This window comes from Bombina bombina, chromosome 4 (genome assembly GCF_027579735.1).
Source record: "Bombina bombina isolate aBomBom1 chromosome 4, aBomBom1.pri, whole genome shotgun sequence".
In the NCBI taxonomy this organism is placed as follows: Eukaryota; Metazoa; Chordata; class Amphibia; order Anura; family Bombinatoridae; genus Bombina; species Bombina bombina.
The window spans coordinates 759,097,880-759,169,968 of record NC_069502.1 but is presented as its reverse complement, the minus strand read 5'-3'; the positions used below and the strand labels follow the sequence as shown (position 1 = coordinate 759,169,968).

Genomic DNA, 72,089 nt, shown 5'->3' with positions numbered 1-72,089 from the left:
ACATTTCATGGAGACTGGTCCCAATATCGTGATTTTAAAAATGCATGTGCATTGTTATTCATGCTCAAGCCTAAGACTTACTGTTCTGACCGTATCAAGGTATGCACTGTTATCTCTTATCTTAGAGGTGAGCCTAGGATCTGGGCTAAATTCTTTCTGGAAACTAATGCTCCTGTCCTAAACTCTTTGGTTTCATTTTTCTCTTCTATGTCCTCATTATATGCTGACCCTGACATTCAAATTACTGCAGAAACTGCTTTAAGAGTCTTAAAACAAGGTAGGAGACCAGTTGAGGATTACATTATTAAGCATAAAAGTGTAGCAAGAGACTCTCAATGGAATGACATCAGTCTAAGTAATCAGTTCAGGCTCAACCTCTCTGAGTCATTAAAGGACAAACTATCAAGGGTTCAGTTTCCAACCACCTTAGAAGAATTGATGAAATTGGCTACAACAATTGATAGGAGAATTCGTGAAAGGAGAAAAGAGAAATTTCAGACTGACCGATATCATAGTTTCACACCCATTCCAGCTTGCCATTCTCCCTTTAGATGTTCCCCAAGTGAGTCTATGGAGATAGGTTTCACTAGAGGACCACTTATCTCTGAAGAAAAGGAGCAACAAAGGAAAAATAATTTATGTTTATACTGTGCTTCAAATATTCACAATGTAAAGTCTTGTTTAACTTTAAAGAAAATTCTGGTAAGAGTCAAGTACAAAATAACTGCTTGTCTATATATTCCATTTCTCCAACCTTCTTCACTCTTTGTGTATCCTTGCAGTGGGATCAAAACCATCTGCAACGTGATTGCATCCTCGACTCTGGGGCTTGTAGAAGCTTTATTGACTCTGAACATGTCAGAAAAAATAATATCCCTATTACAAAGAAACTAATTCCTGTAACCATCAAAGTTATAGATGGTTCTTCCTTTGCTAATGGACCTATTATGCATCAAACAGTACCTTTACAGATGACAACTACTACTGGACATACAGAACACATAATTTTTGACGTAATTCCTTCACCATTCTACCCCATAATACTGGGGATCTCCTGGTTACAACTCCATTCTCCTTCCATTTCCCGGAATAAATCAGAACTAGACTTCCAGTCTGATTATTGTAAAAAAAACATGCCTTCAACATGGATTTCTCATGCATATTACAGAACCAACTTTACCTGAGAGATATTTGGAGTTCCAAGATGTGTTCAGTAAAAAATAGGCAGAAACTTTACCTCCACATAGACCGTATGACTGCCCTATTGATCTTATACCTGGGGCAGTTGTTTCTTATGGTCATGTATACCCTCTCTCCCAGATTGAACTCAATGAATTAAAGTCGTACCTGAAGAAAATCTCTGCAAGGGTTTCATAAGACCCTCCACATCCCCTGCTGAGGCTGGTATGTTTTTTGTAAAAAACAAGGATTCCTCACTCCATCCTATTATTGATTATCGTTTAATGAACAAGATCACCATTAAAAACCGTTACCCTCTACCCTTAATACCTGAACTAATCGAAAGGCTACAAGATGCAAAGATTTTCACGAAATTAGACCTCAGGGGAGCTTATAATTTGGTGCGCATCAAAGAGGGTGATGAGTGGAAAATGGCCTTCCGCACCAGATATGGTTTATATGAATATCTTGTCATGCCCTTTGGGCTATGCAATACCCCAGCCACTTTCCAATACTTTGTGAACGACATCTTCCAAGATTTACTAGATGTGTGTGTAGTTATCTACTTAGATGACATTTTGATATATTCTAAATCAGAACTTGAACACACCAAACATGTTCGATGGGTACTATCTAGACTTCACACTCATTGCTTATATGCCAAACTTGAGAAATGTTTATTCCGTTCAAAAGAGATCAGTTTTCTCGGATATAAAATTTCTCCATATGGAATTCACATGGAGGATGACAAGATTGAAGCTATTAAAAATTAGCCTATACCTGAGAACAAGAATTCCCTACAGAAATTCCTAGGCTTTGCTAATTTTTATAGAAAGTTTATTCGCAACTACTCAAGTATTGTCAAACCTCTCACCCGTTTAACTGGCACCACCCCTTTTATCTGGTCACAAGAAACCCAGAGTGCATTTGATGACCTCAAAATAAAATTCACCTCTAAACCTATTCTCAGAATGCCAGATCCAGATTTACAGTTCATCCTCGAAGTTGACTCATCTGATTTCGCACTTGGTGCTATTCTGTCACAAAGATATCCGGATACCGGTGTTATTCATCCTGTTGCTTACCATTCGCAAACTCTATCTGACGCCGAGACCCATTTTCTGATTGGTGAAAAAGAATTATTAGCCATAAAAGTCGCCTTCAAAATATGGAGACATCTCCTAGAAGGAACTATTCAACCTGTTATAATATACTAGTTACAGATATAGTCTATATCTAAGAGGATAGAGACTAGAAGAATGCACTTGAGTAGCACTTGAGTTCCTAGAAATAATATGATGTTTGTATGAGACTTAAACACTCGCTAGGAGTCAATGGGTTGAAAGGAAAATTAAAACATAACTTTTATTAACTGAACATCAAATAAAACATATGAAGTGTACGTGTGTGCATTTTAAAAACACATAGCAGCTTTGAAATTATAAGTGGCTCTAAGTATCAACAAAATCAGTTGTTTATGACTAGAAATACAGGTAGATTATATAGATACTGATTGGTGAAAATCTATCTAACTGATAGTTTTCTTATCGTATATAGTGTTATCCAGTACTATCAGTTTCCCTACTGGAGTTGTTACTGTATCTGATAGGGTAATCCTATATTGACGATGGATACAAAATTTGTATCAGTAAAGGATACTAGTAACTGAGGTACTAAATTATGTTTGCACCTTCCATTATCATAGTGAATGGATTTCTAAATTGAGCTTGATATTTTTAAATTATTACTTCTATTATACCAGGTTGTATTATTGATATATGTATAAAGCAACAGCATATATTTAATCAATATTCCATTTTTTCATTCACGAATATATTTATACGCTGGCTCTAATAGCTAGAATTTGTATATATCAATATATGCTGTATAATTAACCTGTTGTTATAACAGGAGTTTTTTAGTGTAAATGGCTCAAATTTATGTCTGACATGTACAGGTGCTTGGTGTACTTTAACACAATTGCTCTTGAGAGTTTCAAGTTTGTGTTTACTTTAGTAGTGGTGTTAATGTTTCACCAATTTTAATACTTATGTAATTTGTACTTTGTGGCAAAAGTTATTTAGCTTTTTCTATCACTGAAACTATCTAGTCATCTGGCAGAATTCCTGTGTCTTGCCTTTGAAATCTGCAGCATTTACTGAACACAAGCCTGCGTTTTAAATAATTATGTAGATATCTTATGGATATTATTTTCTAGATATCCAATATTTTTGTGTATCAATAGTTAGGTACTAGTTGCTAAAGTGCAAACTTAAATAGCTAGTGTAAACGTTTAACCATAGTTTTTAACAGTGTCAAGAAATTGTTTTGTCTTTAGTTTCTTCTAAATCAACCATTGTAAGCAATTATTAATGGTGGTTTAAAGACGTTTAAAGTGTATATTATTGTGTTATCAAAAAGAAGTTTGCTGCTACTACTACCATCATCTAGCTTCTATGCTTTTGAATATCGATAGAAAATTGTTATTAAATATATGTTGAGCCTGCCAGGCTAACTGACTAGCTGTTCTCACTTTAAATATTGTTGAATAATTTACCAGCAACACTCCTTACTACCTTGTCGCTATAACCTTAAGGTGTCACCATATGTATATAAGATGGATTGTTTAAATTTATATAAGGAAGGAAGGAGTAGTGTCGGCGGTTGGTGGTTATGGCTTTTGTAATAACAGCTTATAAAGTGCCTTTAAAGTTTGCCACTGGTACTTTAAGAACAGTGCCCAGAGTCAAGTATTAATCTAGTCCTTATTTGCCACTTTAGCAATAGAGTAATTAAAGGTAGCTATGCCATTAAAAAGAACGACAGGGTATTTAACTGATACCCATCCCTAACATGTTTCGCAGATAGTGTTTCGGCTTTTTCAAAGGTGGAGTGTGGGGAAAAGGTGAAATTTGTCAATAGGATGGGGAAGATAAAATAAAATGAATGGTGTAATTTCTGCATGAAGAATGCAAGTGATCCTTTGGTAAGTGAATGAGGTGCACTCAGCCTGGGGAAGTATTCAAATATGTGTGAAGATGTGTAATAGTTAATGTGAATTGGGATTGAGGGATAAATATATAATCACGTGTTACCTGTGTAAGGGATTAACATCAGGTTGTGCTCTACATATGGAATTGACATCATATTGTGCTCTACATATGGGGTTGAGTAGAAGCTTATTGGAAGTACATTGCGCCAAGAGATGTTAATATTATATTTCAAATTGTGAATATTTGGAACACTTTTTAGAAGAAATCAAAAGTGAGGATGAACATAGGATAGAAACAATAAATATATCAAAAAAGTTTTTAATAAAACTGAGTGTAAAATTACAAGTAATGTGATAATAATTACTTGTGAATGTGATTGCAAACGTGTAGTTAAGAGAAGTAATGACACCATCCTTCAGGGATTGGTTGAGATATCTCGTATATCGTATCAGTTTGTAGATACTGGCTTACATGGAGGTGGAGAGACTTGTTTTACATGTCTTTGACATTAATTTTCCTTATATAAACATCGAATAGTTGTTCTGTTCGTTCATGCCTTTCGGGTATACACTGTCCATTAGATATATCCATTTTGCTTCTGCCTTGAGTAGCGCTGTCTCTAAGTCGCCCCCTCTTAGTCCTAAGGATATCCTCTGGATTCCAAAGCATTTTAATTCAGAAGTTTTGGATTGGTGGTGTTTGAAGAAATGTGAAGCTACGGACGTTATTTTTTTGTCTTTGGACAGATCTTTCGGGGCATTACGTATGTTTCGTAAATGTTCCATCAATCGAGTATGCACTGTCCTAGTAGTCATACCAATGTACACTCTGGGACATTTACATTGAAGTGCATAAATTACTCCACTAGAACTACAATTGATGTAGCTTTTGATTTGGTGTTGTATAATAGAAGTAATAATTTAAAAATATCAAGCTCAATTTAGAAATCCATTCACTATGATAATGGAAGGTGCAAACATAATTTAGTACCTCAGTTACTAGTATCCTTTACTGATACAAATTTTGTATCCATCGTCAATATATGATTACCCTATCAGATACAGTAACAACTCCAGTAGGGAAACTGATAGTACTGGATAACACTATATACGATAAGAAAACTATCAGTTAGATAGATTTTCACCAATCAGTATCTATATAATCTACCTGTATTTCTAGTCCTAAACAACTGATTTTGTTGATACTTAGAGCCACTTATAATTTCAAAGCTGCTATGTGTTTTTAAAATGCACACACATACACTTAATATGTTTTATTTGATGTTCAGTTAATAAAAGTTATGTTTTAATTTTCCTTTCAACCCATTGACTCCTAGCGAGTGTTTAAGTCTCATACAAACATCATATTATTTCTAGGAACTCAAGTGCTACTCAAGTGCATTCTTCTAGTCTCTATATTGTATTGGTAGAGGTATTTGCAGCAGAAATAGTAAGGTTCTTATGCCACTTTATAGATCATTAGTTAGGCCTCATCTTGAGTATTGTGTGCAGTTCTGGAGACCATATCTTCAGAAGGATATTAACAAACTTGAATCTGTGCAAAGGAGGGCTACCAAAATGGTACATGGTCTAAAAAATAAAACTTACCAGGATAGGCTCAATGACCTAAATATGTATAGCTTAGAGGAGAGAAGGGAAAGAGGTGATATGATAGCAACTTTCAAGTACATTAAAGGGTTTAGTAAAACTGAGGCTGTGGGTATTTTACATAAAATGGAAAATTCAAGAACAAGGGGTCATGAGCTCAAGCTAAAGGGTAGTAGATTCAGAAGTAATTTGAGGAAGCACTTCTTTACAGAAAGAGTGATTGATTTATGGAATAAACTTCCTCAAGAGGTAGTAGCAACAAACACTGTGGGGGACTTTAAAAATGCATGGGACAAGCATAGGGCTATCCTACGAACTAGATAAGTTTATACTGTTAGGTAAGGTCGGGCAGACTTGCTGGGCCTATGGCTCTTATCTGCCGTCAATATCTATGTTTCTATGTTTCTATGTTTCTATCCTCTTAGATATAGACTATATCTGTAACTAGTAACGTTCCATGCACAAGCACTCAAGCTCATTAAGACTCATATGTACATATTGAACAAAAATACAGAGATTCAATAAATCGATATTGATAATTAAATACATGGTGATCACTAATAATTCAAACACATTCTCTGTATATATTTAATTACAAAACTGAGCGTTCCTACTCTACCAGTGTAGTGCTTTTGCTACTTTCTATCTAATTAACTGTTATAATATACACTGACCACAGGAATTTAGAATTCCTAAAATCCAGCAAGACACTCTCCTCAAGACAGGTTCGTTGGAGTCTTTTCTTTGAAAGATTTAATTTTCATATCACTTACAGACCTGGTACATTAAACGGTAAGGCTGACTCTCTATCAAGAATGTACACTGCTCCATTACCTGCAACTCCCACTTCTATTATCCCAGAGGATCGGTTCATTGGGATTGTTAAAGATTTCACTTCTAAAATTAAAGACAGCCTTAGTACAGGTCTTACTCTACCTTCTCACCTCCTAAAAGCCAGTGATGGCCTATTTTAAAAGGATCAGAGATTATACATTCCACCAACCTTGAGAGTAGAGGTACTTAAACAAATTCATGATACACCATTATCTGGTCATCCCGGTATACAAAGAACCCATGAACTCCTACAACGTGATTTCTGGTGGCCGAAAATAATTGAGGATATTCAGAAATACATCATCTCTTGCCAGTAATGTTCCACATCCAAAGCAAGTCGAACTCCACCATATGGCCTATTATCCTCTCTACCAATTCCTTCTCATCCTTGGTCCTCAGTATCAATGGATTTCATTGTTGACCTTCCACCTTCACAAGGCTACACCACAATTTTTGTAGTGGTTGACCAGCTCACAAAAATGGCCCACTTTGTTCCCCTTACAAGTCTCCCTTCAGCACCAAAGACTGCTGAAGCTTTCATTCATAATATTGTTAAATTACACGGTTTACCATCCAACATCATATATGACAGAGGGGTGCAATTCACTTCTAAATTTTGGAGAGAATTATGCAAAGCTCTATCCATATCAAATAGTTTTAGCAGTGCATACCATACACAGACTAACAGTTTAACAGTAAGAACTAATCAATGGCTAGAACAGTACCTAAGATGTTTCACGACCCATCTTCAAGACAATTGGTACTCTTTACTACCTCTGGCAGAATTTGCCTTCAATAATAACTACAGTTCAACAACCAAATACACTCCATTCTTTGCTAATTATGGTTTTCATCCTGTTTTCCACACTCTCACCAACCGTTCATCTTGTAACTATGCAGTAGGACAGACTTTATCAAAGATTCAGGACACCATGCAGATTATTCAAGTCTGCATTGCTAATGTACAAAGAAGACAAATTATATTATGACAATCACAGGTCTACTCCTCCGTCTTACCAAATTGGTGATAAAGTGTGGTTGTCCACTAAGAATTTGAAACTCCAAACTCCCTCCAGGAAACTGAGTAAGATGTTCATTGGACCCTATGTTGTTTCTCAAATAGTCAATAAGAATGCCGTCACATTGAAATTACCTCCTTCTCTCCGGATACAATCCTATCTTTCATGTTTCTTTACTCAAACCTTACCTCCTCCTGACCCAGTAATGGTAGATGGTGAGCTTCAGTATGTTGTCAGGCGTATTCTCGATTCCAGGATCCACAGACGTCAACTTCAATACCTTGTGAGTTGGAGGGGGTATGACTCCTCTGAGGACTCATGGATTCCTGCCACCCACCTTCATGCTCCATGCTTGCTTAGAGCTTTCCATAAAGCTCATCCCACTAAACCTGCTGCACGCCCAGAAGGGCGTCCTTGAGAAGGGGTTCATGTCACATTTCTGTTGTTCCTTCAAATTTATTTCCTTACCTGGCTGCAGTTTTCCTAATAAATAGCACCTCCTTCATACAGGAAGTGCTTGGATATCATTACTGCTACCTAGCTTTGCCTGTGTCTTTTCTCAGAGAACCTTACTGCTTGTGTTTAAACTGTATCTTTTTTGCCTCTGTAGTTTTTCAGGAGAAACCATTCTTGCAGTTTATTCCATTTCCATGCATGCATAATACTATTTGCCTAAAGTCCTGTTGGAAACTACTTTCTCAGTGAGTACATTTAAAGCTTATTTGCAGTTTGTTTTTTTATTACAAACAGCCGGATCTACTTTCTACTCCAGCGGATTGATCTACCTTCAGTGTTTTCTTCCTCACTCTCTAAGGTAATCCCTTGCCATCCTGCTTATTTAGAATATCCTGAATGTTTAAAGTTCAATTTCCTGATTGATCTAACTTTAAGCTTTGTGGACATTATTTCATTTTTTATTTCTTCTGCTACACTGGACTTATACTCCATCAGTTTGTCCTGCATATACCTGTACCTTTGCCGGGACTTTATTCTCTTAATTCAAATTGTTTGTCTCCTATTTTTGTATTTATATCAGTTTCCATTATCTTAGACTGCCTTGTTTTACTTCTGCAGCTCTCATTCTTTGTTGGGCTTTATTTTTCATAAAATAGTAAAACTTGTCTATATAAATTGCAGGTCTGTTTCTGAGTTTTTCTTACCATAAAACATAATTTCCTTACCTGCATACATTCATTACTTAAAGGTTACCTATGTATACAAGATCATCTTTACTAGTAACTAGTAGAACAAGTTATTTTCTAGTAGGATTGTGATAGACAGAACACAAGTACATTTGGAAATTGCAGAACTTTTCTCAAAATGAGCAATAGAAAAAGCCCCTCACAAGATGGTTTTCTCAGGAAATTTTTTTAATGAAAAAGAAAAATGGTAAATTTCAATCTGTGATAAATTTGAAATCCCCCAATTCATTTATTTGATATCAGCCCTTCAAAATGATGGATCCATCTATTGAGAGAATACACTATGAATCAAGACTGTGTTGTTCGCTAAGACTTAAAAGATGTTAAATCGATTACATCTATTCACATAGATTTCAGAAAATGTTTAAAATTCCTGTGGTATAAAACCGCATGGCAATTCTCTTGTCTCTCCTTTAGACTTTACTCAGAATCTTGGGTATTCACTAAACTTATGAAGCGTGCGGTTGCTTGGTAAAGTCTAATTGGAATATGATCATTTTTTTAGACAATGGGGTCGATTTTTGAAGCAGTGGATGCTGCTTCCGTCCCACTTCACTTCAGGTCCGCCTTAAGACCGCTGCTCCTTAACTCGTCCGCCACCTGTCAGAATTTATCGATGTGCGGCAGACATGATCCGCTACAATGTGTCAGGATTGCAAATTACTTTATCAACAGCTACAAATTGTAGTTTCCTTTCAAGAAAAAACAGAATTAAAGGGACAGTTCACTGCAAGATTGTTTTCCCTGAATGTGTTCCCCATGACTTGTTATACCAGCTCAGTGTATAAAATTAATGAGAAATTGCTAATTTATGCTTTTTTTTAACAAAATAAATAGCTATATTTACTCTTTGAAACCACAGCCCATCAAAATAGCCTTGGCATGCTGACAGATCAGATCTCGTTATCTTATTACTCAAATACTTCATTTTTTAATCTCTGTACAATACTTAAAAGGAACAATTAAAAATGGACATTTTAGAGCCGTATCTCTTCTAGCTCCCACTGTGAGTGAAATCACATTGGCTGTGTTTACATGGTTTGTCAATAACCTATATCTAAGTATAGAAACTTCAGTATAGGTAGGGATACTACAGGCTAAATCAGATATTTCAAATAGACAGTTTAAAGGGACATGAAATACAAAATGTTTCTTTCATGATTCAGACAGAGAATACAACTTTAAGCCTTTCTTCCAACAAGACTTATATATACGTTGTGCAGTACTTTGCTTATCATACTGCACAACATATATATGTTAATTGATTTTCTCACCATTTAAGTGGTCTTTCTTGTTGCCTTGCAAAGCTTGTTACATAATTCTTTATCTAGTGTCAAACCTTCAACAAATAAGTATATTTAGATATGGTTGGTTTTGATAAAACAGAGTGGGATTTTGACATGAATGAAACTTTTTATTTACCAGGCAGTACAGCTGATACTAAAACAAATTCAGAAGAAAGCCCAAGTATCTTTAAAATCTTTAAAACATACAAAACAAAAATTTTAAAAGAGCAGAAATTAAAATGAGAAATTTCTAGTTTAAACAAATATTTGGAAGAAAAAATTATACCTAGAGGCTTACATGTTAGAAAAAGACCTGGCTCTAATCTGAATGAACCTTTACTTGAGGATTTTCAGAAAAAATGGGATAATTATGCAACTGAATGTGCATTTAATTGGATGAGACTAATGATAGATGAGAATGAAATAAGACTAAAACAGATTCAAACTGAATTAATAGAAGCGAAAGAGAGAGTTGATGAATGGAAGAGCAATGAGCAATATGATAAATTAATATGGCAAAACTAGAAGTTAGAAAAAAGGAAATTTATGCTTACCTGATAAATGTATTTCTTTTACGATATGACGAGTCCATGGATTTCATCCTTACTTGTGGGATTTATCCTCCTGCTGACAGGAAGTGGCAAAGAGCACCACAGCAGAGCTGTCTATATAGCTCCTCCCTTCCCTCCCAATCCAGTCATTCGACCAAAGTTAGGAAGAGAAAGGAAAAGCTAAAGCTGCAGAGGTGACTGAAGTTTAATAAAAATAAATATATACCTGTCTTAAAAATGACAGGGTGGGCCGTGGACTCGTCATATCATAAAAGAAAGAAATTTATCAGGTAAGCATACATTTCCTTTTCTTTTACAAAGATATGGCAAGTCCACGGATTCATCCTTACTTGTGGGAAACAAATACCAAAGCTATAGGACACGGATGAAAGGGAGGGACAAGACAGGAACCTAAATGGAAGGCACAACTGCTTGAAGAACCTTTCTCCCAAAAACAGCCTCAGAAGAAGTAAAAGTATCAAATTTGGAAAATTTGGAAAAAGTATGAAGAAACGACCAAGTTGCAGCCTTGCAAATCTGTTCAACAGAAGCATCATTTTTAAATGCCCATGAGGAAGCCACAGCCCTAGTATAATGAGCCATAATCCTTTCAGGAGGCTGCTGTCCAGCAGTCTCATATGCCAGACGGATGATACTCTTCAGCCAAAAAGAAAGTTAGGTAGCCATAGCCTTTTGGCCCCTACGCTTTGCAGAAAAAAACAACAAATAAAGAAGAAGATTGTCGAAATTCTTTAGTCGCCTGCAAGTAAAACTTCAAGGCACGGACCACGTCCAAGTTATGCAACCGACGCTCCTTCTTAGAAGAAGGATTAGGACATAATGAAGGAACTACAATTTCCTGATTAATATTCTTATTTGAAACAACCTTAGGAAGAAACCCAAGTTTGGTACGTAGAACCACCTTATCAGAATGAAAGATAAGATAAGGCGAGTCACATTGTAAAGCTGAAAGCTCAGAAACTCTATGAGCATAAGAAATGGCAACCAAAAACAAAACCTTCCAAGATAATAACTTAATATCTATGGAATGCATGGGTTCAAACGGAACACCTTGAAGAACATTAAGAACTAAATTCAAACTCTGAACACTGAACGTCTGGAATATCTGCCAAAACGTTTGTGTAGTGTAGTAAAATTGACAAAGCAGAGATTTGTTCCTTTAAGGAACTTGCTGATAACCCTTCCTCCAATCCTTCTTGGAGAAAAGACAGAATTCTGGGAATCCTAACTCTACTCCATGAGTAGCCCTTGGATTCACATCAATAAAGATATTTACGCCATATCTTATGGTAAATCTTCCTAGTAACAGGCTTTTGTGCCTGAATCAACGTATCAATGACCAAATCAGAGAACCCCCGCTTAGATAAAATTAAGCGTTCAATCTCCAAGCAGTCAGTTGCAGAGAAACTAGATTTGGGTGTTGAAATGGTCCCTGAATGAGAAGGTCCTGCCTCAGTGGAAGCCTCCACAGCGGCAGAGAGGACATTTCCACTAGATCAGCATACCAAGTCCTGCGAGGCCACGCAGGCGCGATTAGAATTACCGAAGCCCTCTCCTGTTGGATCCGAGCAATCACCCGGGGAAGGAGAGCAAACGGTGGAAACACATAAGCTAGGCTGAATGACCAAGGCACTGCTAAAGCATCTATCATTTCGGCCTGAGGATCCTTGACCTGGATTCGTATCTCGGGAGCTTGGCATTCTGATGAGACACCATCAGATCAAATTCTGGTCTGCCCCATCTGAGAATCAGAGTGGCAAATACCTCCGGATGGAGTTCCCACTCCCCCGGATGAAACATCTGTCTGCTTAAAAAGTCCGCTTCCCAGTTGTCTACTCCTGGGATGTAGATTGCTGACAGATAACAAGAGTGAGCCTCCGCCCATTGAATTACCTTTGATACTTCTGTCTTCACTAAGGGACTCTTTGTACCCCCTTGATGATTGATGTAAGCCACAGTCGTGATGTTGTCCGACTGAAAACAGATGAACCCGGCCAATGCCAACTGAGGCCACACCTGAAGCACATTGAATATTGCTCTCAACTCCAGAATATTGACTGGAAGTAGAGACTCCAACTGAGTCCACATACCCTGAGCCTTCAGGGAATTCCAGACTGCACCCCAACCTAGTAGACTGGTGTCCGTTGTCACTATCACCCATGAGGGTCTGCGGAAGCATGTCACCTGGGACAGATGATCCGACGACAACTACCAAAGAAGAGAGTCTCTTGTCTCCTGATCCAGGTCTATCTGATGAGACAAATTTGCATAATCTCCATTCCACTGCCTGAGCATGCTCAGTTGTAGTGGTCTGAGATGAAAACGAGCAAAAGGAACTATGTCCACTGCCGCTACCATCAATCCTATTACTTCCATGCACTGAGCCACTGATGGCCGAGGAGTGGACTGAAGGGATCGGCATGTATTCAGAATCTTTAACTTTCTGACCTCCATCAGAAAAATTTTCATAGATATGGAAGGGAAGGGAACCCTTGTCTGTGGATCCAGCAAACTCTTTTCTAGATTCACCTTCCACCCGTGAGTCCTCAGAAAGGACAGAACTATGTCTGTATGAGACTTTGTCAGATGGTAAGACAATGCCTGAATCAGAATATCGTCCAGATAAGGTGCCACTGCAATCCCCCGCAGTCTGAGAACCGCCAGTAGGGATCTTCGAACCTTGGTGAAGATCCTGGGTGCTGTGGCCAACCCGAAGGGAAGAGCCACGAACTTTGTCTAGGAAGGCAAACCTTAGGAACTGGTGATGACCCTTGTGGATAGGAATATGAAGATATGCATCCTTCAAGTCCACGGTAGTCATATATTGACCTGGATCAATGGCAGAATTGTTTGAATAGTCTCCATCTTGAAGGATGGGACTCTGAAAAACTTGTTTAGACTTTTTAGATCTAAAATGAAACGTGCCCTCTTTCTTGGGGACCACGAAAAGATTAGAGTAAAACCCCTGTCCCTGTTCTAGTCTTGGGACTGGACAAATTACTCCCATAGTAGAGAGGTCTTTTACACAACGCCTCTCTTTTTGTCTGGTCTACAGACAATTGTGAAAGAAGAAACCTCCCCCTTGGGGGAGAACTTTTGAATTCCAGCTGATATCCGCGGGACATGATACCCAGTGTCCAAGGATCCTGCACATCTCTTACCCAAGCCTCGGCAAAGAGAGAAAGTCTGCCCCCTACTAGATCCGGTCCTGGATCTGGGCCTGCCCCTTCATGCTGTCTTGGTCACAGCAGAGGGCTTCTTGGGTTGCTTATCCTTGTTCCAAGCCTGGTTGGGTCTCCAGACGGGTTTGGCCTGAGCAAAACTCCCTTCTTGCTTGGCGGAAGAAGAGGAAGAAGAGGGGACTCCTTTGAAATTCCAAAAGGAACGAAAATTATTTTGTTTACCCCTCAGTTTGGAAGTCCTATCCTGAGGTAGGAGATGATCCTTACCTCCCGTAATGTCAGAAATGATCTCTTTCAAGTCAGACCCAAATAAGGTTTTGCCCTTGAAAGGAATAGCCAAAAGCTTAGATTTAGATGATACATCAGCAGACCAGGATTTTAACCATAACGCTCTACACACTAAAATGGCAAAACCAGCATTCTTAGCCGCCAATTTGGCAATCTGAAAGGCGGCATCTAAAATAAAAGAATTAGCTATCTTAAGGGCTTTAATTCTATCTAAAATATCCTCTAAGGGAGTCTCAACCTTAAGAGACTCTTCTAAGGCATCAAACCAGAAGGCCGCCGCAGTGGTTAATGCAGGCCATTGGTTGTAAAAGGAAACCCTGATGAATAAACAGCTTCTTTAGCAGACCCTCCAATTTTTTATCCATAGGGTCTTTGAAAGCACAACTGTCCTCAATAGGAATAGTTGTACGCTTAGCTAGGGTAGATATAGCTCCCTCCACTTTGGGAACTGTCTGCCAAGAGTCCCGAACAGATTCAGCTACGGGATACATCTTTTTAAAATTAGGGGACGGTGAAAATGGGATACCCAGTCTGTCCCATTCCTATTTAATAATCTCTGAAATTCTCTTAGGAACCGGGAAAACATCAGTGTAAACAGGTAACTCTAAATATCTGTCCATCTTACACAATTTCACTGGTGGTACCACTATAGTATCACAATCATCCAGAGTTGTTAAAACCTCCCGAAGTAACAGACGGAGGTGTTCCAGCTTAAATTTAAAGGACATGACGTCCGAGTCAGTCTGAGGTAACGCACTCCCCAAATCAGAGAGCTCCCCCTCAGACATAAGTTCCCTACCCTCCAACTCAGATCCCTGTGAGGGTACATTGGAGATAGCCATAAAGGCATCAGAAGTTGCAGGGATCACATGGGTCTCAATCCTGCTACGCTTGCCCTGTAACACTGGCAACTTAGACAAAACTTCTGTGAGGGTGGATGACATAACTGCAGCCATATCCTGCAAGGTAAATGCAGCAGACGCCGTTGAGCAACATGGCGTTGTTTGAGTGGGCGTTAAAGGCTGTGACGCTTGGGGAGAAACTAGTGGCGTACCCTGAGTCTCATTGGTCTGAGAGCAATCTCCAGACATATCTGAATTCGAAAATATCCTCTCTTTATATTGTAAGGCCCTCTCTAAACAAGTGTCACATAGGGTAACAGGGGGTTCCACAATGGCATTTTGACACATAGGACATGAGTGTTCAGTATCCTCCATGATATGAATAAACAGCAAAAACAGGCAAGTTGGTCGTTTAAAAATTTAATAACAAAGCAGGCGAAAAAAGTATTTATTTTTATTATTGCTGAGCCATATAGCTTTAAGGGGGCAAATAGTACAAAATTATGTGGGAAAAAAAAACTAAACTTAGTCACCCCGCCACAGCTCTGCTGCGGCTCCTACCTCCACCTGTCAAGACCCACGATCGTCTGCACCAGAGGGAACTGAAAGAAGTACTGCTGTGCCCCCTCAAGCGAACACCAGTCAGTCCGCCACTGAAATCGGCTCTGATCAGCCCGACGATGCTGCAAACCGCTCACTACTATCCCCGGAACTACCAGAAATGAACAGCGCGCTGCAAAATTACAGCCCCAGCGCGCCAAGGAAGCCCCGCCCATCATGGGCGTGAGTAACAACCCAAAGCACAAGTAAGATGGCCATAGTGTCAGAACGGGCAAGATTGAATAAAGCTCATGCGGTCATGACGGCGCCGTAATAGTGAAACACACATAATTTTTTAAAAGTAAACCGGATGGTTCCCGTAACAAGGAGACCCATCCCCAGCGTCAGCCAAATAAATATTGTACCATGTGGTACAAATACTGCAAATAAATATGTCATCCTATTAAGCATGTAGCTTAAGGGAGAATAAATACAATAGTGAGTGCTACCTAAGTCTAAGAGAACCCACAGGCTATGGACAAGGAGCCCTGTACTCTGCAGCTCATCTGTCCAGCCAAAGATAAGTGTATAGCCATGTTTGAGAGCTTATCCCCAGGAAAAGAAGGTCTGTACTTACCTCAATGCTGCATAACAGCATGAAGATGTACCACAGTGTCAAGAGGCCTCTTCTCTCTCTTGAGGTCCTGTGAAGACAGATAGGCCTTAGTTAATTCTCATTAAGACCAATACTGAGGAGCAGTATAATGATGGGAGGCACAGTGCAGGATAAAACCTCACAAGTTCCCATCACCATAACTTCCAGAACTGCTCCTAAAGAAAAATAGTACACATCGGCACCATTTAAAATAAAAAACTCTTGATTGAAGAATCTAAACTAACACCTCACTTTACCTCTTCCTAGTACTAACATAGGCAAAGAGAATGGCTGGATTGGGAGGGAAGGGAGGAGCTATATATACAGCTCTGCTGTGGTGCTCTTTGCCACTTCCTGTCAGCAGGAGGATAAATCCCACAAGTAAGGATGATATCCATGGACTCGTCATATCTTGTAAAAGAAATTAAAGACACAATTAAATTCAGGAAAAGGAGAAAATTTGAAAGAGACTGGGATGACTACCAAAAAGATCAAGTATACAATTATTCTCTTAACCAGACAAGCAGTTCAGAATCAGGGCGCTCACTAATTGATGATACTAACAAAGATTTAGGCAAAGACGTGGGAGTAGGAGGGATTTTTTAGGCCAGAAACAACAGGAAATAAAAGAACCAGGAGGGGAGGCAGGAAACATTAGACAAACTATACAAGAAAGCAAGAAATATCCACTAAGAAATCAATTGAAAGAGAAGCAGAAAACTTAATTAGAACTAAAAAAGTGGTCAATCTCTCTGAGGTAGATCTTTCAGACTCTGAAATTCAAGTGCTAGGCAAGGGATTATCCTTTGCACCTACAAATAAATGTGATAAATTCACAGTAGTAAAATATCTAAATTTATTTGCTAGAAAATTAATTTAAAAAAATACATTTGAAAATAAATTAAAGGATAATGTACTTGACATACGAGACCGTCAAGCCTTACAGTGTCTGGAAGATCTATCCTCAGAGGTTAATACCCAAGAGCAACATAGTTTATCCCATATAGGATTTAGTACTCTAAAAAATAAATCTACTCATATGCCTTCACTTTCAACAGTTCCCAGTGTGTATAACTTTGTAAAGTTGGTAGAAAAGGATATAAGAGGAATGGATGACAAAATAACAGAAAATAAAAATCTAATAGGTAAACAACAGCTAGAAATCAAAGAACTTCAAGCTAATAAGAACATTACCATTAAGCCCTCAGATAAGGGCGGCAATGTTGATATCCTAAATACAAAAGATTACTTAAATGAATGCATGGCACAAGTTCGTGATAAAATACATTATAAACTACTAAAAAAAGATCCTACTGAACTTTACTCTGACCAATTAAATATAATCTTTGGGGAAGCCCTTGAAAAGGGCATAATCAATAAACGGGAACTTGATTTCCTGAAAGTGAAATTTTCAACCATACCTACTTTCTATACTATTCCAAAACTACATAAGGTTAAACTACCTCCGCCAGGTAGACCCATAATATCTGGGATCAGCTCATTAACCGAAAAAATATCAGAATGTGTTGATTATTGCCTTAGACCCTTCCTTGATATACTACCATCCTATGTCAAAGATTCATTAGATGTTCTTAAAAAACTTGGTGGCCTCTTTGTTCCTGAAAATACTTTGCTGGTAGCAATTGATGTAGAAGGATTATACTCTTCAATTCCACATGATAAAGGAGTAGAAATTTGTAGATACTTTCTGGAGCAAAGAGGCCACCAATATAATTAACACACTGATTTTGTTATCTCCCTCTTGGACTTCTTACTGAGACATAATTATTTTATCTTTAATCATAAAATCTATGAGCAAATCCTAGGTACAGCCATGGTCACATGCTGTGCTCCGACGTATGCATGCCTGTACCTGGGATTTTGGGAAAAGAAGTAATTTGGTATGGCTTTTTCAAAGATAATATTGTATTGTGGATTCGCTTCATAGATGATGCATTTATGCTTTGGGAAGGTACAGAGGAAAGTTTAACAGACTTCATGAATTCTTTGAATATAAATGATTACAATTTAAAGTTTATTTACACTAGTAGTAACATTGAAATTAAATTTCTGGATCTCATCATAAGAAATGAAAACCAATCAATTGTAACGGCCACCCATAGAAAACTAACAGCAGGAAATACCCTACTGAGAGCTGATAGTTAGTCATCATCCAGCACATTTACTTAAAAACAGTTACTTAAAAACATACCACAAGGTCAATATCTTAGACATAGACGAAACTATATTAAACTAGAAACTTTTAAAACTGAAGCAAGGGAATTGAAAGTGAGATTTAAGGAACGACACAAAACTGCCTAAAAAAGGCCTACAATAAAGCCAGATAAAGCCAGATACTTAGACAGACAAGAAAAGATGAACAAAAAGAGGAAAAAGTTAGATTCATAAGCACTTATAATGACTCTTGGGCCAAAATAAGAGTGATTCTCTTAAGACATTGGCACATTCTAACCTTAGACTATTCAATAGCTAAATGTGTAGGTGAGATTCCACAAATGATAGCTAGAAAAGCACCAAACCTCAAAGATAAGCTAGTTAAAAGCCATTTTCAACTAGATAAAGGTAATAATTGGCTATCTAAATATAAAAATACTGATGGGAATTTTAAATGTTCAAAATGTTCAGTATGCATAAACATGACAATAGGAAATCAATTTATTGATACATTTGGGAATAAATGGCACATTCAGGGAACCATAAACTGTATGAGCGAAGGAGTAATTTATTTGATTTACTGTAACTGCCCATGTTATTACGTAGGGAAAATCTACAGAGAGCTAAAAGAAAGGATAAAAGAACACAAAAGAGATATAAAGAATAAATTAATTGATACCAGTAGTGTGGCAAGGCACTTTTTTATAGTCATAACAGTAATAAACATGAACTCAAATGTAGGGGCCTCCAGAAAATAGACCTCAAAGATAGAGGAGGCAATATCGATAAGATATTGCTTCAAAATTAATGTAAATGGATTTATAACCTAAGATCACTTACACCATTAGGAATGAATGAAGAAATAAACTATGTGTGCTTCCTGGGTAAATTAAATGTGAATATGTATTATCTTTTGGCAAGATTTTCTAGGAAGTGGTTTCCTTTATGTCAAAATCCCTTTCCAAATACAATTTCTATGGAAAATGGATAGTTTAAAATAATTTGTTAGATATCAAAATATAACAAATTAGTACATTTAAAGTTATCAGTTTTGTCATTCAGAATACTTCTGAACTAGATCTATATGTTTTTTATCCAGCTGTATCTACATTACAATACTTAAAAAGAAAAGTCAGTGTTTAAAAGGTTGTTACCGATCATTACTATAAATGTATTAACATATATAAACCCTTTAGGATTAATTTAAATATTCACAGTATATTGTTGGTAAGGGGGAATACTTACCTGCAAAAAAAAAAAAAAAAAAGTTAACATGGGGTGACCAGTGGGGGTAAGGGAGGGAAGAGAGCTGTTTGGGAGTGAAATTAACCTTACAAGCTACCTAATTAACCCATTCACTGCTGGGAATAATAGAAGTGTGGCGTGCAACTGAAATTAGCGGCCTTCAAATGACGAAAAAGCAATGGCAAAGTCATATATGTCTGCTATTTCTGAACAAATGGGATCCCAGAGAAGCTTTTACAACCATTTGTGCCATAATTGCACAAGCACTATTTAAATAATTTCAGTGAGTAACCCAAAGTTTGTGAAAAAATGTACGGTTTTTATTTGATCGCATTTGGTGGTGAAATGGTGGCATGAAATAAACCAAAATGGGCCTAAAACAATACCTTTGTCTTCTTAAACACACACACACACACACACATATATATATATAGTTTTGACAGGTAAATAAAAAAACAAGGCTCTATTTCTGTTTAAATGGAGTAATATCAAAAATGCTAAAAATTATCCGGTATTTTTTTTCTCTGAAAGTCCTGGTAGTAAAGGGGTTAGGCAACTTTCCATTTTACTTCTAATATGCTTCATTATTTATGTATACTTTGTTGAAGAAATAGCAGTGCACATGGATGAGCCAATAACACTAGTCATCTATGTGCAGCCACCAATCAGCCGCTCCTGAGCCTATTTAGATATGCTTTTTTATAACAAAGGATATAAAGATAATTAAGCAAATTAGATAATAGAAGTAAATTGGAAAGTTGTTAAAAATGGCATGCTCTTTCTGGATAATAACTTCTCCCAATAAAACATAGCTAAAAAAAAATTAGGCCTAGTTTCCATTGCATTGTGTGGTTAAAACAATTATCTATGGAGATGTTTTTAGGTTTTGTTGCCATTTTACACATTGGGTTTCATGTCCCTTTAAATTTGCCCACAGAGAAAATAAAGGCGATAAAGAAAGAAGTAAACATTTCTCTTACACAAACAAGCTTTTCATCTAAGGAAGTTGGTTTGGATAGTGGGTATACTATCATCAATCCAAGCCATCATTTGTGCCCTTCACCATTACTGTGCTTTTCAGAGATAAAAGTTTTCCAATCTCAGTATTGGACTAAGAGTTTTAGTATTAGTAAGTATTTACTTCCATTATATATTTCTATTCTATTATCTGGGTCTTTTTTAGTGTAATAAGGTTATTTAATAATTTGGTTCCAAATCTCATTGCTTAAGTTCCTTACAATTGAGGACCTAGAATTAATCCATCTTTTAAAAATCCATTTTTAAGCAAGTGCTCTTATAATAATTATGAATAATATACTATATTTTCTAAATAACATTCGGCTAGATTTAGAGTTTTGTCCGTAAAAACCTGCGGCTCTAACGCTCCTTTTTTTTCCAGCACACCTTTAAGCCAACGCTGGTATTATGAGTTTTCTGAATGGCTGCGTTAGCCTCAGAAAAGTGAGCGTTGAGCCAAATGTAGCGCCACTTCAACACTCAATACCAGCGTTGCTTACGGTAGCGGTAAGCTGGAAAAACGTGCTCGTGCACGATTTCCCCATAGGATACAATGGGGCAGTTTCTGCTGGAAAACACCTGCAAAAAAGCAGCGTTCAGCTCCTAACGCAGCCCCATTGTTTCCTATTGGGAAACACTTTCTAAGTCTACACCTAACACCCTAACATGAACCCCGAGTCTAAACACCCCTAATCTTACACTTATTAACCCCTAATCTGCCGCCCCCGCTATCACTGACATCTGCATTATACTATTAACCCCTAATCTGCCGCTCCGGACACCGCCGCCACCTACATTATCCCTAGGAACCCCTAATCTGCTGCCCCCAACATCGCCGACACCTATATTATATTTATTAACCCCTAATCTTCCGCCCCAACGTCGCCGCCACCTACCTACACTTATTAACCCCTAATCTGCTGACCGGACATCGCCGCCACTATAATAAATGTATTAACCCCTAAACCGCTGCACTCCCGCCTCGCAAACACTATAATAAATTGTATTAACTCATAATCTGCCCTCCCTAACATCACCGCCACCTACCTACAATTATTAACCCCTAATCTGCTGCCCCCAACGTCGCCGCTACTATAATAAAGTTATTAACCTCTAAACCTAAGTCTAACCCTAACCCTAACACCCCCCTAACTTAAATATAATTTAAATAAAACAAAATAAATTTACTATAATTAAATAAATTATTCCTATTTAAAACTAAATTCTTACCTATAAAATAAACCCTAATATAGCTACAATATAACTAATAGTTACATTGTAGCTATTTTAGGATTTATATTTATTTTACAGGCAAATTTGTATTTATTTTAACTCGGTACAATAGCTATTAAATAGTTAATAACTATTTAATAGCTACCTAGTTAAAATAATTACAAAATTTGTTTTTTTTTTGTACTATAGTTTAGTTTATTTAATTGTATTTAATTTTAGGTAATTGTAGGTAATTTATTTAATTAATTTATTGATAGTGTAGTGTTAGGTGTATTTGTAACTTAGGTTAGGATTTATTTTACAGGTAATTTTGTAATTATTTTAACTAGGTAGCTATTAAATAGTTATTAACTATTTAATAGCTATTGCACCTAGTTATTATTCTGAAACGGTGTAAATTAAACCATTGTAAAACGAGGGCCACCTGTATATTTAAGTTAGGGGGGGTGTTAGGGTTAGGGTTAGACAGGTTTAGGGGTTAATGACTTTATTATAGTAGCGGCGACGTTGGGGGTGGCAGATTAGGGGTTAATAATTGTAGGTAGGTGGCGGCGATGTTAGGGATGGCAGATTAGGGGTTAATACAATTTATTATAGTGTTTGCGAGGCGGGAGTACGGCGGTTTAGGGGTTAATACATTTATTATAGTGGCGGAGATGTCCGGTCGGCAGATTAGGGGTTAATAATTGCAGTTAGGTGGCGGCGACGTTGGGGGGGCAGATTAGGGGTTCATAGCTATAATGTAGGTGGCGGCGGTGTCCGGTCAGCAGATTAGGGGTTAAATCGTTTTATTATAGGGTTTACGATGTGGGGGGCCCTCGGTTTAGGGGTTCATAGGTAGTTTATGGGTGTTAGTGTACTTTTTAGCACTGTAGTTAAAAGTGCTTAAAATTGCATGCTTTATCTGAATCGTGTAAAAAAGGTATCCCTTTAAAGTAAGCTGGATGCATGTGCATGACTACTACTGAACTACTTGAAACAAACCAGGGTCTTGAGTGATTAATGTATGGGGTCACTTAGCACTTAATATGGCCAATATTGTTGTAACATACTTGTCCTGAGTTGGCCAACATGCTATTTTTCTGTGAGTGGCATAGGCATACAGACATGCGCATCACATTAAATTGTTCTTGACTGTTCTGGCTTGTGGTTATTTTATTAGCTGTATTCTCCACATATCAGGCAAGTTGCTGATGCACATTACTGGAGTTAGTTTTGTTTCTCAATCTCTGTTAGTATTAGTAGATGGATGTGGTCTTGCATGTTAGTTCCTAAGCAGGAGCCTTACTGGTCATAAGGAAGATCCAGTTTTGTTAATTATATAAACTAGACATGTGCAATTTGTTTTGTTCCAAATCAAAATTTGGACGAAATTTGGGTAATTCGGATGTATCCGAATCTCTGAATCACCCTAGTAATGAAACTAAACTAATCAGAATTAATTTATAACAAAACATCCAAATTAGTTTGGATTCATTCAGTTTATTCGAATGGCCATGGAGCAATAGTTGGACTTTCTGGACTGATCACAATTCCTTTGCCTTTCCATATTTATTATAAAGAAAAACAAATTGAGAAATATTACAATTAAATATAGTGAGATATAACAGTGAAATAATTCATTTTGTGTTGGTTGAAACCATCCGAATCAAAGTAACATAACATAACGAACTTCCGAATACATCCGAAACGAATGACTGCTATAACAAATCAATCCGAATGCATCCGAAACGAAAAAATAAAGAAAATACTGAATCGATACGAAACTAAATTTACCAACTTCTACATGTCTAAAAAAAACTGTTTTTCTCAACTCCAGTCCACAGGACCCTCAACAGGACAGATATTTATTATATCTTGGCCTGAGCATTTGCAGAGTATTCCATCTCTCTAAGCTCCCATCTCTCTAAGTGACCATCTTTAAGTGACAGCGCTGAGAATTAGACAAGAATTGAACAAGATTTGAGGCAAGATAAATATTTTAATTCAAAAAATCTTTTGCACTTAACATTCTGCTATGTTTTCAGGACTGCTTTTTCTTTTATCAGTCTCATGTCTATTCCACAAGCAGGCTCAAATGCTCATACCTTACCCTTCTCCACATGCAGTTTATATAGGCCCCTCTCTCCTTTCTTCACCATACCTTAGCTCTCACGAACTACTTTCTATTTTAAAATCTATGTCACTAAACTGCACCACCTCACAGAAATGCCCCCAGTGCTATAAATCTCATTCTCACCGACTCTTACTTTCCATCTTGATGATATTATCATCAGGCGACATCTCTCCAAATCCTGGGCCCACCCTCATTCCCACCATTACCCAATCAGGCACTCCATATAGAAACTTTAATAAAAGCAACACACATAAACTCATTTCCATCCAATGCATCCCACACATATACACTCCTTTCACCTGCGCACTATGGAACTCTCGCCCCGTCTGCAACAAACTTACAGCCATTCATGACCTGTTTATATCAAATGCTTTCACCCTTTTAGCAATTACAGAAACCTGGCTATCTCCTTCTGACATTGTCTCCATTGCTGCTCTCACACACGGTGGTCTTCACTTTAGCCATACCCCGAGGCCAGGTGAGAAACGTGGCGGCGGTGTTGGCATCCTGCTCTCCCCCTCCTGCACTTATAAATACCTACCTCCAATCCCATCTCTTTTCTTCTCCTCCTTTGAAGTCCACTGTATTCGCTTGTTCTCCCCCCTCTCCCTCAAAGTGGCAGTCATCTATCGCCCTCCTGGACCAACCTCCCAATTCTTTGACAACTTAGCTGCCTGGCTTCCTCACTTTCTCTCTTCAAATATAACAACCCTAATTCTGGGGGACTTCAACATTCCCATTGACAACCCATCTGCCCCTGCTGCCTCTAAACTTCTTTCACTCACATCCTCCTTCGGTGTCTCACAATCCACCCTATTCCCGACTCACCGTGAAGGACACTCCATCGACCTGGTATTTTCCTACCTCTGCTCTATATCTGACACCACCTGTCGCCCTTTTCCCATTTCAGACCATCACCTGGTCACCTATAATATTAATGCAACAGCTAAACCCACTTCTCCATCCCGCCCCCGCACCTGTAGAAATACACATGCTGTGGATCCGCTCCAATTTTCAAAAAATCATTCAAAATCTCCTCCCTCACACCTCCACTATAACCTGCCCTGATCTCGCTACAGCCCACTACAACAAAACTCTCTCCTCTGCATTGCCCCTCCCCAGCTGTGCAAAACACCATGCCGTCAGTTACAGCCCTGGTATGCTCAGCAAACACGCTATTTGCAAAAATGCTCCCGTACTGCTGAGTGTGTCTGGAGGAAAACTCACTCTGAACCTGATTTCATACACTATAAGTTTATTCTTCGTTCATACACTTCCGCCCTTCACTTAGCCAAGCAAACTTACTTCTCTTCTCTAATATCTACTCTTTCCTCAAACCCTAAACGACTCTTCTCCACCATTAACTCTCTCCTCTACCCACCTGCTCCACCACCCCCACCTGTCTTTAGTTCTCAAGACCTGGCAGACTACTTCTTAAACAAAACACGTACTATCTAAAACAACATCACAACACCAACCTGCAATATTCCAACAACAGGCCCAATTACTCCCTCTGCCACCCTCTGTATCTTCCATCCAGCCACTGAGAATGAAGTTTCTTCCTTACTATCTTCCTCACGCCTCACTACCTGACCACTCGACCCTATCCCTTCCCATCTAATACCCTCCCTGTCTTCCACCCTCACTGCTGCTCTTACCCACATCTTCAACCTATCTCTCTACCGGCTCATTCCCATCTTCTTTCAAACACGCAAAAGTCACTCCCATTCTCAAAAAACCCTCCCTCGACCCTAATTCTCCTGAAAGCCACCGCCCCATATCACTGCTTCCACTAACATCAAAACTCCTTGAAAAACTAGTTTACAATCGCCTAACCCACTTCCTGTCCGCCAACTCCTTGCTTGACCCACTGCAATCCGGATTCTGCCCAAAACACTCAACTGAGACTGCCCTTACCAAGGTCACAAACTATCTTCTCTCTGCTAAAAATATTGGCCACTACTCTATACTCATCTTACTTGACCTCTTAGCTGCCTTTGACACAGTTGACCACCCCCTCCTCCTACAGACCCTTAGCTCTTTTGGGCTCTGTGACACTGCTCTTTCCTGGATTCACTCCTATCTTTCTCACAGGTCTTTTTCTGTGTCATTTGCCGGCAACTCCTCCTCTCCTATGTCTCTGTCTGTTGGAGTACCTCAAGGATCTGTTCTGGGTCCTCTACTCTTCTCCATCTATACTTCTTCGCTGGGTAAACTTATCAACAGTTATGGCTTCAAATATCACCTCTATGCTGATGACACCCAGATCTACCTCTCCACCCCTGTTCTCTCTCCCTCTGTCCTCTCTCATGTCAGCAACTGCTTATCTGGTATTTCTTCCTGGATGGCCTCTCACCACCTAAAGATTAACATGTCCAAGACTGAACTCCTTCTTATCCCCCCCTCAAGCTCTACGCCGACTTCTGACTTCTCTATCCCTGTTGACGGCATCACCATTTCCCCATCGCCCCAAGTCCGCTGCCTCGGACTCACACTTGACTCAAACCTATCCTTCGTCCCCCATATCCAATCGCTTTCTACATCCTGCCGCAACCATCTACGCAATATTTCCAAAATTCGCCCTTTTCTGAGCGCTGACACCACAAAGCAAATAATCCACTCCCTTGTTATCTTCCGACTTGACTACTGAAATAACCTACTCGCTGGCCTTCCTCTTTCCGGCCTCACCACCCTTCAATCCATCCTAAATGCCTCTGCCAGGCTGATCCACCTTTGCTGTCGATCTGTATCTGCTGCACCTCACTGTGAGTCCCTTCATTGGCTCCCCATTCACAGCAGAATCAAATTCAAAATTCTCACCCTTACATACAAAACTCTCACCAACGCCGCTCCCCTCTACCTATCCTCTCTAATACACAAGTATACTCCAGCCCGTCCACTAAGATCCAACAATGACCTGCTCCTTGCATCCGCAACTATTACCTCCTCTCATGCTAGACTGCAGGACTTCTCTCGTGCAGCACCTACCCTCTGGAACACTCTCCCTCGTGCTGTCAGGCTTTGCCCTAATCTTTCTTCCTTTAAATGTTCCCTGAAGACTTTTCTGTTCAGGGAAGCCTACCACCCAACTCAATAATAAATTAATTTCACTTACCTAACATTTTCCTCATCTAACTCTGTATTAACATCCTTCTCAATCTTGCAGTCCACACCTCCTGTTTCTCAACCTCCTACCCTTCTAGATTGTAAGTTCCCACGGGAATAGGGCCCTCAATCCCTCCTGTATGTGTTTGTAAATTTTGTCCTGTATCTTACAAGTCTTGTATTGTTCTATTTAAATTAATTTTATCCATAGACAGCGCTGCGGAATATGTTGGCGCTTAATAAATAAAGTATAATAATAATAATAATAATAATAATAATAATAATAATAATAATATCTTAACTAGAGAACAGGTGAAATAATCAGCTGAAGGGTGGGAGCAGGTTAGTAACCATGGTTACTGATCAGCTGATTATTTCACCTGTACTCTAGTTAAGATATAATGAATATCTGGCCTGTTAAGGGTAATAAACAAAGTATAACAAAGTATAAAAGTCATTCATATATATATATGTACACTATAACTATCTATCTATATATGCATATAGTTTTACAATCAATATAAAATAAAGTACACATAGTGTTATTTAGTCTTTAAAATAACTTTATTTTTCAAATTTGCAGCAATAAATAAAAAGAAGTATGATATATATACATATATACAAAACTGCATTATCAAATATCAATAATTTGATTACATGTTTTATAAATATTATAAAACTTTATATGAAAATGCTGTAAAGACAACGCTTTTCAATAACCATCAAATATTTAGTGAACTTATGGCACATTTTTCTAAAATCTCAAAACAATAATTTAAACAAAGGGACATGAAACCCAATTTTTTTCTTTCATGATTCAGAAAGAGCATGTGATTTTAAAAAAACTTTCCAATTTGCTTCTATTATTTAGTTTGCTTCCTTCTCTTGTTATCCTTTGCTGAAAGATTTACCTAGGCAAGCTCAGGAGCAGCAAAGAACCTAGGTTCTAGCTGCTAATTGGTGGCTTCATTCCGATTGTCACTGGCTTACCCATGTGTTTAGTTAGAAACCAGTAGTGCATTGCTACTACTTCAACAAATGATACCAAGAGAATGAAGCAAATTTGATAATAGAAGTAAATTTGAAAGTTGTTTAAAATTGTATCTTCTACCTAAACCATGAAAGATTTTTTTTGAGTTTCATGTGCCTTTAACTTATAAATAAATAAAAACTTCTAAAAGTTACAATAATCAGGTATATAAAAGATATACAATGCATTTACATAATTTTTAATTACTTATGCAAATAAGATTTACTTAATTATAACAATTATTAATACTTTAAATTACTAATAACTAACTAATTAGCATAAATAAATATATATACAGTTAAAAGTGCAATAAATATGTTATTTAAAAAAAATATAAACAGATTTATTTTCAAAATACATTTTTAGTTTTGGTTTAACTCTGTACAATACAATTAAAAGTGCAATAATGATGTATATAAATATTATAATTATTGCACTTTTTACTGTATTATACTGAGTTAAACCAAAACTAAAAATGTATTTAAAAAATAAATCTGTCGCACTGTTTAGCATTTTTTAATAACTTACCTGTGTGTTATTTAATTTATTATAAATATATACAGGAATACGCTATAAGTTAAAAAATGAATAGTTCTATAACAAACATTTTTCTTCAAAAGTTAAATAACTCATCATAATTTATGTAACCGTATTTAACCTTATCCTACTGGAGTCAAAATTATTAATCAAAGCTAAAAACATGTTTTTAAAAATAAATTTGTTGCATTGTTTATCAATCTTTTTACCACTATGTACTGTTTGTGTTTCAGCTACTTGGCAAATTCTCTAGTCTAAAGGGCCATGATACCCAACTGTTGAAGTACTTGAAAGTGATACAGCATAGCTGTAAATAGCTGGCTAGAAAATATCACCTGAACATCTCTATGTATAAAAGGAAAATATTTTACTTCAAAAATTTCCTAAGTATCACACCCCACTGTAAGCAGCCAATCAGGATACTAGTCCCAGGACTTGAAAGGGAGTGTCCATCAGGCATGTGCAGGCACAGTCATGTTATTTTCCTATTCAGTATAAGAATGTTTAATATGAAATCTCATGAGATCACAGCAAAGCATGACCTCAGCACTGCTGATACTGATTTTTTTCCAACTTGCAGCTGGACAGCAGCTGAAGTATAACTGAAACATTTTTGAGATAAAATATCTTCCCTTTTTACATAGAGATGTTCAGGTGATACTTTCACGTCAGCTTTTAACAGCTATGTTGCATCACTTTCAAGTGATTTAGCATATGATTATAACGTCCCTTTTAATGTAAAATGCTATATCGATTTGTTTTATTAATTAAACAACACTAATAGTATTAATCTAATTAGTCCAAGACCTTTAGAAATAAAATGCAGAGTAATAGGCTGGAATTTGTAAGCTTTCTTCAAACCAGATTTTCAGTATATTCTAGCAGGTGTATAATATCATGACAGCCATAATTGTTTTGCTGAGAAATTCTTTAAGTTTTCTCTTCTCACACAAGGAAAATTAGCATTTTTAATAGTAAAGATGTTAGATTTAGTTATGTGCTGCACATGTAGATTCCAGTGGAATGACTCTGATTATGGTTGTTGTAGTTGTATTAATATTGTTATTTGCAATTTATGTAGACATTTACTACATAATAGAAGCAAACCACTTATATGGTCAGTGCCCCTAATCACTGAGTAATTAGATCAGATGTGCTCAGATTGGGATCTACCAGTAGATCACATGTCTGCTGGATAAGTCCACATTTCTCTCTCAGCCAGTAGTGATAGCACAAGCTCAAGTTAAAGAAAATGTAAAAATGTGTTTTGTACAAGTAAACTCTCCACCAATAAAACGTCATCAGTTAAAACAGGGTGATTCAGCATAGGAATATTAGTCCCTGTGATAAAAAAAGATCAACTTTGTTTACAAAGCTCAGAATGTCTTATGCTTAGCACATACATAAGTAAATCACACTGACAAATGTCATTAAAAAAATAGACCCCATTCCACTAAAGTATGGAATAACCCTGAATTAGATGCTTCCACTATTCTGATCCACTTGTGCTTGGTGATATCAGCACTATCATTTACTGCCTATTGCCAGACCCAGACATAGCGTGCATATGGTGAGCCTATATATTCACTAGTGCAGTTCCTGACTGTCTGTGCAAAAATCAACTTGTTACAAGATGCATTTCTAGAGAAGGGATAGCACTTTGGCCTGTCTCATTTTCTGCAATTATTGCAATGGGATTCTCATAAATATTTTGATTTTCGTTAATTCCATTGCTCATTTCTTTGTATTTGTTTTCATCTCCAAAGGCCTGTAAAGCAAAAAAAAGATATAACTTTAATAAAAATACATTTTAAACTAAAAGCTGTCATTATATTTATGACAGTATGCTTTTATTCTGAGACAAAAGAAGCCCTCTTAAATTCAAGGGTCATTAAATTCAAAATTAAACTTTTATGATTCAAATAGAGCATGCAATTGTAAACAAATTTCTAACTTACTTTGCTTATCAAATTTGCTTTGTTCTTTTTGTATCTTTTATTGAAGAGTAAAACTAGGTAGGCTCAGGAGTTTGCACGTGTCTTTAGTACTCTACGGCAGCAGCGTTTTACAACATTATTTGTAGCTTTAGAATACTAAAGACACGTGCACACTCCTGAGCTCTTATGAGCCTACCTAGCTTTACTCTTCAATAAAGATACCAAGAGAACAAAGGTAATTTGATAACAGAAGTAAATTAGAAAGTTGTTTAACATTGTATGTAGGGTTGCCACCTCAGCCATGTTTTCCTGGACACTTATGAGTTACACATGCTGCAGGGTGTGCAGGGAGGAACATGTATTGTGTTTATGGACAGCACTATTTATATGCACTCTACAGATTCCTCCCTGCACACCCTGCAGCATGTGTAACTTATAAGTGTTCTGTATTTTAAGGGACTACTGATGAACACAATGGTTGAGTGGATAAAAAGGGGCCTTTGTGTTTAGTTACCAGCTACCAATCAGCAGCTAGCTCCCAGTAGTGCATTGCTGACCTTGAGCCTACCTATGTATGCTTTTCAACAAAGGATACCAAGAGAACAAGTACATTTAATAATAGCAGTACATTGAATGTTCTATCTCAATCAGTGTTTCTAAACTACAGTCCGCAGGACCCTTAACAGGCCACATATTTATTATATCTTAACTAGAGCACAGGTGAAATAATCAGCTGATCAGTAACCATGGTTACTAATCTGCTCTCGCCCTTCAGATGACTATTTCACCTGTGCTCTAGTTAAGATATAATGAATATGTGGCCTGTTAAGACTTATGATGACTGGAGTTGAGAAACACTGGCATAAAAGTATTTTTTTTTTACTTTATTGACCTTTTGTGTAACACATTGTGCTACACTCCCTAGAGGGCCTAAAAAGCAAACCCTATGGGGGCGGAGCCTGGCCACGCTAGCTGATGGCCGCACACTAGTTGAGCTCTGAAGCCTTAAAGCTCTCATATAAGGCTTGGATGACCTGTAGCTATTAAGAACCGCAAGAACTACACGCACAACATTCCTGGTGGCAGTGGCTAACAGAAACTGACCCTTAAGACCCCTTACCGTTGATCGGAGGGGACCTGAGTATTGGAGGCGCAAGTACATCGCACCGGACTGACAAAGAGGACCGGGGGTGCCTGGTTGACCTGGGGATCTGGCCTTAGCTTGTGTCACCGGATCGCCCTGCTTGGACTCCCTAACACCTGCGGAGAAGCATCTGACATAAGCGGAGCTGCAGCGGGCCGAATTTTAGGGCCTTACACAGATTGGGACGTAGCTACTACCGGAGCAGAGTGGCGCGAAATATCTAAAGCAGTCGCAGCCATAGTGGAGGAGGATATAAGATCTGCAGCTCCGGTGAGTGACTGGTTGTTGTCTGGGCCACCCCTGGTGTACTGACAGCTATCAGAATTTGTTACATCGCCTGTTTGATGGAGGGAACAGGGCCGCAGAGTAGCAACATCTGAGTGTCTAGTACTTGCTGTCTGCACCTATAATACCACAACTTAAGAGTTTATAAAGGGGATCACAACACTTTATTGAAAGACATAAAAATCTGTTTTGTAGGGGGATTGCTAACTTGTGAGTTTGATCTGGACAGAGGCTGTGTCACTCGCAGAGACAGAAACTCTCCTGCACACAACATTTAATACTACTGCAGTTCCTAACAGGACAGAGAGGGTCCTTGGATCTCCTACTGCTTTAGATTTGAAAATGGCTAATAGAAAAGGCCCAAAGCCCTCCAAAGGCTCTCAGTCTTCTAATCTGGAACATTATTTGATCCCCTCTGAACCAGCCCCAGGGGCAAGCAGGGAAGCTCACAACTGTGATGCAGACATGGTGTGCAGAATCTATACAGTCAAGCTACGTCACCAAAGAAGATATTAAGCACTTATCATCTAAAAATGATATCAAAGAGGCCATGGTAGATGTTAAGCTTATGTTTGGTGAACTAAAAAAAGATATAGTAGTGGTGGAGCGTAGAGTGACGCAAGTGGAAGAAACGCAAGAATTCATGCGCTCAGACCTACAGCAACAAGCCAGCTGCATACAATCACAGGAAGCTACAGTACAGTCCCTCACTGACAGAATTGAGGATTTAGAGAATAGGAGCAGGCGGAATAACCTGCGGCTCCGTGGAGTGCCTGAGACAGTGGGAACGCCTGACATAAATCGCTACATTCAAGAATTTTTCAAGTTCCTTAGAAATGCACCAGATGCGGCGGAGATGCAGGTAGAGAGAGCACACCGGGCGCTCAGACCCAGGCCTCCAGCTAGAGCACCCCCTCGGGACATTATCATAAAATTGTTATCATACAAAGATAAAGAGGAGATCCTCAGACAAGCTAGGAGCAAACATCCCCTGCATTTTGAGGGGGCGGATATACAAGTTTTTACCGATTTGTGCCCGGCCACTCTCCAGAAACGGAGAGACCTTCGCTACATAACTTCAAGATTGAAGGAACAACAGATCCCATACAGGTGGGGGTTCCCCACATGCCTAATTGCGTCTAGAAACGGCGCGTCTGCCATCTTCAGGACACCCGCAGACTTCCCTGCCTTCAGCCAGGCTTTGGGCATCCAGATTAATCCTCCAAATATCATGGTAGCCGCAGGTCGGCCTGGCCCTGGAGAGGAGAGAGAAGGGGAGTAACCGCAATCTACCCAGACTACAGGACTGCTTGTTATTCTATGTTTGTAGAACCCCTGCTAGGCCTAGGGAACTCAAATTTAATTTACAAGTGTTGTTATACTTATTTGTGCAGTATTTAGTTTAAAAAATGTATTGTTTGCTTCTTCTGGGGGAGTTGTCTCCTGTTACTGACCTGTTTCCCCCCCATTGGTGCCTAGAAACAGCCCTCAGAGAAAAGGACGTTCGGGAGAGGTCCTGCAGCTTACTAAAACACAGGTAGAATCATTTGTTTATTTGCAACCTCATAAACTAATTTGTCTCTGCATTGCCTGCCTTACATATTGAATCCACAGCTATTAGTTGATACTATGTATTATCTTAATAACAGGCCTACTCTCTGAAACCTGGTCCTAGCCTGCGGCCCGATGGGTATTAATGTCACAATAACGGTACATTATATAGTTCTATATCACCTGGTTTGTCCGTCTGGCTGCTGACTGGGAGACACGTGAGAGTCATCAATGTATTATGACTCCCATATGTTAGGATTAAGAGTAACTTATGATTGCTATCCTCTTTTGGTACTGATGGGAATGGGAGCTTTGGGTATTGGTGGCCTTCGAGGCTTAAACAGAAGGGATACAGCTTACTCATTAGCCTTATATGCTTTAAGCCCATTTTGCACTGTGCCATGACTTAATGACTCCCTGGGACAGGAGCTTCTCTTTTGTTATTGGTTCCCTGGGTGGGCGGGGGGTTTGTACTAGGTATTTGGTGGTTTAATTATGTGTATGTTCGGTTCTAAATATTAACTTTTCAATGTGTTTGTTGGGTCATCTTTACCTACAAAGTATATTTTTCTGATGATATAGTATATATGAGAGAGATGAGCTTACTACCTCCAGTTGAATATTATTTTCAGGTACTCCTTTACTTGGAAACTACTCTGTCTAGCTTAAAACCTAGTCCACTTATTCTCATTGGGAAAGGTGGTCTCCCCCTCTTTCTTAGTCTTGGCCTGTTATAGGCCCCTATTCTCTTCCTTCCCCTCTGGCTCTTCTCTTTATCTATCCCTGTCTTGAACCTAACCTTTCCTTTTTTGGGTGAGAGTATTCTCTATTGATATAACGGAATATTTTGCATAGCTAATCTCTCCCTCAACCTTCCTTCACCTCCTCCCCTCCTTTTTTTTTTTCAGAGTGCACACAACCTATAGTTTACAAATGGCAAGATTACGACCACAAGTTAGGTGACACACCATTGAACTTGTTTCCATTAATGTCAAGGGCCTTAATAGCCCTGACAAAAGATCTATTGTTACCCGTGACCTACACAGGATGGGTGGCGATATAGTGCTCATTCAGGAGACACATTTCTCCAAACTAAGAGAACCGAAATGGTTTAATAGACAATATCCGACAGCTTACTTTGCCTCAGGAAACTCAAAAAAGAATGCTGTGGGAATCCTGATCCGCCCCACAGTACCCCTTCAAGTGGACCAGATAGTCAGCGATCCAGATGGTAGGTACCTAATCCTGACTGGCATGCTACATGGCAGACCCTTGACCCTGGTTAACCTCTATCTCCCGAACAAGGCCCAAGACCTGTTTTTTAAAAAAGTTATGCTCAAGATTTTGGAGATACAAAAGGGCACTCTTTACATGGGTGGGGACTTTAATGTTTCCTTGGACCCGGCTCTGGATGCCTCTGATGGTCTCTCCAGCACTCCCCACAAAGTAATAAAACATCTTATTGGATCTTTGACTGACCTAGTAGTACATGACGTCTGGCGTGCGTTCCATCCTTTAACCAAAAATTTTACATTTTATTCACATCCTCATAGGAAATATACGAGGATAGATTATATCTTTGCGGATTCTGCGTGATTAGCAATTAGATCAGGCAGTAGTATCAACACAATTACATGGTCGGATCATGCTCCGGTAAGATGCACGATTGACTGGCCTGACTCTCCAATAACACCTTATGTTTGGAGGTTAGATGAATTTCTTTTGAATGACCAGCTCCTGGTCCAGGAATTACGCTTGGAGGAGTACTTCCGTCTAAATACAGATGATTTGGTAGACAGTTTTACGGTCTGGGAGGCCCACAAGTGTGTGCTTCGGGGCATCTTGATGAGGCACAGCGCTAAGATGCACAGAATTAAAAGAGAATTATATGCGGCCTTACTGGCGCAGGTAACTCTGAAAGAAGTAGCGCATAAGAATAATCCTAATGACAATGGGCTGCGTGAAGAGCTGGCTGAAGCTAGGTCAGCTTTGCTGAGGCACTTGCAAGATGAGCAGCATAAAAAAGCACTCATTCTGCGGCAAAAGTACTTTGAACATGGTAATAAGGCGGGGAGGCTACTGGCTCGGGCAATAGCGTGAAAGAGGCTAAACTCCTATGTTTTCGAGCTAGTTGATGAACATGAGGCAGTCCATAAGGATGGACAGTCTATTGCTAACACCTTTGGAAGATTTTATGAATCCCTCTACAACATTCATGGGGCTGGTGAGAGGAGGGGAGAACAGCTTAATGTCCAGGCTTCTGAACAAGAGGTCATGGATTATTTAGAGGAGATAGATATGCAGCCACTGTCGGATGAGGAGGCAGAACAATTGGATGCTCCCTTTGTGGCGGAGGAGATCACGGAGGCCATTAAAGGCCTCCACATTGGTAAGAGCCCGGGCCCTGATGGAATTGGGGCTCGCTATTACAAACTTTTTGCGGACATTTTAGTGCCTCGCTTACTACATCTGTTCAATTGGCTCACTGGGGACCCCATCCTGCCCAGCTTGATGTTGGAGGCTTTTATCTCAGTCATACCCAAGCCAGACAAACCGGTGACCCAACCTAGCAGTTATAGACCAATTTCTCTACTTAACGTGGACGTTAAGATACTGGCGAAGGTCATAGCAAACCGCCTCAAGAAACACCTACCTCAATTGATATCTGCGGATCAAGCAGCTTTGTACCTGGGAGGGAGGCACGGGATAATACCCTGCGGGTTCTCCAGTTGATCTCCGCAGCCCACGCTAATTCCGCGCCGTTGATCCTTGTATCAACGGACACGGAAAAAGCCTTTGACCGAGTTAATTGGTCCTTTATGCGCCACACTTTGATGAAGGTGGGCCTCGGTTCACGCATTATTAATGGGGTGTTTTCTCTGTACTCTAATCCGAGTGCGCGGGTTAGAGTGAATGGTATGCTTTCTGCACCCTTCCAGATTTCCAATGGGACGAGGCAGGGTTGCCCGCTTTCTCCAATGCTATTCGCTCTAGTAATGGAAGCCTTAGCATGTAAGATAAGAGCGAATACAGCTATTCGTGGATTACGAGTGGGAGCAGTAGAGCATAAAATAATAATGTATGCGGATGACGTGCTGATGACCCTAGCAGACAATGGAGCTTCTTTGCGGTCAGCCTTGGCAGAGTTGGAAGTGTATGGTTGAGTCTCTGACTTCTTGCTCAATCCATCAAAATCAGAAATTTTGAATATATCTATGCCACATGAAGCTTTGTCACACAAAATCAAGGGTGCCCACTGAAAGTCACTGCGAAACAATTGAAATACCTTGGCATTTGGCTTGCCCCTTCACTTGGGGAGATAGTGAATACCAACTATAAAAATATTAGAGACTCTATTGAAAGGGATCTAAAATCGTGGAAAAACAAAACCATCTCCTGGATGGGGAGAATTCATGTAGCAAAAATGAATGTGCTACCCAGAATGCTATATATTATGCAGACGGTGCCACTGGCTTCGGCCGAGCACTTAATACACCAGGTGCAAATGATAATAGAAACCTATATCTGGAATGGCCAGAGGCCAAGGATAAGCAAAAAAAACAATGTACCTTCCTAGGGATGGTGGGGGAGCTGGAGTGCCATTGCTTGCTGAATACCATAGAGCAATGATCCTCCAGCGAATTGTTGAATGGTGCCATGGATCGACAAACAAAGCCTGGATTGGATTGGACAGAGAGATCCTTCAGAGAGGCAATGTTGGCTCCTTGGCTTGGATAAGCCCGGAGCGTCGCCCAAAATGCATCTCTCACTACCCTCTGATAGGGTTGGATAAGTTTATTAAAACCAAAAGCTATATCTCTTCAGCGACAGCGACGGTTACCCCTATATGTGAAAACCCGGATAATGGAATAGCACATAAAAAGTATTCTTCTGGGTCCTCCTATTCTCTATCTAAAGTAACCATATCTAATGTGATTGCTCAAAACAGAATCAAACTTCAGGCGGAGCTTGTTGCTTGGGATCCTGAGTTTTTCTCCTCATGGTTCAGAGTGGCACAGTTGACCCATTTTTTCAATACTACGCGAGATAGAGAGCATTTGACTAGACAAAAGACCCCATTTGAGGAACTTTGTACCTCAACATCCATACCGAGACACTTGGTCTCCTTATTATATATAATGCTATTGGAGGGAGACAGAGAGACTAGGCCTTCTTATGTAACTTCATGGCATAAAGAATTGGACACAGAGCTAGATGCACAAACCTGGCGGTCTATTTTTAGAAAAGCGAAAAAAGCGTTGGTATCAATGAGACTCCAGGAAATGCATTTTACATTTCTAAGTAGGTGGTATATGACGCCACAGAGATTGCGGAGGATATATCACCATCTGAGCGGGGAGTGCTGGAGGGGCTGTGGGGAGGAGGGTACTTTGCTGCACCTGTGGTGGCAGTGCCCTCTCATACGGCCCTTTTGGGAGGGAGTGTTTGGTGAAGCCTGCAGGCTCTTGAACATGATTATACCTCCTGAACCCAAATACCTAATTTATCACGAAATACCAAAGATTATTGAGGAAGCGAAACGACATCTGTTTCTCTTACTCTTGAATTGCACAAAGAGTCTCATCCCGAGACGCTGGAAATCCCCGCAGGTCCTGACATTGAGGGAGTGGAGGGCCGGGGTCGGGGATCTGCTGAGTCTAGAGAGGTACCACTATATGAGTTCTGGTAAAATTGAAACACATGAATATATGTTACTAATCTGGGAAGGTAAAGGTTTATAATATACAGACATTAGTAGAGAAGTGTAGCTGATCTTGATGTGAATGGGGTTGTGTGCTGACTCTGATGTTCCTCCCTCTCCTTCCCCCTCTCCCCCCCCCCTTATTTTTCTCTTTTTTTTTTTTTTTTCTCTCTCTCCCCCCTATAACCCCAGTTACTTTTTTTTTTTTACTTACTTCCAGTTCCTTTCCCCTATTCTTTTTCTTCTCATAGACTGCAACACTGAAAATTGCGAGTGAACATTCCATTAAATATATTTATCGCACCATGTTTATTATACACCTTGCATATGACATGTACAAAGCATAAAGTGGTGTGATATTGATAAGCAAAATATCGTTTTCTTTGAAGCTTGACTTTCTCACATATGCCAAATTTGATGATGTATATGATTATAATATGGGAAGTAATTATGCTATATTGCTGTGTTTTCATTATGTTGTAATTTTGAAATGTTCACAAAATAAAGCTTGTTTTTAAAAAAAAAAAAAAAGCAAACCCTATAACCTAGGTTTGCCTAAACCAGATATCTGATTTGCAGCAATTTGAAAGCCTAGATTACTGAATGTGTTTTTCAGTCTCTCTAGGGAGCGTGGGGAAAGCATCATTTAAAAACAAAAACAAAAGCAAGAGGTCTTTCATGTCCCTTAGAATGAATAATAATAAAATGACATATAAAAACAAGCATTTTTGTCTTGAAACATTTTAATGGTATTTTATATATGTTGTTTACATTTTAATAAGTTTATTTTCCTCATGAATATTTTATCTTAGGATATTATCCTTCAGCATTGGTTCTTGATAGGTGGTCACATAACCTTTCATCACAATTATCATGAACATAAAGATTTTTTAGTTCTCACTTTAATATACACTTTATTATATACATTATGCGCCTGTATTTGAATGATTTACATCAAAGACCAAGCACAATAATGACAATATCAACATTACTAAAATATATTTACTCACCTCTCTGTTTATCTTCCCTTCAGTTTCTTGATAAGCAATGAAATGAATCAATGTATAGATTCTGCAAAAATAGAAAAGCAGAAATTAAAATGCGCTTAATGCAGTTGGTTTGAACCAAAACTACAAACACTTAAGAAAATGGTAAGTAATGAAAATATCCAATGAAAGGCCCATTTGCTTGTTCCAACTAAACGAGGATATTCTAAAATGCAATATCGTTTTTTCTTTATCCTTTTACATTAAAGGGACAGTGCGCTGTAACATTTTCTCCTCTGTGATATGCTCTGGTCTGTTTGGAAGGCTGAGGACAAGTTTGAAAACCAGTGTTCTAGACCAATGAGCATGAAACGAGGCGGGAGGCAAAGGCACAATCTCATGAGCTGTAGCTGTATCTGCCGCTGGTCATGTGCAATCTGGTGAATAATTTGTAGTGCTTTACAACACTTAACAGTAGATTTAAAAAGAATATGAGGCAAATGCTTATGTTGTTTCAGTATTATATGCCTAAATATATCTGTTTATAATAAAAATGTATTAACTAGACTGACTTTTGTCTGTTAAAGGGTCTTAATAGTCGAAAATTGACATGCTCTAATCCTATAGTCGTAAAATGACATCCTCTAGTGACCCTGCACTACTCTGTTTAACCCTTACAATCAGCAGCGCTAGTCGCATGACAAGATGTGTAACTAGCGCTGCTGATTGGATCAGAGGTGGTTTCCGCTCGGGACCTGCAGGCTGCAGTGCTTTGTGAATCCGAAGCAGTACTAACTTTGCAGGGGTTAAACACACAGTACTGCAGGGTCAATAGTCTAACAAATATGAGCATGTAATTTTTTGATTATTAGGCCTTTTAATCAATGACGGTTAGTGATGTACTATTCCCTTGTGAGTATTTGCAAACGTACCTGTGATAGAGAAGTGCACCAAACTGTAATAGAATTAAGATGGCAAATGATATCAAGAACATAAATCCAATGGGTTCCACAGGCAATGTTTCTAAATCTGAAACGGTTCCATTGACAAACACTTTGGGTATTTGTATGGTGATTGAAGAGCCAATTATTTGCAAAAAGAAAGTAGCCACAATCCACAACAGATTGATCATGAAAAACACAAAGGTTACCTGTAGGGATAATAAGAATAAAAATATATGAACAAAATCTTCTCAAACATTTATCTTTAGATAAAAGAAAACTGGAAAAAAAAAAAAAACTTTAATAAACTTTCAATGAAAACAGATGTTCGAAAAACATTCGAAAAACGTTTCAAACAATATCTAATCTAGGTTTATAAAAGAAAGCAAGTTTCTATGCCTGTGTAGACTTTGATATTGGTGTTAGACCAATGGTTTTCAAATCTTTACATAGGCCAGAGTTTGAGGATATCTGAACTAGAGCACAGGTAAAATAATCAGCTGATTAGTAAGCATGGTTATTTTATCTGCTCTCATCCAAGGTAATCCTGAAAATCTGGCCTGTTGGGGAGGCCTGAGGGCAGGTTTAAAAACCATCGGATTAGGGGTAGGAAAGGGAAGGTTATGCAGGACCTAGTCACACTGATGCGGTGCACATTTTGTGCTAAATTTGATGGGAAATTTTCTTGCATAGTTTTACTCATCGCCACATGTTAAATGTGTTCTGAAATATTGTAGTGTGAACTACTTAATAAATCACAGTATTTGAAGAAAAAAAAAAAAAGAGTAATTTATAACCAACAATGCTCTACAAATTGAATAGTTTTCAATTTGTATTAGTATCTTACTGACATTTTTTTACATTCGTTGTTGTATTTAAACTCTACAGGACAATATTTAGGAAGATGGATGCACTTCTTCCAGTAAAAGAAAGACAAAAAAAATTAATTTTGGACTAATCCTTCATTGCAAGAAAAAAAGAAAAATAAATATTTTTATTTTAGTTCATCTTATAGCCACCAGTGGGCCATTTTAAGAATTAGTTTATCCTTTTAGTGCTAAGCTGGATTTAATTTTTTTCTATTTTTTACTATTTTTTTTTTAAATAAATTGACTCCCCCCCCCTCAGATCCCCAAGTCTTATACCGTTGGAAAGGTTAAGCGATTACCTTTCCAACGGTGGGTCTTGGGGGTCTGTAGCTGCTTAGATGCCTGAGACACAGGCTTCTAAGCAGCATGCCCCTTTCCCTATACTTTGTATTGTAAATTTTAAATAAAGTTGAGCTGTGACGTCACCGCACCAATGATGCCTGTCACTATACAGGCCCGATCGTCGGGGTGGGAGTTGGTGGGAGCCCCTAGATTGCTCTAAAGGTGGTTGAGTGCTAGCGACGGCTCTCAAGCACTCAAGGGGTTATTTCAAAATAATAATAATGTTTTCTATGAGAAATGTTTTCAGGGCAGCAGAGGCAAAGCTGGACAACAGCTTAAACCTAAATAAAGTTATAAAGTAATAGCTAGTGCTAATGCCACAAGCCAGCAGCAACACACAAACTCATTTGTTTCTTTCAAAATGCATTTATTTTTTTAAAAAGCCTCAGGATTGTCAAGAACTAAAGCAACACTTATCAGCTGACACAGGATCAATCAGCTGACAAGGACATTGGTAGATCACTCACTAACTAATAGTTTAAAACTATAAATTTTAAGTATTTCGGTTTTAATGGCATGAACGAATCAACAATTTTTTTTTGTCACATGCATTTGTTCATTTATTTGTTAATAGGGCCACTTGTTTTCTAATTTCCATTGAGTGTATAGAATACAGAAATATTAGTGATATTTTTTACTTATTATTTGTATGAATTCAAATGTACATCAGCTACATAGTGGTTAGGTGCATAGAAAGCAGATAGAACTTATAAACCTAAAAGCAGATTTTATAGCGCAATGTTTATATTTATTTGTGAAAAAAAACAACAAAACAAATAAAGTATAGCTGCAACAGTAATAACTTACTTTATTCCTTAATGACTTTAAATCTTCTGCAATTTGTTCTTGTTTTTTCTTATCTTCATTGAGAGGCTCCAAGTAATCCTTTATAAGAGTTTTCCAAAATGGAACTTCCTCCTTAAAGATCAGTTACAACACATTTTAGCATGATCTAAACTTTTGGAGATAATTATACATTAATAAAATGACTGCATTTTAGACTTTTTGAGGGAGAACACTGTTTATACCCAGACTATACAAAGATTTAAAGGGACATTGTACACTAGATTTTTCTTTGCATAAATGTTTTGTAGATGATCCATGTATATAGCCCATCTGAGAGTGTTTTGTAACAATGTATAGTTTTGCTTACTTTTTCATAACATTGTTCTGATTTTCAGACTCCTAACCAAGCCCCAATGTTTTAGATGTATACTGATGTCTACATATTTCTGCTGTTCCTGTTTGTGTAATCTGTCTTTTCATATGTAGGGGAGGGGGTCTGCTCTTCCTGCTTTCTCAGCCCCTTTCACTGGGTGTCCCAGCCTAAGCTCATCAAAGGTGCTAAACTGGGAGCTGCTAAGTAAGTTTTTAAAAAGTTTTATACTGAATTTTTAGATCAATATCTGTGCATATTTTTCTTTATAGTAGTGTCTATTACATGCAGTTATATGAAAATTGGTGTATAATGTCCATTTCAGCTGCATATATTTTAGAAAAATTAAATAAAACATAATATAATTATGTTAGAATAAAATAAAAAAGAATGACATTCTGGCATGGGATGTTGTATTAGTGGCCCTGAACATTGGTGTACAGGTTCCCTTTCTGGCAATCCTGTGCGCATTTACTTTAACAAATAGGGATCTAAGTAGTATGTTTAATTGAGCAAAAACTACTATTGTGGGGTAGTTTGTCTTTTTTGTTAACATCATTTGATGAGTAGCACATTTCAGTTTAAAAGTTAAATATAATGTAGTGAATATAGAGGAGAAAAAAAATCCAGAAGTTTAAATTTAAAGGACACTAAAGTCAAAATTAAAAATGAATGATTCAGAAAGAGCATGCAATTTAAAGAGACTTTACAGTTTACTTCCATTATTCAATTTTGCACAATCTTTTTATCTGCATAATTTCTAAGGCGTCGGCTCCTACTGAGCATGTGCACACAGTGTATACATATACTAGTCTGTGATTGGCTGTCACATGATACAGGGGCCAGCAAATGGTGGAACTATACATTTGTCAGATATAATTTTTTTTACTACTTATTTGAAATTCAGAGTAATATCACATTGTCTTTTTTATTATGCAGTTTGTATTTAATGGTCCTTTAAGGAAATTAATAAGAAAGAGAAATTATTTTTTGAGACAAATATATGATGCTCCTCAAGATGGAAGTGTACTGAATTGTTTCTGTAGCCTCTAATTTCAGAATCGCTGTGCATTGTTTATCTGTTATATACATATTGTGCATACATTACTACTAATTAATCATATTACTCACCTCCATTAATTGTTCTTCATTCAGTACATTGTATCTTGATTTTGATTGTAATTGCTGTATCCATCCTGTTTGTAGAAAAGTGTATAAATAAAACTATGATTTCCATAGGAAGAAAACAAAAAATAATCATATCTATACTTAAAGTTGTGGCTTTGAATTTAATTCTATTATGAATTGTGTTTCATTCTCTTGGTATCCTTTATTAAAGTTGCAGCAATGCACTACTGGGAGATGAACACAATCGTTAAGCTGACGACGAGAGGCATTTGTGCAGCCACCAATCAGCAGCTAGATCCCAGCTTCTAAGCCTACCTAGGTATGCTTTTCAACAAAGGATACTGACAAAACAAAATTAGATAATAGAAGTAAATTGGAAAGTTTTTTAAAACTGTATACTATATCTAAATCATATATGTATAATTTGCCTTTCTAAAATTCTTTGAGGGATCCCATAGAACTGATGAGACATCTTAGATAATCTTAATGGAGTGGAGAACTTTAGATCATTAGATGGATTTAGGGCCTGATATTTAAAACCTTGACACTCAGGTAAGGTATTGTAAGAAGTCTCGTCGTTACGGCAAGGCCTTTAAAACATTTTTATAAACATACATTGTATCTTGAGAAGTGTTTATGTTGCTATGTAGCGTTATTTATGTGACACAGAGACTCCTACATTATAATGCAAGGTCTAAAAAAATCCCAAAGATTTTGTCTGATTTCTCTCCATGCCGGTGAGGTTTTGAATATCAGAGACTTAAAGTGATAGGAATGATAATGTGTAGGAGATTTGTAGCAAATGCAATTTAAATTGAAACCATTCAATTTTGATAAATGTGTTATTTTGATAAATGTGTTATTTTGATAAATGTGTTGCAAAGAAGGTTTAACAATGCTGTGTGTTCTTATTTGGAAATGCAAGCTGCTTTTTCATTTTTTTCTATGTGAAGCAGATTCCAGCTTGTAGGATACTCAGCCCCTTATCTTATTTCATTGTCTGCCTGTAATTAAATAATATATACTTACTTTCTTCATAAGCTTCCTGTGCAACATCATCTTCATTCGTGTGGCTACCTTGTTCGATGTCATTTTCATGTTCTTGGCTAAAAAAATCAAATTAAAATGATTAAATAAAATAATCATTAAATAAAATGTTATAAAAGCTAAATCTAAACATATTTCTAAATATTAAAGTAAAACAACATAATTTTCACTCGCACACACACACATATATATACAGTATATCTATATCACATATATATCTATATCACATATCTATGTGTATGTATATGAAAAAGTTTGATTCCAACAAGCTTTTCAAGAGGTGTTTCCCATTACTTTAACTGATTTGCAAATCCTTGTAAATTATGCTATGCTAACAAATGTGCGCTGGTAAAATAATTCAAGCGCAATACAAATGCAACCTCGTGTTCGCATTTCCTGGAAGCCTTGAGCTCACGAGAAAGCACTTCCATAGGCTCCAATAGGAGCCTCGGTCTCATGTCATGAGACACGGCAAACCATCTAGCGCATCGCAGGGCTGTGTTGGGCAGCAAAAACGGAATATATATGTGTATGAATATATATATTTATATGTGTATATACACATATTAACACATAAATATATATGTATATAAGCATATACATTTACAATATATTTAGTTTCAGTGCCTTTTTTGTTTTCAAACACCCCACATCCCCTCACTTTAACCCCTTATAACGGCTTTGTGCAGTTTTTTATGAGGAAAATAAAAATGCTAATTTTTTTATTTATGTTAAAAAAAGGTCCACTTTATTTTGGGGGCAATTGGGGCACATTTTTTTCATGAAACCGCAAGCTTGTGGAAGAAATAACCAGCCACTTGTAATGGCTGGTTATTTAATGTGCGCCAATAAGCGGGCAAATTTGTCTCTTTACGGGTGCACATTAAAATAGGGATCCACTAGCCCTAATCTAATCTAGCCCTTATTTTGCAATGCCATATTTAATCACTGAAATATGCTATTCTTTTAATGACCCTGACACTGAACCCAGTTTTTTTTTCTTTTGTGATTCAGACAGAGCATGCAATTTTAAGCAACTTTCTAATTTACTCCTATTATCAATTTTTCTCCGTGTTCTTGCTATCTTTATTTGAAAAAGAAGGCATCTAAGCTTTTTTTTTTGGTTCAGAGCTCTGGACAGCATTTTTTATTGGTAGAAGAATTTATCCACCAATCAGCAAGAACAACCCAAGTTGTTCACCAAAAATGGGCCGACATCTAAACTTACATTCTTGCATTTCAAATAAAGATACCAAGAGAATGAACATAATTTGATAATAGGAGTAAATTAGAAAGTTGCTTAAAATGTCATACTCTATATGAATCACGAAAAAAAACAAAAAACCCTGGAGAGCTCAAACCCTTAGACTTTTTTTGGAGATTAAAATACATTGATTTAAAATACATTGCAGACTAGTATTATTTTTAAGAGATTTATTGATGATCTTTTATAGGTTTCTAGAGAAACAAATGTTCTAATGTCTCTGTTTAACTTATCTCTAATATATATATATATATGCATTCCAATATAAAAAAAGTTGATTTATTTTGGTTGTACCTTAATCAGTAATTAATTTAGTCATAACATTATGGGCCCCTTTATGAAGGTGTGGACACAGCTTTGGGCCTTAGCGTTTCAGTCTCACATGAGCGGGCCTTAAACACTAGTTGTGTAGCTACAGTCCTAAGACCACAACTACTTAGCTTCAAGGGTCTGATCATCTGGATCTGATCAGGATGATTGACAAGCCCTGCTCTTGTGCAGTCAGTTGCGCAAGAGCAGGGGGTGTGGCTGCACAAGAAATTGCTTGTGCAATGTTAACTCTCAGATGCCGGACAGATAGGGTTCGCAGATGGGAAACTTATCTGTTCAGCCTTTGATAGGGCACAATTGTTCAGAAGTTCATGATTTTGAAATTGAGAATTTAAGGAGTAGAATGTTTGCACAGAGCCATTCAACATTTTAATGTTGTTAAAAACCTTTTAAGTAGCTTTTAATCAGAACCTGTAAAGGAAAACATATAGTATCTTCTTAAGCATGTGTATGATTGTAGAATTACAACAGTGATTGCACAGGGCTCACATGATTAACTTGTGCCTAGAACTCCAGATTTATAAAACCAGTTTTGGTTATTTCACAGTTTACTACTTTCAATATTCAGTAAAAAGATGTCCTGTTGGTCAAGTTGTCCTCTGATTTTTCTTTTATATAAAACATACAATAATATATAAACATATAGATTACATACCTTTGAATGGTGAGAGGCTGAAGATTATCTTTCTGTTCTTGTTTTTGCCTATTCTCTTTAGCATTTTGCTCATTAACTGATATCTCTATGTCCCAGCACAAACATTTACAATTCTTTCTATATCTGACTTTCTTGTTTTCTTCCTTATTTTCCTCTTTTGGTTTAGCAGTCTCACGAGTTCCCCATGAGACTATGTGCATGTTAACCAAGGAATATATAGTTAATAGGAGATAGCCACTTGGTACACAAATAATGTACATAAATCCATAGGTTAGTAAATGGAATTCCTGTGGGTGAACTAAAGCTGTTACAATGTATATTAAAGCCATGGAAATGAGAAATATGCCAGTAGGTGTCACAAAGGTTTCTTGTTTAACCATGTCACCTAAAAAGCAACCAAAACAACATATGTAACAATGGTACTTTTATTATTGATGCTAATAATATCTCACAACAGTTTTATCCAGTCATGTATATAGTAGTGGTATTTGTTTTCAGATATGGCTAAGCCTATCAATGTCTGAGTTTTTATAATAAGTGTACTGTGTAGATTAGCTGTTTAACCAATTAAACGATATTACATGCACTTAGGCAGCCATTTTGTGCTAAACACAATTTGAATAATTTTTGCAAATGTGGAGGAATATAAAACATACATTCCTTGTAAACTTTCTCTCTGTGTGCATAGGAAGAGAGAGAGTATATGAGTCCAGCCTATGCTTACAATACAGCGGTTGATACCACTTCCAAAATCACCTATTTTGAACTAGTTCTCAATTATGTTTACAAAAGCAAATATATGGCAAGTGCTCCTCTATGTAATGTCTTAAACTCCTTCAGAAGTGCAGAGGTTTTTATTATGCTTGGAAGCAAATGAACACTTAAAGGGACAGTCTAGTCAAAATTAAACTTTCATGATTAAGATAGGGCATGCAATTTTAAGCAACTTTCCAATTTACTTTTATCATCAAATTTGCTTTGTTGTTGAAAGCTAAACCTAAGTAGACTCATATGCTTGAAGGCCGCCTCTTATTTAAGTGTATTTTGACAGTTTTTCATAGCTATTTCATGTGTTCCATATAGGTAACATTGTGCTTATTCCCATGGAGTCAGCACTGATTGGGTAAAATGCAAGTCTGTCAAAAGAACTGAAATTAGGGGTCCGTCTGCAAAGGTTCAGATATAAGGTAATCATAGAGGTAAAAAGTATATTAATATAACTGTGTTGATTATGCAAAACAGGGGAATGGGTAATAAAGGGATTATCTATCTTTTTAAGCAATAATGATTCTGGAATATACTGTCCCTTTAAAATGCAAGTGGAGGAGGGTCTTGGTCCTGATGAATATGCAAATTGTTCATTATCATAAGAGCCACAATTGGCTGAATTGCTCGGGGAAAGGAAACTTTTTTATGGGCAGTCTAGAGTGTTGTATGGAGTGGTACAACTTTTGGCAAACAGAATTGTTATTTTTATTTTCTAAACTAACTTGCAAAGCATTGGATGTGTGTTTACATTACACAATAGCTGCCCTATGCAGCTTTTAAAGTGTGTATACTTCTTCCACCCTTTTAGTTGTCCCTTTAAAGCAATACATATATATTTCATTCTGTTTAAATATATTTTAAAACGTTTATGGAGTTTATTTTGAGCAGAATGACCCTTAAAATAAGCAATAGCACGCTATTTACAAAGTTAAAAAAAGCAAACAAAAAAAGCCATCATCTACTTACCTATAATACACAGGAAGGTTGCGGTCATTAGAAAAGCATATAGCACACTGAGCACTGCAGCAATGTTTATTTGGGTTTTTGTACTTGTTAGATAACAGACACCAATGTACATAGCTGGAGGAGTTATTGCTAATATTAAACTGACATTTGCATTCCATTGAAAGAGAAAGGAAAATGAACCTATAAAACAAAGCCAATGTGTTATTAATAGTTTACTATGTACAGTATTTAACAGGAAAATAGATATAACTTAAGTAACATTCATTTTAATGGCATAGTTAGACAAACAATACCTTACTGGCTCAGTATTAAAGGGACATTAAACACTAAATAAATGCTAGATAGAATGATGCATTCAGAGAAAAGATTAGTCTGAGAATAACATAAAGGTGCATTTTATAATGTTTCATTAGTTGTTTAAATAGTGACAAAATAAGTGTAAAATTTTAGTGTCTATAAAACAATGGGAGCTGCCATGTTGTAACTTAGGTTACCTTCTCTGCTGTGGCTAATTAGGGACAGTTATAAATAGGTCACTAGAGTGTGCAGCCAATGGCATGTTCTGCACTTCCATTTCTAACAGCAACTGAAAAGCTCACAAGTTCATAATGGAATTACAGGAAAAGGGGACAAAATAAATAATGGAAGTATATTGCACAGTTTTTTATATATACGATTTATCTTTTTATATTACCATCTTAAAGTGTTTAATGTCTGTTTAATGTCAAATAAAAATGAGAGAAAAATGCCATTGCGCATTTTATTTGTTATATATATACTTTTACTGTAAACTATATTGGGGCACATATATTGTTTTGTGTATATTTTCAGTATTTATGTCAGTTGTAATCTCAGGCACATAACATATTATTAGATCCACAAAAGCTTTATATTTTCATAAGGTTGCTCTAAAACATATCTTTAAACAAGTTTCAGGGTCTTTTAATAGGATTAAAATAAAAGGGTTAAAGCATAATCTTGTTCCATGGTAACACATGATTCATATACTGGTGGGTTTTATTATTGAAGATGATCATTAATTGCATCTTCATAAGAAACCTTTTTTCCCAGCTGGTGAATTTTCTTATCTTATTTTCCTTATCAAATCACCAACTTCATGTGATAACTACATTCTGGGTTTAAGGGCAGTCATATCCCTTTGAATTTGCCAATAACCTGATTTTTTCCTTATGTTTTTTGTATTTATTTCATTACTGTCACTGTCTTGCATAATATTGATTAATTTTATAGGACCTCAATTGGTGAGATCTACTGGATTACCATTAGGGATGTGCAAATGTTTCGCAATATTCGAAAAATGAAACAAATTTCAACACATTCATTCATTTTGAATTTCGAATGTTTGTACAACAAATTTGTTTAATGTAATAGTATTTCTAATTCTTTGTTTAAATTTAATATTCAATTTAAATTTTTCTAATAATTCGATTTGAATTATGCAATATTCAAATTTTAAAAATTTGAATTGATATTGTAATAGTATTTCTAATGGGCTCTTTAAATGTAATATTTAAATTATGCAATATTGGAAAAAGAATCATTAGAATTTATATATTTGTATCTATTATGTATCTATTTACTAAATTCCCTACCACATGAACTATTGAACTTCTGAATAGTATTAAATCGAATGTTACATGATAAATTTTGAATGTGGACATTCGATCTAATTATAAACATTCGAAATCGAAAGTGACATTGGAAAAATGTCAATAGCATTCGATTATAGAATATTTAAGAATATTCGTTCTTATCAACATTTGATTATGTAAATCGAATTTCTACAATAACATTTATTCTAACATTCAAATTCCAATATAAACACATTCGCCCATCTCTAATTACAACCTCTACTAAAACACCTTCCATCACTTTCACAATTCTTAATTGTATACGATTATATGTAGTTTTTTTCTGATTTTATTTCTTAGTCCTTTGTGAATTCTGGAGATTGGTCTATTTAGAAGTGTGTTCTGTAAATTACATAAATGTAACTAGCACCAGAAATAGATGTGTGTTTATTAAATGTGTTAAATAGCTATGTGTGGTGTTTAGAGTTGGCGTTCTCAGGTATTTTAATGGTGATCTAAACAATGGGATCTCAAAAGCTGTAATTTCTCATATTCATCTTCTTCCCTTAATGACTGAAATATCAAGTATGTCTGTCAGATGATCAAAATCTGTCTAGTTCTTGTATTATGTTCCCTTTTCTAGTTAACTTGCCAGTACATCAGTTCTCATTCTTCCATTTGTGTTCTAAGATCTAAAGTTTCTGCGCTTACTTGGTTTCTAGTGAAATTAAAGGACCACTAAACACAATAAAATAGAGTAATCAATAAATGCATAATAAAGATGCAAAATCACTTAGTTTAATTTTCAAATGAGTAGTAGATAATGCATCATGTGACAGCCATCAGCCAATCCAAAAATTGCACACACGTATATTCTGTGAATCTTGCACATACTCAGTAGGAGTTGGTGCCTCAGAAATTGTACACATAAAAAGACTGCACATTTAGATAATGGAAGTGAATTGGAAAGTTGTTTAAAATTGTTTGATCTATCTGAATAATGAACGTTTAATTTTGACTTGACTGTCCCTTTAAGTCAGACTGAAGTTATACAGAAGAATAAGATGTCTTGTGTTATAGTTTCATAAAATTAGAGTATAAAAAAAACAATACATTAAAACAGTATATGAGAATGTTACCATGGAAGTGTGAAGAACTAAATTCATTATTCATTTTTTTTAAATTAAATATAGGATTGAACAGTAGAATTACTGAATAATTAGCAATATATACCTGCAATCATTAAGCAGACAGTAGCCGGCCCTAGTATTGATGACGCCATAGTAAATATCTGGTAAATGATATAGGGAGTTGAGATGGATGAATTTTTCTTTACTGCTTCTCTTCCATTATGCAGTAGTTCAAGGGTATTGGCCATGGTAGACGGTCCCCAACGTCTACGTTGATTATAAAATTCTTCAAATTCTTGTGGAGCATTTGTGTAGGCATCGGATGCAGCGTTATATTCCACACGCCAGCCTTGTTGAAGTAGCAATGTACAGAGCCAACGATCTTCACCTTATAATATACAAAGTGAAGTTTCATAAAACCCCAATTACATTGTATGCTGTAGTCTTAATAACATTTTTCTCTTGTTAAAAATGTTACTGCTCAAAAATCATTCCAAGTGAAGTTCTATGTGGACAAATAAACTTTACCCTCTGTTTCTTTTATGATCATCAAATATTAGAGTCTCCTGTTCCCCCAATAAACCATATATTTGGTGATAAGTTAAACAATACCTTGATCATACTGGACGTATTGAGAGGCTTCAGTTGCTTTTGTGGTGTATTTCTTCAGCACATTGTCATCCATAAGTGCAGATGCTCTAAACAAACTAAAGCATCCTGGGCTGCAGAGGACACAACCAAAAACGTGCTCTGAGGACTTTTGCAGCCAATGGCCCACAGCGTATTCAAACTTCTGATACCAAACCACAGGACCTAACAAAGTGAAGAAAAGTGCACAAAAATAAATCAGATCTATTTAAAGTGAAATGGCACATCAGAGCATATTCACAAGAACAAACTGGGCATATCCCATGGTTGAAGGTATTCTTTAAGAGAATACACAGTATATATATATATATATATATATATATATATATATATATACACATATATATATATACATGTATACACACATGTATAAATGTATACAGTATACATATGGGCATGAATACCTGTGCCCGTCGGATGTATTCTTCCACAGGCTGCACCAACTTTTTCATACATTTTTAGTCTGTCCACCAAGAGCAATAAAGCTGATGGCTGAAAGTCAGTGTCTCCATCCAGTGCAAGAATATAGGTGTTTGATTTTGCTTTCTAGAATTAAAAAAAGCAGAACTTTGAAAACATATTTTTATACACATATCATAAAAAAAAGGTTTTCCCAAAAAATAACAAATTATTGGCATATACTGTAAAATAACTGACATTGTGGTTATCCAATGAATAAAAGTTAGTACTAAAATTACAATAGAACCTGAAATGTTTGGACCTAAAAACTATTTTTTAGGTATATCTAAATGGATACATAGAAAGAAACATTAATTGGTTGATTAAGTGACTGACTGATTTTATGATTTTATCATTTAACCCCCCCCAAGCTATATCTTAGCAGGTAATTTCTATAACCCCTCTTTGTAGTTATCTATATTTGTTATTTAAACCCAACAACCATTTAAAATGTTCTCAGTGAATTTATCAGCACAACTTACCTCAAGTTCAGATTTGTCTGATAAATTTATAAAATATTTCCGATATAACTTCCATCCCAACAAATAATACATGTACATGATCTGCAAATGATAAAATATTAAATAAATAGTACTATATTAAACAAAAACAATAATTTTACATTCAATATGTACCGTATATGTTAAGCACTGTGTATTGATATTAATAATTTCAGATTAAAACAATCAATTGCATCATAAACAAAATCACTTAATAGTGGTTATCAAATTAGCATGACTGTTAAAATTGAAAGTGATGGTAAACTTTAGTTAATCAAACTCCATATAATTAATGTTTCCATTACAATGTTATGCTGATCCACAGGGATAGACTCTATTTTTTTCAATCACAATTCTAATGAACATCCAATCAGTGTGTGTGTCATATGGCACTCTTGAAGTCCAGCCCTTTGAAGGCCCTTAGGAATCCTAAGTAGAGAGTGGGTTGGACTGCTCCCTATGTCACAGCCCAGCCAAAAGAGGAAATGAAGGGGGCAGAGAAACAGAAGATACCAAGTAGGATTATAAGTCTTGTAGTATTATAAAATATATATATCTATATCTATATATATATATATATATATATATAAAGAATTATGAGGTTTTGCTTGTACACTAATATATTTTTCATTGCATCTTTCTTAACCCCTTAACGACATACGTCATACAGGGTACGTCTTGCACAAACTGGTCTTTAAAGACCAGCGACGTACCCTGTAAGACGTTGGGGATTAAAGCGGCTGGAAGTGATCCTGATCGATTCCAGGTGCTTTCCGGTTAGTGCAGTGATGCCTCGATATCGAGGCATCCTGCAATAACAGTTTTTCCCCATCCGATGCAGAGAGAGCCACTCTGTGGCCCTCTCTGCACCGGACATCGATGGCCTTAATCGTTGGTGGGTTTGAGCCGACGTGGGAGGCGGGTGGGCGGCCATCGATGGCTTGCTGTGTGCAGAGGTGGGCGGGATTGTGGGCGGGGTAGCTGGGACGCGCGCACGGACGTGCACGGGGAGGCGGGCGTGCGCGGGGAGGGAGCGGGTGGAAACCATTACACTATGGAACTGTTTGTTTAAATTTAGTGGGAGAGAGGGGGAATAAAAAATTTAATATTCATAATCGAAGTGATCTGGGAGGGGGGTCTGCTATTTCTGAACAAAGGGGATCCCAGAGAAGTATTTACAACCATTTGTGCCATAATTGCACAAGCTGTTTGTAAATAATTTCAGTGAGAAACCTAAAATTGCGAAACATTTAACGTTTTTTTTTTAAATTTGATCGCATTTGGCGGTGAAATGGTGGCATTAAATATACCAAAATGGTCCTAGATCAATACTTTGGGTTGTCTTCTACACTACACTAAAGCTAAAATTAACTCTACAAGCTCCCTAAATGCTCCCTAATTAACCCCTTCACTGCTGGGCATAATACACGTGTGGTGCGCAGTGACATTTAGCAGCCTTCTAATTACCAAAAAGCAATGCCAAAGCCATATAAGTCTGCTATTTCTGAACAAAGGGGATCATTTACAACCATTTATGACATAATTGCACAAGTTGTTTGTAAATAATTTCTGTGAGAAACCTAAAGTTTGTGAAAAAATTTGTGAAAAAGTGAACAATGTTTTTTATTTGATCGCATTTGGAGGTGAAATGGTGGCATGAAATATACCAAAATGGGCCTAGATCAATACTTTGGGATGTCTTCTAAATATATATATATATATATATATATACATGTCAAGGGATATTCAGGTATTCCTGACAGATATCAGGGTTCCAATGTAAACTAGCGCTCATTTTGAAAAAAAGTGGTTTGGAAATAGCAAAGTGCTACTTGTATTTATTGCCCTATAACTTGAAAAAAAGCAAAGAACATGTAAACATTGGGTATTTCTAAACTCAGGACAAAATTTAGAAACTATTTAGCATGGGTATTTTTTGGTGGTTGTAGATGTGTAACAGATTTTGGGGGTCAAAGTTAGAAAAAGTGTGTTTTTTTTCCATTTTTTCCTCATATTTTATAATATTTTAATAGTAAATTATAAGATATGATGAAAATAATGGAATCATTAGAAAGTCCATTTAGTGGCGAGAAAAACGGTATATAATATGTGTGGGTACAGTAAATGAGTAAGAGGAAAATTACAGCTAAACACAAACACCGCAGAAATTTAAAAATAGCCCTGGTCCTTAAAGGGACATTATACACTCAAAAAAATATGGGGTATTCAAATAAAGAATTAAAAAAAATAAAGTTTGTAATTGACATGTTTTAGCAATTTTTCTGCTAAAGCTTATAAAATTGATGATAAGGACGTATCCATCTTAGTGACAAACAGTTGTGTGTGTGACATGCAGCCTATACGTATCTAACTTGTCAACTTGTGTGTGTGTTTGAGAAATACTGTATGTGTTTGAGAAATACTGTATGTGTTTGAGAAATACTGTATGTGTTTGAGAAATACTGTATGTGTTTGAGAAATACTGTATGTGTTTGAGAAATACTGTATGTGTTTGAGAAATACTGTATGTGTTTGAGAAATACTGTATGTGTTTGAGAAATACTGTATGTGTTTGAGAAATACTGTATGTGTTTGAGAAATACTGTATGTGTTTGAGAAATACTGTATGTGTTTGCCCATCACTGTGACATGCCATCTTGTTAAACTATGTCACTTGCTGTGCTTAGACAGGCTGTCGGTCTGGGTGCCTTAGTACAGTATTCTCCTGTTGCACCATCAGGAAGGTAAATAAAAAAGAAAAGAAAAATGAATAAAAATAGCTGAACTTTATTACTTTTTAAAATTTGTATAAATTGTATGAGGTTTAAATTAGAGCATAATAAGTGATCACATTTTTCTTATGTGCCCTATGAATATATGTTTTATCCAAGATATTTATCTTCAAAACAATCATAAAGTCCTTTTATTCATGCCACCGCATAGAATCTACACCACACGCATTATAATAAATATATATGACCGATAGGTAAACTCACACAGCAGCCAATGCTTCAGGATGTGCTATTTCCAGAAGCGCTATCATTACAAGCCATTCCGTGTTATTACTTTGTAGCAATGTACAAGCTGTTATTATGTGTTGCAGCATTGTGGGCTGTGCGTGAGTATGAGCATTGAATATGGGCATTACAGTTATGTTAGAAAGCATGATCATACTCACGTACAGCCCACAATGCTGCAATACATAATAACAGCCTGTACATTGCTACAAAGTAATAACACGGAATGGCTTGTAATGATAGCGCTTCTGGAATTCGACAATGCGATCACTGACGGGGCTCAGTCTGAAAACGGAGGGGGGACAGCTGGCAGGCAAGCAACCAATTAGAAGGGGGAACAGGGTGCTTGGCACGGGGCCCAGTGAGTGAGATTCCCTATTCCCCTGCACAGTTGAACAGTCAGAGAGGGGATTGTAATTGACATGTATTAGCAGCTCCAGCATGGGGGCTGGCTGTAAGGACACTAGCTAGGGAGCGAGGAAAAACTCCTTGCTTTGTAGCTAGTGTGTCCTACGAACGTATTCTTATGTAGTGACACTTTATCATCAATTTTATAAGCTTTAGCAGAAAAATTGCTAAAACATGTCAATTACAAACTTTATTTTATTTTAATTCTTTATTTGAATACCCCATATTTTTTTGAGTGTATAATGTCCCTTTAAGGGAAAGAAATTGAAAAATGGCCTTGTCCTTTTAAAGTCTGAAATTTACTATCACTTTAATGATATAACCAAGACTCTGGGAGAAAGAGCACGTGTGTTGCTCTACTGTGTCATGATGTCCATTGAAGTAAGCAAGTTGTACAGCAACAAGCACAACTAGTTAAATGCTTTAAATGGCACCCTAATAAAAAAATAGAATATTAAGGGGGACCAGTTGGGAGGGGGGTACATTTATATATTGTAAAATAAATTATAATATGTATTTGCATGTTAAAGGGACACTGAACCCAATTTTTTTCTTTCGTGATTCAGATAGAGCATGCAATTTTAAGCAACTTTCTTTCAATTTACTTCTAGTATCATTTTTTCTTTGTTCTCTTGCTGTCTTTATTTGAAAAAGAATGCATCTAAGCTTTTTATGGTTCAGTACTCTGGACAGCACTTTTTTATTGGTGGATTAATTTATCCACCAATAAGCAAGAACAACCCAGGTTGTTCAAAAATAAGCCGGCATCTAAACTAACATTCTTGCATTTCAAATAAATATACCAAGAGAATGAAGAAAATTTGATAATAGGAGTAAAGTAGAAAGTTGCTTAAAATTTTATGCTCTATCTGAATCATGAAAGAAAAAAATTGGGTTCAGTGTCCCTTTAAAGGTATAAAATATGCATACATATAAAACACAAGACTAATAATCTAGCAACATCATAAACGTTACCATAATTTTAAAGGGACACTGAACCCAAATTTTTTTATAATCTACTCCTATTGTCTAATTTACTCCTATTATCAATTTTTCTTCATTCTCTTGCTATCTTTATTTGAAAAAGAAGGAATCTAAGCTTTTTTTTTGGTTAAGGACTCTAAACAGCACTTTTTTTTATTGGTGGAAAATTGTATCCACCAATCAGCAAGAACAACCCAGGTTGTTCACTCAAAAACGGGCCGGCATCTAAACTTACATTTTTGCATTTCAAATAAAGATACCAAGAAAATGAAGAAAATGTGATAATAGGAGTAAATTAGAAAGTTGCTTAAAATGTCATGCTCTTTCTGAATCACGAAAGAAAATAATTGGGTTCAGTGTCCCTTTAATTATTTACATGATTTCTTTTAAGGTTTTAAAGAAAGCCAGTTTAAATTTACAGTAATTCCAGAAACAAAACCTTATCAATGTATTAATACCTGAGACCACCTCTTCTTATGTCGGATTCTCTGTTTATCTTTCAGGTGTACATATAGGAAGTTTCCATGTGGAAGTGTGTAGCACAGCCGACCGCCATAAGGTGTCGCTATAATCTTCTGCTGTACAACATATGTGGTATTTTTCTTAGAAAGCTCTTCACGTTTGTCAAATGTGAACACACTGAAATACAAAATTGCATTGACTTATATCAAAGGAAATTATTTGAGAAGTCATAAAGGAACTATAAGCACAAGAAGAAAAAAGAAAAGATGTATAATGTGTTCTGATACATTTTTAATCTTGGTTGCTGGGTTGTAAGATTACATTAGTATAGACTCAAATGTTATTGAGATGTATTATTATTTATGGAGTTAATTGTATATTGATATCATAAAAATAAACATTCTCCTAAATAATGCAAAACAAACACTATATTTCAGAGAGAATCTGCTCTACTCCATAAGAGAGGATACAATATGATTGCTTCTTTTTATTATTATTACTATTATTATAACAATGCAATTAAATTAAGCTATGCAAGCTTAAGCTATCTTAAGCTCACAGTTTAAGATAATTAGCTAGCTAGACAGACAGATTGATTAATAGCATGAAAAATAGATAATGATGAAATAACAATACTAAAAATTCAATCAAATTAAACTGACACAGTTGAAGATAGAGAGGCAGATAGGTAGGTAGATAGATAGATAGATAGATAGATATAGATAGATAGATAGATAGATAGATAGATAGATGATAGATAGAATTAAAAGTAGACAGATAATGATGACAAAAACAATAATAATACAATTGACAGCAGATAGATAGGTTGATATAGATTGGTAGCTAGATAGATAGATAGAAACAGACAGATACTGATAACAATAATAATAATACAATTAAATTAAACTGATAGATAGACAGATAGATGAGTCAGACAGACATACAGAAAGACAGATAGAATCAATATATAGATATAAATTTATACCATTATTATTATCTCACCTGTACACTTCCTCAATCACAGACACAAGACATTCTACATAGCTGTTGACGCTTCTTGTCTTCGTTCCAGTTTGGTCTTCGGAAACATCAGTGAAAGCATCATCAAAATAAATATGTGCTTCAAAATCAAAAGCTTCCTTGTTTTTAAGAGCTTTGTATTTGTCCAATCTAAAGCAAAATGATAACAGGAGAACATGCAAAGCATATTGTATTACAAAAGATGGCAAAATGGCAAAAAAATGTGTCTTACTTGTATCTAACTATATTTAGCCACCAATCAGCAAGTGCTGATCCAAAAATGGTCCGGCTCCTAAGCTTACATTCTTTCTTTTCAAATAAAGTTACCAAGAGAACAAAAAGAAAACATAATAAAACAGTATTTCCAAATCTATTACACACAAAAATCAATGATCAAAAGCTCTCCGTTCAGGTGAGATGATATAAAATGATCCTTCAGCACCTAGAGATCCCTAGTGAAGTTTTCAAAAGGCAACTTTTGCTATACTTCTCCAAGGGGCATTCCCTGCATTTCTGTATGTGAAGGAGAGGCCATCCCAGTGCAATATAGCACTGAATGACATGACCGTTCTGCTGCATTTACACAATGCTTTGTATTTTATAATACTTTACACTTCAGATTAAATTGTATTACATTTAAACTTTGCACTATTTCATATACAGCAGTGTATTTAGGATTATGAATTTACAAATTCTGATTATGCTTTTATATCTTCTGCGTAACTTTAACAAATTAGGATCATATTTTGTTTATTTATGTGTATTTATAACAAATTACATTGCACTTTGCATTTCTTCTATTTAAAATAAAACTGAAAAACTGTCAGATTTAGTTTCCCAGAGTGCTTCATTAATTTTTTATGGGCAAGATAATCAAACAGTCTCTGGTTTGGAGAGAAAGTATCGTGCAGACTTCACAGGGGTTGAACTCCCTGAATTTTCTAACAAAAAGGGTGAAACCTGGTAGTTCCAGGGAGACAAGAAATGTATTCTGTAAAAAGTAATGAAGCTCTCTGGGATACAACATTTCACATTGGCGAGAGAATGTAACTGGAAAACACCTGGGGCTGATATAAATGCTCAGTTTGCATCAATTACAAATTAAACTGAAATGTTTTTACTACAATTTAACTTACTTTTGTCTATATTTTAGTATGTATTACTTTTCTGTTCTAGAAAATAAATGTTTTGTGAATTTTAAGCAACATTCAACTGCATACAGCTGACGAGATAAATAAGTCGGATCAGCTTGTTTAAAATGCTTACATAATTTCTCAAGAAATGTGAAAGAGCTTCAAACATCTGGGAAATCCTCTGTTCAGCCCAGGGAATTGCCCTGTCCCTCCCATTTCCTGAAACTGTCAGTTTTAAGTTTACAATGGAGCAAATACAAAGTGAAATGTATTTTGTAAAAGATACACAGAAATTATACAAAGTATAATTCTAATTTGTAACACAAAAACTTTCAAAACATATTCAGAAATTGTAAAATCACTGCTATATCTAAATCTAAATATATTAAAATATAAAAGAAAAAGTAGAAAGCTTAAATGCAATACTACTGAAAGGACCGCATCTGAAGTGTAAAGTAATATAAACTACAAAGAACAAAGTGTAACAAAACTTTCTTGTCATGCAGTGCTATATTGCACTAGACATCTCTTCTTCATATACAGAAATTAAAAAATGCTTTTTTTTTAGCATTTAGTGAGTTCAGTCCCTATGAAATCTGCATTGTAATTTATCTACAAGATGGAGAATCCTTTGATCATCAGGGACATGATGAAAACTTACATCATGATGGTAGATCACAAAAACTACATAATACATAGTTAAAGGGACACTCAAGTCAAAATCAAACTTTCATTATTCAGATAGAGCATGTGATTTTAAACAACTTTACAATTTACTTCCATTAAAAAAAGTGCACAGTGTTTTTATATTTAAACTTTTTGAGTCACCAGCTCCTACTGAGCATGTGCAAGAATTCACAGAATAAGCGTATATGCATTTGATTGGTTGATGGCTGTCACATGGTACAGGGGGAGTGGAAATAGACATAAGTTTTAAAATTGTCAGAAATAAAATCTACTATTCATTTGAAGTTCAGACTAAGTGCTATGGCATTGTCTTGCATTTGTTGATTATGCAAATCTACTGTGTTGACTGGTTCTTTAACAAATAGAAAATGTACAATAATTATTAATAAAAAGTATTTTTAAAACATAATTTACAGCAATTTCATTTTAAACAACTTAGCAAACGTTAATCTGTGTAAATATCCAGCAAACTGCAGAAAAGCAAGTTCTAAATTTGTAAATTGATATGTTTAAATTTTAAACTGTATTTTGATATTTTTAAATTATAAATGTAATATCACTTTTTAAAACAATATTATTGTGGTTTAGTTTACTACCAATATTTAATTGTCAGAATGTGCTTACAAATAACCATATTGTATTTGATCACTGTATTTTTAAAATATCTTCCATGAAGCTTGTTAAAGTTATGTTGCTATAAAAAGCTGCAGATACAGAAGGAAATCAATAGCACAATGAGTAGTAATCATCCTACTGTAGTTGTCAGCAATTTAATGTCTCTTTAAGTTTGTGACAATCTTAAACATTTGCGGAGATAACTAACTGTGTTGTTTCCTGTACAGACATAAGTAGACTATGGACTCCATTTAACATTCAGCGGGTGGACAAGGTTCGCTATCAAGAACCTTATTCACATAGCCTCACTGCAAGTGGGCAGCAGTACGCTACGCACATTTATCATTGCACAATCCGCTGTACAATGTCACCCCCTGCTTGCATGCGGCCAATCGCACACAAGAGGGGGCTGTCAATCATCCCAATCTGATCAGATTGGAATGATTTCAATCAGCCTCCTAAAATGTCGCGGACAGACTGCTGCTAATCAACTAGCATTTCAGGTCACTCTTAGCTTGGTAAATGGAGCCCTATGTCTTGTCAGTCACTTTTAAACATTAATTATGTGTATACATTTGAAAACAAAAGATCACGCCTGTAGAATGTTTTGCCATGTCCAGTTTTTATATTACATTTTTTCACCAGTGAACTGTCAAATTAGGCTACTTCCACTACTTTGTTGGCAAATAAAGAGAATACCTGAACAATGATGTCATAATCTTTAGCATTTCATCAAATGTCTCATGCCACATGGTAGCGCACAAATAGATCATGACTTTGTCCTGAGATCTGTAAGAAAATGAAACAGAATAATAAATATATATTCCTATAAATTTTGTAAAGCATTATAAAAAGGAGCAAACCTTTAACTGATGATGAGTTTCTGAAATTTTGGAAATCAAAGCTGATTTAAAGGGACATTTAAAATGCATAACTATATGAGTGTAATACTTTATTTTAATATATTTTACATGTATTTTGTTATACTTTACTTCATATCTCCAGTTGCGTAAAATGTTTGTAATATGAGAGATGTTTAGCAGGCAGGGTTGCATTATCTATTGAAAGTATAGGCCACGCTTATTGCGTGTTATAACAATTTGTGAGCTATTCTGAGAGTGTGCCCAAGATATTAATAGCTCATCCTGTGCTATCAATAGTGCTCCACTATAGTGCTTAGAGCACGTTTACAATCTTGAGCTTACCTCAGTATGTGCTTATGGAAATATCTATAGATTTAGATAGGGGGAAAGATTAGCAGACAAAAATATTATGATATAATCGTCATATAAATAAGCTGTTTTATCTAGTAAACATTTACATTTGGATCTTATCCTGAGCTATATTTTTTATCTAATTCATTAGATTTCATAGATTACATGCAACAATCCCACATGTTTTTCTTGTTCAATGTAACATTTATGAAGCACAATAAGATATAAATGGCTAATTACAAACTATAAAATGTGGTTTTTTGTTTGTTTTTTGTTTTTGTATACAATAAACAATCACTGACCTATTGGAGCCGATTTATCAAGTGTCGGATAGACATGATCCGCTGTAGCGTGAAATGCTTGTGCAATACCCCCTGCACATTCGCGGCAATCTGATTGCAGTCCACTGCCTCAGAGGTGGCAGACGAGTTAAGGAGCAGCGGTCTTATGATTCCGATGAGCTTGACTGCTTCATAAATCGGCTCCATTGCCTTTAGTGGTGTATGTAGTGTTTGGGCTATGCTAGGTAATGAAAATCTGCTATCCTTGAATTCCCATCTCCAATCATTTAAACTTTTTGCCATATATGTTTCTTACAGTCAGATGCCAGAGATACACAGGGGGTCACATGCCCTCACTAGATCACCATGAATCACAAATTTGCAATAAATCAATAAATAATTTTGGAGAATATTTAAGTAATGAAAGCATCATGACTTGACCCTTCCAAATTTGCTTCCTCCATAATCTGCTGCCCTAGGTACAGTCCTATTTGGCCTAAACCATAATATGCCACTGGTCGCCTTTCTTGTCTTCAAATCTTAGCATATGTCATAAACAAGCTACATGTATTTTCAGCATCATCTTGTAATTACCTCCTGTTGTCTTCATTTTGTTCAGTTTCTATTGGTTGAGTTCTTACGTTAAGCAACATTGATTGATCGACAAAAGCGGCTTCATATAAACGGAGTATAAAAAGCTGAGTTGTCCTTTCTATCCTTTGTAATTTTAACTTCCAAACATTGCTAGTGCAAAGGATGAACCCAATGTACCAATATAGTGCAGCTAGGCCTATGATAACAAGATTTGAAACGTTGCTGAAAGACAATGTTTGACATAAATTATTGGACACTTCCATGAATAGATTTTGGGCCACACTGAGGCTGTCATTTACGTTAATTTTGTTGCACAGAACAGAAATGTTTAAATATCCTGTCCCACCAGTGCTTTGTTTAGCTGCTTCCGAAGTAAAAAAAATGCAAAAAACTGCAATAATAACAGCAATGGGAGTAGTCACTAGAGGCAAAGCAAAACTTCTTCGAACTGAATGCATTTTACATGCCACAACTCCAAACCAGTGACAAATTACAGAAGTCCCAGCTTGGATGCAAAAGAGGCTGATCACTAGGTGAAGTTCCTTAGCCGTAGCAAGTTTTATCTTAGACCAGTCATCCCCAATAATTGGAATATAGCTTCCTACAACAACTGCAGTCACAAGGATTCTAACCAGACTGCTGAAAATGTACAACATATTTTTGCAGTCATTCTTCTGGTCAAAGATATCTGTAACAAATTTAACCCAATTCATGGATATTAAAAATGCTGCAAGCAATGCGATTATGATATAGATAAGGATGTTTGGAAGGTTCATGTTGATATATCCTATAAAGAACATTATGTAGCCAGCTATGAGAAACACTACAGATAAAATTGGAATAGTCAATTTCCAAGTTGGCCTCTTAACATGGTCAATTATTTGAAAAATTGAAGGAATCAAGCAGACACTGTTAAGGATCATGATGTTGCTAATAATGTTGAAGTGAGGCATTGCCACTAATATCAGCATTGATGTTCCAAGGGGAACTAAGCTCTGAGTAAGGCAAACCTGTAGAAAGAAACACAAATCAGTTACTAATGAAATCACTACAGATTATTTATAGATACATAGAAAGATTGATAGAGTGATTGGTCAATAGACAGACATTTTATCTATATGTTTTCTAGTGGTTATGGTAAATCAATAATAGTATCTTAAATTTTAGCTATAAAAACAAAAATGGTAGAGTGCACTCAGTGTCTATATTATACTATTTACCAAAAACTCACGTGTGCTTGCAATCATGGAAAGAGTGTATAACCCCCATTTACACACTAATCCATGATAAGGCAGCACTCTGTGGAACAGCAGTTCTTTATTACAAAAATATTAAAGGACCACTCAATGCAGTAGAATCACAAAATTAACAAGTGCATAATAAAAAGACAATGCCATACCACCTACTCTGAATTTCAAATAAGCAGTAGATTTTTTTTCTGCCAATCACAGACTAATATACTGTACGTATACCCTGTGAGCTAGTGCACATGCTCAGTAGGTTCTTTCCTTATTAAAGATGTAAACATATGTTAATTTTTAGTTATTAACAGAAGTGGCAGGCGATAACTATATCAGTGGCAGCATGTGCAACAGAAAACAGTTGCTTATTGTATACACAACCTTGACATCATTTAAAAAATTGTCTTAAAGGGACATTAAACACTTTAAGATGGTAATATAAATTGATAAATTGTATATAATAAAACAACTCTGCAATATACTTTCATTATTTATTTTGTCCTCTTTGCCTGTAATTCCATTCTGAAATTGTGAGCTTTTCAGTTCCTGTTAGAAATGGAAGGGCAGAACACTGTTAAATCCAGCACAACCATTGGCTGCACACTATAGTGACCTATTTATAACTGACCCTAATTGGCCACAGCAGAGATGGTAACACAAGTTACAACATGGCAGCTCCCAGTATTTTATAGACACTAAAACTTTACACTTATTTTGTCACTTTTTAAACAACTAATGAAACTTTAAAAAATACATCTAAATGTTAGTCATGGACTAATCTTTTCTTTGAATGCATCATTTTATCTAGCATGTATTTAGTGTTTAATGTCCCTTTAACATCAAAAGAATGATTCAAGTGGGTGCTTATGCTTCCATTTAAATAATTATATTCCATGGGAGGCATTAACACCATCATCTGTTGCTTGTGGTTTCCATTGGATAGTGTGAAGTGTCACTGCTCCTGCACCTCCCCTTAAATGCTCTATTGCCCCCCTGGGGAGGGTAAAAACCACTGGCCTAAAGTGTCCATTTTATGTCTAATATTATGTGTTTTCAATCAGAGATAAACTTTATTGAAATGAAATCTAATTAAAAAAAGTTGGAGGACCAATGTATTCAACTGGTCCTAGGATAAATAAAATCTAAATAGACACAAACTAATATTATTATCCTAGAATAGTATTGCAAAATGTGAGGTTCCGCTGTTATCTATAATGCCATTAAAGTGACCTTACCATGAACAAGTCTTTTCTAGGAGGGCATGAAGAAGTGGTAAATGAAACCTTCCAAAGGCTCTTAAGCAACGTTAGTACGTTTGGTGCTACCAACACTGCTCCAATGATAATGGCTGCCAACGGTTTGTTTGACACATGCAATGAATAATCTCCATTCATCATTATCAGAAGTAATAGAGAAGCCTAAAAAGAAAATAATGAATGGTCAATATCTGCTTAATCCATAACAGAATTATGTTTTAATTAAGTACACATTGTTTCATGATATTAACACAATTTACTTTACAGGTTATTAATTTTTGTTACCTGTCGTTTTTATACTGAATATTTTGGTGGATTTTTTATATATATATATATATATATATATAGTTATATTTAGCTTTTAACTTAAAAATGTTTCTTGTTTTGTAAATGTTGTAGTGATTATTAAAAGAGGATTAATGATAAAATAATGCATGCAAAATACAAATGAGAGGAATTCTCAAAATAATAATAAGTAGAAATCATACCTTGCTTAAAGCTCCAGAAATTAAAACCAGAAGTCCAACAATGGTACAAATAATCTTAATAAGTCCTAGAACAAATTTTGATGTTTTCTCTTCCTCATCGAGCACTGGTTTTACCAGAAATGGATCCCAGCTTCTAATGAACCTGTTTGCAAAATAATTCAATAAAATTCCTATAAGGTACATAGTTGCCAATATATTCTCATGAATAGCTGTTTGATTATACGTATGTAATAGATTTGTGTTGAGAAATTACTAATTGCACATAGCACTAACAAATGGTATATTTGTATTCACAATGGCGTCTATTTATCAAGGTCTGGCGGATCAGGTCCGCCAGACCTCGCTGAATACGGCAAGCAATACGCCAGCAGGGGGGTGTCAATCAGCATTGATTTCCGGCGATGTCTGTCCGCCTGCTCAGAGCAGATGGACAGGTTATGGAGCAGCGGTCTTTGTGACCGCTGCTTCATAACTTGTGTTTCTGGCGAGTCTGAAGACTCGCCAGAAACACGGCCCTTCAAGCTCCGTACGGAGCTTGATAAATATGGGCCATTGTATTTACATGGGGTGCCAACTTCAATAGAATGCAAGCTCAATCTGATTGGCTGATTAGATCAGCCAATCGGATTGAACTTGAATCTGATTGGCTGATTTAATCAGCCAATCAGATTTTTCCTACCTTAATTCCGATTGGCTGATAGAATCCTTTCATCCAATCGGAATTCGAGGGACGCCATCTTGGATGACGTCATTTAAAGGAACCTTCATTCGGCGAGTAGGCATTGGTTGAAGAGGATGGATCCGCGTTGGCTGGAAGAAGATGGCTCTGCTCCGCTCCGGATGAATGAAGATAGAAGATGCCTCTTGGATGAAGATTTCTGACGGTACGTATGTCCTCTTCTGCCCGGATAGGATGAAGACTTCTGCCGGTCTGGATGTCTTCTTCTGCCCCATCGGATGAAGACTTCGGCCCGGCAGGGTGAAGACGACTCAAGGTAGGGAGATCTTCAGGGGGGTAGTGTTAGGTTTATTTAAGGGGGGTTTGGGTGGGTTAGAGTAGGGGTATGTGGGTGGTGGGTTTTAATGTTGGGGGGTTGTATTTTTTTTTACAGGCAAAAGAGCTGATTACTTTGGGGCATGCCCCGCAAAAAGCCCTTTTAAGGGCTGGTAAAAGAGCTGATTACTTTTTAATTTAGAATAGGGTAGGGACCTTTATTATTTTGGGGGGCTTTTTTATTTTATTAGGTGGCTTAGAGTAGGTGAAATTAGCCTAATATTCTTGTAAAAAATTTTTTATTTTTTGTAATTTAGTGTTTGTTTGTTTTTGTAATTTAGTGTAGTTTATTTAATTGTATGTAATTGTAGGTAATTTATTTAATTTATTTATTTATAGTGTAGTGTTAGGTTTAATTGTAACTTAGGTTAGGATTTATTTTACAGGTAATTTTTTAATTATTTTAACTAGGTAGCTATTAAATAGTAAATAGCTATTTAATAGCTATTGTACCTAGTTAAAATAAATACAAAGTTGCCTGTAAAATAAATATAAATCCTAAAATAGCTACAATATAATCATTTGTTATATTGTAGCTATTTTAGGGTTTATTTTACAGGTAAGTATTTAGTTTTAAATAGGAATACTTTAGTTAATAAGATTTAATTTATTTCGTTAGATTAAAATTATATTTAATTTAGGGGGGTGTTAGGGTTAGACTTAGCTTTAGGGGTTAATACATTTATTAGAGGTCCGGTCGGCAGATTAGGGGTTAATACTTGAAGTTAGGTGGCGGCGACATTGGGGTGGCAGATTAGGGGTTAATACTATTTATTATAGTGTTTGCGAGCCGGGAGGGCGGCGGTTTAGGGGTTAATAACTTTATTAGAGTAGCGGTGAGGTCCGGTCGGCAGATTAGGGGTTAATACTTGTAGTTAGGTGGCGGCGACGTTGGAGGGGGGGCAGATTAGGGGTTAATAAATATTATGTAGGAGTCGGCGATGTTGGGGGCAGCAGATTAGTGGTTCATAGGGATAATGTAGGTGGCGGCGGTGTCCGGAGCAGCAGATTAGGGGTTAATTGTGTAATGCAGGGGTCAGCGATAGTGGGGTCAGCAGATTAGGGGTTAATAAGTATCAGGTTAGGGGTGTTTAGACTCAGGGTTCATGTTAGGGTGTTAGGTGCAGACTTAGAAAGTGTTTCCCCATAGGAAACAATGGGGCTGCGTTGGGAGCTTAAAGGGACAGTAAAGTCAAAACTAAACTTTCATGATTCAGATAGGGCATGCAATTTTAAACAACTTTCCAATTTACTTTTATCATCAAATTTGCTTTGTTCCCTTGGTGGTATTTTTGAAAAGCTAAACCTAGCTAGGCTCAAACTGATTTCTAAACAGTTGAAAACCGCCTCCTAGCTCAGAGCATTTTGAAAGTTTTTCACAGTTAGACTGTGCTAGTTCACATGTGTCATATAGATAACATTGTGCTCACTCCCGTGAAGTTATTTAGGAGTCTTCACTGATTGACTACACTGCATGTCTGTCAAAGGCACTTAGATAAGGAGGCTGTCTGCAAAGGCTTAGATACAAGGAAATCACAGAGGTAAAAAGTATATTAATATAACTGTGTTGGTTATGCAAAAACGGGGAATGGGTAATAAAGGGATTATCTATCTTTTTAAATAAGAAACATTTTGGTGTAGACTGTCCCTTTAACGCTGCTTTTTTGCAGGTGTTAGGTTTTTTTTTAAGCCCAAACTGCCCCATTGTTTCCTATGGGGAAATCGTGCATGAGCACGTTTTGCCAGCTTACCGCTACCGTAAGCAACGCTGGTATTGAGGGTTGAAGTGGCGGTAAATTCAGCTCAATGCTCCCTATTTGGAGCCTAACGCAGCCCCTCAGACAACTCTAAATACCAGCGTTGTTTGGAAGCAGCGATAGGAAAAAAAGCTAGTTACACGGGTCTTTACCGACAAACCTCTAACGCCTAGTTTTAGAGTTTTGTGGTAGCTGTCAAAACCAGCGTTATGGGGTCCTAACGCTGTTTTTTACCGCCCGCTGGTATTTGGAGTCAGTCAGGAAAGGGTCTAACGCTCACTTTCCAGCCGCGACTTTTCCATACCGCAGATCCCCCTACGCCATTTGCGTATCCTATCTTTTCAATGGGATCTTTCTAACGCCGGTATTTAGAGTCGTGGCTGAAGTGAGCGTTAGAAATCTAACGACAAAACTCCAGCCGCAGAAAAAAGTCAGGAGTTAAGAGCTTTCTGGGCTAATGCCGGTTCATAAAGCTCTTAAAGGGACAGTCTAGACCCATTACTTATTCTTTATCACTTATTGTTACATACCAGACAAGCATCTTGCAATGGGCTCCACATCTATAAGCTTGTAAGAAGTACATGAAACTTTTAAATAATCATCGTTTGTTAGCAACTGAAAATGGCCGTCAAGCTCCGCCCACAGCTTTCTTCTTGCCCAGTTAGCTGATTTCTTATGTGACAGTTTAGCAGTGCACGTTTATATTTTTCAGTTAGCTATTTCAAATTGCATATGTGCAATTTTTTTGCCTCAGCCAGAAATGCAGGGGACATTTATTGTAGGCGGACCGGCATCAGTTCCTACAACTAGCATTAGTTATTGTGGCTGTCTAGTGGCAGTTCTGTTTGCGATTTTTTTCTACTGCAAGTAATTATTATAATATAATCTTTATAATCTGATTATGTTTTTGTTAATAAAGTCTGATGAAGTTTTGGTCCTCACTAATTATAATTATAAAACAATGGTTTTCCTGATCTCACAGTCTGTGCAGGCAGACACAGCTCTGCACCACCCCCTCAAATAGGACTAAATTACAAGTGAGTTGCAAAAGGTTTTGCGCTATTGATATTGTGTTTTTGCAAGCCCTTTTCATTGCGCTGATATTACAAGTTGAGCGAAATCAAGACTGGGCTAGCATAATCGCCTTTTATGCTTCAATCCTTACCGTGATCTCAGAGCTGTGGTTAACCGTTTTCCGAAGCAAAACAGTCTCACAAAACACATCAAAAATACATTACAAAGTACACTTACACTCATAATAACACTGTCAAATAAACATTATTTAAAAAAAATATTGCAGGATCAAAGATATGAGATCTCAGGTGTTAGAAAAAAAAGCCACCAAACTACTTTTACAAAGAGATACATACAGATGAGCTTATTATAGTATGTGATTATTTTTGTGCATATTACAGTATGCGATAAGGTATGCAGATATTAGAAAAAACATGTTAAAGAACATTGAAATATGAAATATTCATATTTTCATGTCAGGTTTGCGCTAATGAGAATTTGTCATGGCGTTTGCTCGACAGAGTGGGTCTTTTTTTTCCCTCTCCATTGATTTCTATGGGGGAATACATGCACGTGAAAACGCTATTTGGGTTACCGCTAGTGCAAAAATATTTTTTTCTGAACTTGTAAAACTAGCGCAACCCGACTAACGCAAAAAGCTTAACACTAGCAGAGTTTTTGTGATAGCTGAAAAAAACAAAAACATGTCACTTGTAATCTAGCCCTATGTATATAGTAATAAACATATTAATTATATAAACTTATTCTCTTACCTAAATAGAGAAGTTGCTTCTTCAGATGGCAGTAAGCTGAGGCAGGAATAGGCAGGCACATAGACAGCCAGGGACAGACAGACACACATATACACAGTCCAGAATAGCCAGACAAACACATGTACAAACAAACACGATCAGTCATTGAGATAACTTGCTGGCTAGCCCATGACCTGACTAAAAAATAAGGATTCTTGTGACTCAGTTTTTGTTAGTAGAGAGATTATCAACCATGTCATAAGGAATTAACTATATTAGAGAACAACTCTTTATTCACACTAAACAATAGTTTGTGTATGTACTTCTAAATTAAGGCTTGAGAAGCCTTCCAATAGGAATTAACTGCTGCAACTTGACTATATTGACTCCTGATCTGGACATAATATAAATTTAAAGTGCCATAAAAAATTGAGATATGTGCATATCCTAAAATGGCTAATTAAGTAAAAATAGTTTGCATAAAAAAATTGTTTAAACATTGCTGGCAAAAATGGTAAAATAACTCAAAAATAAGCAAAATTAGTTACATAGCCATGCAGTCTGGAGAAGTCTGATCCACCCCCCGTTCTCAGTGTTTAGCATCAGAAACACAGGCATTGTATTTTAACTGAGTTCACATCAGGTTATTTGCTTTGTAGGCATGCTCCAGCAGATAATAACTGCTAAAGTCTTGCATTCTACCAAAGCAAAGGTGGATATAGATGCAGCCATAAAAGGAATTGTGTGTGTGTGTGTGGGGTGGGGGGGAGTTAGAGCTGTACAATTCGGAAACTTAAAAGAAAGGGTTAATGGTGAAGCACTGCAGTATAAATGTGCAGGTAAAGTAATTAAAGTACATATAAATATTTTGTCTATATCCTAACTTGTTGTATGTTGATTTAATTATTATTTGGGAGACTTTTTTTCATATTTTGCAAATTAATTTAATGGATAGAATTAATAAAAAATATTAAGCATATAAATATATTTTTTTAATATTATCTGTTCTAAAGTGGCAAAAACTTTATTCCCATAGGGTTCCATTTCGGAACATA

General features: G+C 36.7%; 1 protein-coding gene across 1 annotated transcript; it reads right to left on the bottom strand.

Annotated features, from left to right (window-relative positions):
- Window positions 1-29,948: 29,948 nt before the first annotated feature.
- On the bottom strand, window positions 29,949-58,128 carry LOC128655587 (chitin synthase chs-2-like; the record flags this gene model as incomplete). The annotated part of the gene is made up of 13 exons (XM_053709179.1): window positions 29,949-30,425; window positions 39,287-39,347; window positions 40,195-40,412; window positions 42,222-42,332; window positions 43,702-43,766; window positions 44,728-44,804; window positions 46,995-47,379; window positions 48,729-48,908; window positions 51,554-51,838; window positions 52,063-52,263; window positions 52,503-52,640; window positions 53,033-53,120; window positions 57,925-58,128. Coding segments are annotated over 13 exons (2,163 nt in total), but the record flags the coding sequence as incomplete, so codon positions are not given.
- Between the last annotated feature and the right edge of the window lie 13,961 nt (window positions 58,129-72,089).